The sequence below is a fragment of the Cornus florida genome, unplaced genomic scaffold (assembly GCF_030987335.1).
Source record: "Cornus florida cultivar Cherokee Brave unplaced genomic scaffold, ASM3098733v1 CherokeeBrave_3.0.0_Hap2_Chr06, whole genome shotgun sequence".
Classification (NCBI taxonomy): Eukaryota; Viridiplantae; Streptophyta; class Magnoliopsida; order Cornales; family Cornaceae; genus Cornus; species Cornus florida.
In genome coordinates, this window is record NW_026775576.1 from 31,009,051 (window position 1) to 31,081,139 (window position 72,089).

General features: G+C 37.4%; 2 protein-coding genes and 1 long non-coding RNA gene across 3 annotated transcripts; all 3 read right to left on the bottom strand.

Moving 5' to 3' along the window:
- Positions 1 to 19,392: 19,392 nt before the first annotated feature.
- LOC132311276 (uncharacterized) lies at positions 19,393 to 21,550 on the bottom strand. Its single transcript, XR_009482919.1, has 2 exons — positions 21,143 to 21,550; positions 19,393 to 20,746 (listed from the first exon to the last, which is right to left on the bottom strand). It is a non-coding gene; the product is annotated as an uncharacterized LOC132311276 (long non-coding RNA).
- A 4,816-nt stretch (positions 21,551 to 26,366) lies between these two features.
- LOC132311277 (formate--tetrahydrofolate ligase) lies at positions 26,367 to 41,477 on the bottom strand. The gene is made up of 5 exons (XM_059809114.1): positions 41,089 to 41,477; positions 40,758 to 40,907; positions 29,043 to 30,218; positions 27,404 to 27,550; positions 26,367 to 26,845 (listed from the first exon to the last, which is right to left on the bottom strand). Exons 1-5 carry the CDS (start codon positions 41,248 to 41,250, stop codon positions 26,570 to 26,572), a joined length of 1,911 nt encoding a protein of 636 aa, XP_059665097.1. The 5' UTR covers positions 41,251 to 41,477; the 3' UTR covers positions 26,367 to 26,569.
- Positions 41,478 to 43,616: 2,139 nt separating this feature from the next.
- On the bottom strand, positions 43,617 to 44,055 carry LOC132314828 (uncharacterized). The gene has a single exon (XM_059813633.1). The coding sequence runs from the start codon at positions 43,957 to 43,959 to the stop codon at positions 43,684 to 43,686; it is 276 nt and encodes a 91-aa protein (XP_059669616.1). The 5' UTR covers positions 43,960 to 44,055; the 3' UTR covers positions 43,617 to 43,683.
- Between the last annotated feature and the right edge of the window lie 28,034 nt (positions 44,056 to 72,089).

Consider the following 72,089-nt stretch of genomic DNA (forward strand, 5'->3'; position numbering starts at 1 on the left):
TTGCCGGGGACATTCGTTTTAGCCAAGTTAATGATCCGTGGAACTCATGATGATTTATGAAAAAATTTCCAGGAAGAAGAATCACATCAATGGTCCGCGTCAAGAACAATCTAAGCAAAAAGTTCAGAGCATGACTTCTTCAAGGCGCGGGCACCCACAGAAAATGTGCGGGCGCCCGCTAATGTGACCAGAGACTTGCGGGCGCCCACCTTGTGCCTGCAGGCTCCCGTCGATCTACAGATAAGTGGGTATAGGTTTGCATTGTTTCCTTCAAGGCTGTCCCCTTGACCCATTGTGTGGTCCTGATTTCTCCTAGGGTTGTTGAGCCACGAAAATTGAGGAAAAATGAGGATATTTTTGGCTAGATAAGGGGCTTGAGGATTGTATTATCTAACATCTCACTTTTGGAAGGTTTTTAGAGAGAGAAATATTGTGAGCTTGAGTTTGGTGAGTCTTGGAGACCATAGGTGCGAAAATGGAGTTGAAGATGATCTCTTCTCCTTCCTTCCTTGCTCCTATGGGTAACTAACTCCCTATCTAGAGATGTGATGAAGCCCTCTCTAGTAAGCATGTCTTAGTTTTATTTAATTTGGGGAATGATTTTTGTACATGGTAGTTCATGATCAAGACCACTTTACATTTTTGTAATGGATCTTAATTATATAAATGATCATGTTGATTTTATTATCTTGTCTATGGATTTTATTGCTTCATGATTGTATTGCTTTCATTTCCATAGTGACAATGGAAATGAGATTATGAAAAGGTTATTATTGGCATGTATATGAGAAGCTTATTAGTCCATAGCTTGGGGTTCTCCTTTGATGGATTTTTCTTGATTCTTATCTCCATGTGCTTCTACCATGGTGATTGAGGAGTTTGATAGTCCCTAGCTTAATGTCATTGCTACACCCTAATTTAGGTAGTTCAAGCATGTGGAACTTTAAGGGACTATACTTAAGTCTTGATCCTATAAACTTCTTGAAGATAATGTAGCAATCTCATATTGCTACATATCATTGCCATGTACCGAAATTATTTCCCAAGTTAATAGCAACTTAGCATGTTAATAGGGTAGGTAGTGAATTCACTTCCCTAAGCTTCTCTATATTATCTTCATCTTTTCAATTCCTTGTAATTATTGTTGTATGCAATTTTAACTCCTAATTCTAGTGACAAACCAAACCAAAACTCTATACCCCCTTTCATCAAATTAAAAGTGAATTTAAAGACATTGGTTGCCATAAACTAGCAATCCCACTGGTTCGACTTACCCATCCAATAGCCCAATTTTATAATGATTTGTGCTATTGCAAAGGGTTGATTATTATTGATAGTCGACGAGACCGATCAATCCCTATCTTCTTTCTCTCTCGGTCTCCACTTCTCTCCTCTCAATTTGGTAAGTTTTGGGTTTTGTTTTCAATTTTGAGCTTTAATCTCGAGTTTTCCATGTTTAGATCTCAAACTTCCATGTTAATTGTTGCCATTTTTTAAGCTTCGAAGTATGTATATATATGTGTTTATATTTTTGTATATTTTTTGTTCCGATTTCGATTTCGGGGGTCACGTGCCAATTTAAGTGACCAATATTGACTTGTTGAGGTGTAGAGGGGCCCTTGAGCACATTCGGGTACCCCCGTGTTGTCCACGTCACAGATCTATGACTGTTTGAGTTTTATACAAAGTTCGATCTATCACACTCTTTCTCTGATCAATCAGAGAAAGATCAATCTCAACCATGTCCTGATCGTTCCAACTTGGATCAATCCCATCTTTTGCATGATCAGTTCAATTTCAATACTTTACATACCCCTGCACCCTCCAGAGTGTTCATGCTAGTTTATTTATGCCCAATGCCTATGTTTTACACATTTGATGCATTCCATACTTATAATGTTTAGCATGTTTCACTTATTTGAACATTTGATGTCTATTATTGGCTGTATTATAATTTGTATAGATTCATGTAATTTATTCTGAGTTGTCTGTCCTAACTTGACAAACATGTTTGTATTTGATTGTGCTTCAATTCTATATTTCATATGTTATACCCATTACTGACTACAGTTGTAAGTGCTTCTTTTCTTTTTGCAGGCCATGGCTTGAGTCAAAATTGTTGCCCGCCGACAATATCAGCGCAGAGTGAGACCGCGAGTAGAGGAGCCTGAGGAGCCAGCTCCAGCTCAGTCCGAGCACTCTGCCTCTTCTGCTTCTGCATCTTCATCTTCTTCATCGACAGATGAGGCTGAGCATATACAATCTACTTCACCACCTTCAGCACAACTCGGCCAGGTCCGAGATAGACCTATCAAGAGATATTCACACCTTTCAGTTGCGCATGAGTCTGTCTTTGACACTGCTTTCTTTTCCTGGTCAGTCCTGACCAAGGCAGCCTATGATGAGATTGATTGGTGTGGCATTTCAGCTATTCTGGCACTGGTGGCCTACCCGGTTTACCCGCGGTTCGTCCAGTTGTTCTACCAGAATCTCCAGCTAGCCCCTAGTAATCTATCTAAGTTGCGAACTCCTATTGATGGCTACCTCATCCGCATTATAGTTGAGACATTGGCCATATCTTCTCAATGCCTATACGTCTGCCCTCCAGACTTTGAGCATCCTATTCTCCGGAGGCCATCTGACACAGACATGGCCGTTGCCCTGACTAGCCCTTATAGTGATGGTGAGACATTCGCCACCCGGACTTATTTGCCTGATGATTTATAGTTCTTTGATTTGGTACTATACCGAAATGTATTTATGGCGAGCTATAAGATTCAGTGCCATTCAGATTTTCTTACTACCCTCTATGCCTTCTATACATGCCATTGGTTTTCTATTCCTGCACTCTACTGGAGTGTCATGATGAGACTATATGCGAGCTACATCAGCAAAGCCACGCCCGGGCGGGCCACCTTCCTTCCCTTCGCACATCTGATTACCCAGATCCTCCGAGACTAGCATTATCCTTTTCACCCGGTGGAGCATCCTAAGCCACGGGCTTGCCACTATGGCAAGAAGGATTGGAATAAGAGCTACAATGCTCTTATAAATAGTCTAGAGTATGAGGCCGCCTTGGCAGCTGAAGAGACTAAAGAGGTAGAGTTGGCAGCAATAATAGATGATATCGCAAACCCACCGACGGCTGTGGATGCACATATGGAGATCGACTTGGAGCAGCAGCCTCCAGCAGAGTCACCACATCACTCTCCGGTAGGGTCACCAATACATTCTCAAGAGCAGAGTCAGGATATACCTTAGTTTCCTAATCCAGTCATCCCTGACGCTCCAGTTCAGACACCTAGCCTAGGAGAGCGTATCCAAACCTTGGAGGATGTGGTTGGCTCTCTCCGAGCAGACGTGATTACTCTCCGCACAGATATACTAACTGCACTGCAGGGCATTTCTAGAGACATCCGGGGATCACGCCCCACTAGACCAACTTCCTCTGCTTGATCTCTATATCTCTACCCTCATTTTATATATCTGTGATACTTGACTATTATTTTGATATTGTTATTATATTTTTGCGGCCGTTCTGTTGGCCCAGATACTGTGTTGTACCTTACACTGCTTTTATTTTCTTTATCATATGCATGCTATTTTTGGATGTTAGGTTATTATATTGATATATTCATCTGTGATTGACTCCATTATCAGGTGCATCCCAGTGACTTTAGTGAGAGAGTGCTGCCAAAATTTTTCAGGACCATCCTTATTCCTCTTTCCTTAGTTCATTTATTATCCCATTTACACTTGCATGTCCATTGTGCACTGTTATTATCCTTTTTGTTATTTGATCAACTTTTATCCCAGTGCCATCTTTTCAGGACCACAGTCAATCCCAAGTTTGGGGGGGTTATATCACCCACTTTGGATATTTGTGTCCCAGCCATTCTTTGCCATAGCTGCACTGGTATACTCTTTCCTTTTGTTCTCTTTGCACATTGAGGACACTGTGCCATTTAAGTTTAGAGGTAATGTAATGTGTGTTCTTTGCAGTATTTGTTTTCAATTCAAAATTTTGAGCATGACTTGTGTATGTGAGGGATTTTCTATGATTGGTCCTTGACTAGTTATGATTTTGATCTTTTGAGGACTATATTGCTTAAAATTTAAAAATTGCTTGACTTGAGAGTTCAATACTCCTTGTATGCCCTGTGGATGCCATTTAGGAGTAGCTTTCATTCTTGATAAAGGTGAAAAACAAACCCTTTTCATTGAGTAGCCGCGATTCTAGCCTCATCAAGCACTGAATTTCTCGCGCGCGAAAGGTGGAGGGCCCAAACTCTAGGTTAATAATTGAATACAAAAAAAAAAAAGTTGTTGCAAAAAGCAAATAAAAAAGTGAGGACTTCTCCCAAAATGTGAGAAGTGGGAAATGATTAGATGGACGTAGTTTTGATTTGTAGCCTAGTCGATTTGAGTTTGTAAGTCCTTAGGGGTGTGACACCTAGTGCCCTAAAGTCGTCTAGTTTGGGAGTCATTAACCTAACGCTCGATCTCATGGATCGCTAGAAAGCTTAATAGATCAACACATTGTAATATGCTTCCATCTTTGATCCTTATGATTAAAAAAAAAATTGAGTGAAAAGAATAAGCGCACCTAGATCAATAAAGTTTTAATAAAAGGTTCACTCTTTGTCTTAATAATCGGTACTAGATTTGTGTGCTAGTTTGAGGGTAAGGATATGATCATTTCTTTAGTTGGCTTAAATAGCAACATATTTGACGTCGGTCCACTCAAAAAGGATTATAGAGTTGTTTTGATTTGCATGATCATTTTCTTGATGTATAGAGGACTATACTCGTTTGCTTCATGTTGAGATTTTGGGAGATTGTTTGGAAATGTTTGAAAAAATTGCATCTTTGAGGTAGTTTTCTCCCAATGCTTGTTTGCAATATTGGTGCTTCTTTAGGGAGAATGAGCTTAATATTTATGGGTATCATTTCTAGAAACCCTCACGAGACTTCACTCGTCCACTAGGGGTAACCTAGGGGTTTAAAAGACTTGTTGCATGTGCTAAATGCAATCGTGTTCCCTACGAAAGTGGCGTTATCCATTTATTACTTTCTAGTTCATAGTTGCATAGTTGTTCATTTGATTCCTTTACTTTATAGTTCATTGCTAGGGACTAGCAATATTTAAGTTTGGGGGTGTGATGAGCGCTGAAAATTGCGCATTTAAACCCCTTAAGCTCGAATATTATAGAATCTTTATCTATCTTATTTTCCTGTTTTAGACTAATTTCATGTTGTTGCCCTTTTCAAGTGCTTATCCCTAAAATAAGTCAATTCAGCCAAATTAGAGCATAAAAGAAGCAATCTCAAGCTAAACGGAAGAAAGGAGCAAAGTGGAAGCAAAATAGTAGAAAACAGCAAGTTTCGATCAATCAGACCAAGCCCAGATCAATCTCACAGTGATTGTTCCAACCATTTCAAGATGGATCGAGCCTTTTGTCATTTTCCTCACCAAAGTACCTTCTTCGATCGATCCAATTATTTTCTAATCGATCGAACTTCTTTGATCTTATCCCCACCTACCACTTTTGTCTTTTTCCCATAATTATCCCAAAAATATCTCAGATTTGTCTTATTCCAAAAAGGCTCCGCCAAGGTTTGATCGATCTGGTCATACTCTGATTGATCTGGCTATAGTTCGATCGATCTCATCAGAATTCGATCAATCAAACTCCCTCAAGTTCGAATAAAACAGAGTCCAGCTCATTAAAAGATGGCTCGTGCTGCAATCATTGAAAGGGCCCTAGTGCACGAGGCCTGACCATTGGGTGTGACACTTGAGCTACCTATATAAGGATTTTGAGCCATTTTACACATATACAATCTTAGACATATACGCAATATTAGAGAGGAGTCTGGAGATTGAAAGAGATATACACCATTTGGGAGTTCTTCCATTCAACTAGGGTTTCCATCAAGAAGAAGATCATTCCTACCATGGAGATGGCCCTTGAGGGTTGGATGACTACCTCAATGAGTGGCTAAACATCTTCTTGGGGTTAGAGTTAGCCCTAAGCATGCCTTCTAGATCTTGAAGTTTTGTATTTTGAGGGGATTTGTGTTGCAATCTTGTCTTAACATTTGATTTATATATGAATCTTATTTCTACAATGATTTATGTTGTTTAATACTTCCAATTGATCATTTCATTCTACTCATATGTCTATGTATGCTAGAATAGATGTTTATGTGTTTATCTCTAGGTTTTGTGTTATTGATGCATGTCTATGTGTGTTGATGCTATGAATCTAAAGATTGTCAAGGCATGGTGCTTTAATGGAATACTCTTGTGGTTTATTTGATAGTTCATACTCATTTCTTGATAGATTGTGCCTTTACCTTAGTTTAATTTTCATGTCCTTAGCTTAGTTGTAGTGTAGTTGTCTTACTTTCTTAGATGTGAGAACAATCCATGCTTGTTGTTTGATGTTCCATGCTTATGAATGCATGTAGTATAATTCTCTAGCTTGTTAATGTGTTTTGATTGTGAGCTTAAAGGAAGGAATAATGGCTTAGTTTGATATATTGTGCTATTCATTAGGTTATCTAAACAATGTATACTTAATTAGTCATTCATGCTTATTGATTCAATCAACCACACCTCTTAGTATTGCAATACATATTTCCCCTCATTCATTACACATTGAGTATCTAGAAAGGTGATGTTTAGTGGTGACCTCTAAATCCCAAGATCCCTCTCTCTTGTTCTCTAACCTTTATTTACTTTAATTGTTTTGTATTGAATTTGTTTACATTGTAGTTTAATTAACCAATCAAACCACCCTTTTGATCACTCGACCTACTAATCTGACCTTGTTTCCATTTCAAATACGCATCTGATCCCTTGGGACGATCCCTACTCACCCTAGCTATATTAGTAGTTAGAAGTAGTAGTGATACTTTGTAAATTCAAACTTGGGCACACTACACACAATTTGGGTGCCGCCACAAGCACACACCACCAAACGTGAGGTGTAGCTGGATGGCGTCTGAACGCGGGAAGTGGCGTCCAGATGCAAGGCTGACCCTTGGCTTGGCTTGGCTTCTTTCTTCTCTTCTGCAGTGCTAAATACATCCATTGAATATTTGGGCGATCTTTTCCTAAAAATCACTTAATATTTAGGCCTGATATGACTTGTTCTTCAAAAACCTTTAAAACCTTATTTTTACTTGTTTTTATCAAATCAACCTGCAAAAATACAAAAACACAAAAATGAAGATAATCTATATACAAAAATCAAATAATGGGCTTAACTAATGCAATTAAGGGTGCTTGAATATGCAATATTCAACGCTTATCATTAAGTCATACTTATTTTCATATCAAGTCACTAAATTTATTGGATGACATACTGGATTTTATTTTATGCCTTAGACATGATGGATTTTATATATATATATGGATATGTGCCATAATATGAGCTTGAGCCTCAGGATCAGTGGTTAGGGTGTGTATATTACCAGGGATGTATAATTAGATATAGTGTCGTTGTGTGCCCTGGTAGGTCTAGGTACTCATGTCCACTATATGTGTGTTTTGCATGTTTCCTACTATTCAGGTTGAGGCAACCCTATAGTCTAGTGAGGTTCCTTTAGTGTGTATATGTATTTATGGACTATGTAGTTATTGCATGGGTTAGCTATAGATGTGTAGTTTCTCCGGTCTCTGTTTGGGTTGTCGTAGAAAAGACTTATTCGTGGGCCTGACCCATTATTATTTTTCAGGTGTCCGTCAGTTTCAGACATAGAGCTTGTTCACGCTGAGCAGAGACAGTCCACATCATTCTTCCGATTCTACGTAGGATTCTATTTTTGTTTTAGTTTTTAAATTTATTTCTTTTATTCGTTTGGGATTATTAGGGGTACACATTGTATTTGTTAATTTAAGGCATAGAGCTTGTTCGTGCTGAGCAGAATACTTCATGTGCAAAGTGAAGTATTCAAGAGATCAAAACCATAAGAATATCAAATATCCTGATAATGTGGACCATAGACTACCAGCAGACATAAAATAATCTTCAAAAATCCCCAAATAGCATGAATTCAACATATAAATCATAGTTTGCCCATTTAAGACTACCTGAGAAAAAAAATAGCACAAAACAGGCTTAAAATCTTCGTTTGCAATTACTACTCATATCCCCTCTCTACACAACACAGCAAAAATTTGAACCACACTGCCTTACCCCCAAACTTGATGTGGGCATTGTCCCCAATGTGAGAAAATAAAGCTAAAGTTAGAGATATATTACCAGTGTTAAGTGCTGAAATATTCACCATTCAACCCTAATATTGAGTATATTAGAACCTTATTATATCCTTATTTTCTCGCTTTACTCTTATTTTATGTTTTTCCCCTTTTCAGGTGCATAAGGTTGTAATGAGCTAGCTCGGATGTTTTAGAGTCTTGGGAAGGTCAACCAAAGTCTTGGTGGGAAGATGGAGCAAAGTGGAGGCTGAAGCTACAAAATTTCCTCTTGGATCAATCGAACCTTTAGTGCGATCGATCACACATAATCGATCCAGCCAGATTCCATAAAGGATCAAATGCCTTGTTCTTATCCAAATAAATGCCTTTGTCCTTATCCAAATAAATATCTCCCATCATTTGTGATCGATCCAACCCTTTTATGATCGATCATAGACTTTGTTCTTAGCTTCATAAATATCTCGAGCCTTGTCCTTATCCACATTAATAGCTGTCACCTACCTATGATCAATCGAACCTTCAGTGTGATCGATCGTACTTGCCTCGAAAACTGTGGAAAATATAATTGAAGCCTCAATTCAGGGGAGTTTGTGGTGCAATCATTTGAGATCCTAGTGCATAAGGTCAGACCATTTTGATGTCACTTGAGCCACCTATATAAGGGAATTAGCCCTTTTTGGCAAAGGAGGTTGGACATTTGGCAAGGATTAGCTTAGGATTATGATATTTTGGGACATTCTCTTTCTAAATTTATACACTCTCTCTCTAGGGTTTCAACCAAGGAAGAAAAAAAAAAAAAGATAAGCCAAGGCTTGGAGATGATTTATGAAGCTACCTTGATGACATCTACCTTTTTCCATGAGTGGCTAGTCCTTCACTTAGGGCTTTGATGAGCCCTAAGCATGTGTAATTAAACTTTTATCTTTCAATTTTGGGGATTATTAATTATAATTAGTGCCATGGTCTTGTGAATTTAAATTTGATTGTACCAAGGTTTATATAATGACCCGGACTTTTTCCTCCTTTTTCATTTTTGGTGATTTTCTTTTTTCGCCTTTTTCTTATTTCGTCTTTTACTCGTTTATCATTTTTCCTTCCTTAACCTCACTTCGGGTGTTCGGATTTGATTCCGGTTTTGCATGCATTCATGATACTTGATTTCCATGACATTGGTATTTTCACTTTTGTTGAAAAGCATGCTAGTTGCTTTTATTTTTCATAAAGGGCATGAATGCATACTTTATTGTAATTATTCATAACTTGAAGGGTTTTTGTGTAATTATGTAAAATAATTATTTTTCATTTGAGGGACCTTTTTGCAATTTATTTTAGAAGATATTTTGAAAAATGACCATTTTGTAATTTTTGAAAAGTGTGACAAGTGTCACACTCTCATGGAGCCATTTGTTGGCATTTAGGTGAAGAGACTTGGCACTATGACCTCTTGACATTTGGTGGTTGGAGATTCATCCATGTGTTGGCCTTAAATTGGTGCACATGTAACCATTGATTGTTGACAAGTGTAAGCTTAGAATTAAGTCTTGGAAGAGGCATTGGATTGTTGACAAATGTAAGCTTAGGATTAAGTTTTGGAAGAGGCATTGGATTGTGACAAGTGTAAGGCCATGACGTAGTCTTGCATTGTGTGTGTGTGAGAGGTAGTGCAAGAGCACATAGTGAGTGGAGGATCTCTAGCCCTTCCACTCACCATTTTTGCACTTTACTTTCTTCATTTCATTATCTCACATGAACCCTAACAAATCCACCATTGGAGGAAAGCTTAGTTCATAGCTTACCCCTTCAATTTGGCTCACTTCCATACACCTTAGACTAAGAACCTTGGGAGAGAAAAGTTTCCTCTCATTCTCCTCTTCAAGAACCCTAAACTTGTTTTCCATTTTGTACTTGGGAGCTTGGATTATAGAGATACAATTCTCTATTGAGGTAGGGGTGGTAGTATGTTTATTTTCTAAGTGTTTTAAAATCCTTTGGGGTTTAATATATATTGTATACATGCTTTTAGAATTGTAGTATTGCATACTATAGGAAATCCTTATGATTAACTTAAGATTTCATTGATCAAGCATGTATGTTGTGTATATATCTTGAGTAGGATTGTTGAAGTTGTATAGAATTCTTAATGATTTGAGTTACTATGCTATTGTGATGGTAATCCTACATTCTAGTAGATTACTATTGATAATCATGATTGTTTTAGAAGTTATTGGCTAAAATGCAAACATTTAGTATATATAGCTTATTGTTGAGGCATGCTTAAATTGATAAGTTAATGATATTGTTTTGTGCATTATATCATGTTAAGAACTTGTCATCTATCATGCCATTCTAGACTTGGAACCCTAAGACATGGTTGTGTGGTTTCGAAGTTCTTGTGCTTGTAAGGTGGTTGATATGCCTTATTATTTATATATATAAGTTTTGAACTTGATATATATTTTGGATTCTCTTGGGACATGGTTACTAGTAGCATGGCTAGAGTTTGACTCTAGTGCGAGAAGTATGAGTTCTCCCCAATTGAGATGGTGCACACTTAGGGTGGTCTTCCCTGCGGGTTAATGCCCGGAATAACCGTTGAGGTCTCGGCAGAATTCCGAGCTTTGGTGTCCAAGGATTCCACTTTTTTGGTTTCGCATTCATTTCCAAGTTGACAATCAATGCTATTTGTAACTTGTAAATTTTGTTATATGCGGTTTGATGTTGTTAAGTACATCCATTTTGATATTGTGTTGCTAAGAAATATTTAAGTTAGCTTAAGATGATCCCTTAGAACACCTTGAACATAGACGTTAAGTGTAATGCTCCCTTGTATTCGTCTATATTGATCTTGCAATGATATTGAAACTTTAGAGTATACGCATATGCTTCTCCTACAAGTAACTTGATTACTCACCCTAGTGGTTTGGGTTGTTTTTCAAGTAAAGAGACCATGTTCATGGATACTCATCATCCTTAGAAACTTTTGAGCTAGTTAAAGCATTTTTGTATATTAGCATGCACTTGTTTAGCATGTTTTATCTTTTGGATGTAATACTTTTGTATACCATGGATGTATGGTATTTTAGAAACTAAGATGGCTCCCTTCATGTAATGTTTATCTAAGTGCTCTTTTTTATGCTTGTTTAGTATGTATAGCATGAGGCCAAGAGCCATTAACATGAAAGATTACAAGCATGTTCTCTTTAAAACTCAAGTATTGCCATTGTAGCTTATTTGTGAGAAATGGAGGCTTTGTATGCTAAACTTGTTAATGGAATGTAAAGAGGATTTAGGCCATGTTGGTACATCTATTTTATCATATTTCATGCACTTTCATACTCACTTTGGCAAACAATACCTTCTTTGATGAAACAAAAACCTAAAGTTGCATATTTTTTAGTTTTGACCCTATTCTTTTATAGGGGCATTTCGGGTATTTAACAATGAGTTTTTTTCATTTTTCTACATGCGTTACGTAGAAAACTTGATTTTGAGGGGGGTTTATTTTTTATATTTTTCCAGAAAACATCATCTTGGCCCTCAAAAATCCATATTTTTCCAGAAAATCCTTGCTGCCAGGTTTTTTGCAAATTTTTAGTACAAATGTAGTTGGTACTATTCATCGACTTTTTTTTTAAAATCGTCACGACCGATCCAAAACTTCCGGAGGTCTTGTGGTGTATTTTAAGATTGCATTTTCAATTTAGGCAATTTAAAAACCTCCCGAAGCCCTATTTCCAAAACTTGGGCAGTAGCTCGGATTATTTTTTTTTCTCTTGACCTGATTTTCTTGGGGGCATTCTGGGCATTTTACAATGCATTTTTTTTGTTTCTGCTTTCAATTCGGGGTAGAAAACTTGATTTTAGGGGGGCTTTCTTCTTTGAGTTTTTCCAAAAAAATCCGTTTAGATGCCCGTTTGTACTCTCAGTTGCAGCAGTGGTGGGTTGTCCTCGTCGGGCCGCCACGACATCATTTTTGTTTTTGGCATTTCTCCTTCGTCCGGACTCCGAATAATGCAATTCTTGAGTCTATCATGATTAGTTTTTCATTGTCTTCCCAGCGATGTGCTCGATAGCACCTGAATCCACTTTTTTGCAAAATAACCATTTTGCCCCTAGGTTCTTTTTTGTCCGTTTTGAAACGATATTTCCGCATTTGTTTTCCTTTGGGTTCCGTGACCTCATTTGAGGGTCACATTGGTGTCTTAGAGATACATTGTATCTCTAGAGACCGTTGTTTCACCTTTTGCTTCTGCATTTCAGATCCGTTATTGGGTCATCTTTTAGTCATCACTGACGCATCGGGTTTACAAAAACTTAGGCCGTCACAGTTTATATTGATAATTATTTCTATTGATTCTCTATGTTAGTTGCATATTGTCTTATGTGTAATTAATTAAGGATTATTCTCTACACTAAGTGTTTTTTGTAATTGTGTTTAATGATGGCCATGTATGGTATTTATTGGATACAATTATCAATTAGTTTGATGGGTTATGCTTAGTCTTGATGGGTTGTACTACACCTTAGATTACTTGTAGTTAGGTAGACAATTCATGTTTGAATTTGATAGTCCATGCTTATTATTGCAATTTGTATTATCCTCTTGATTTGATGTGTGCTTGTAGCCACATTTTGATTACAATAAGTTTTCCCCATTAATTGAAGGCTCTTGGTTTAGTTGCATGTGCTTAGTGGTGCATTCCATGCCCTAAGCCTCTCTTCCTACCTCTAAACTCCATTTAATTTAGTTTTAATTTTAATTTCATGTTCACATTGTCTCACATTAGTTTAATTAATCAATCAAACATCGTTTCAATCTCACATTCACTAATGTCAAGTTAGATTCCATCCCTGTGGATGATCCTTCTCACCTTATATTCACGTATAAGTGTTTTGTGGCTTTTATAAATTTAAAAGTTGATGCCCACTTAGCACATTCTTAATTCTAAATATTTAAACACATTTTTGTGCACACTCCTAGGTCGTATCAAGTTTTTTGGCGCTATTGTTGGGGATTAAACGACTTTCAATTTGGAATCAAATTAGACATTGGTGTTCATTTGATTGCAAGTAGGATTAATTTCCTACTCTTTTCTTATTCTTTTGCTCTATGTGCAATTAGGTACTTGATCATAAGAAAAGCAAGCTTTGGATCACGGCATTTTGCTTAGGACCATTGTGAGCGTATCTTGAACCCTTGAACCATTATTTTACATTGTTATATATGCTTGCGCGATAGTCCTTGTCGAGGTTATCACATTGTTTACATTCTTGTCTAGGCATATGTCCTTGTCAAAGCCATTTCTTTAATTACATTGTGATATTGAGGAGAACGGGATCATCACATATGTATGTTGATATAGTGAATTGTTGTTGTGAAGTTATTGTTGTGGTTTGTTATTGTGCATGCGTGGTAGAAGGTCATTTCATTGCGTGGTAGAAGGTCATTTCATACTCCTCTTATCCAAATAAATGCCTTTGTCCTACCTAGTCTTAATGAGAAACCTACCTAATTTTAGTGGTCAAGACTAAACTGGTCTTGGTGGGACATGTCTGACTTTGGTGGGTGACCTACCTGGCCTTGCCTTAGTTGAAGACCTTCTTGACATTGGTGCAAGACTTCCTGGCCTTACCATAGTGGTAAACCTGCCTGGCCTGGCCTCTGCCTTAATAGGAGACCTGCTTAGCCCTGGTAGGGGACCTGCCTTGCGCTACTGAGCGTCCCTTCTTAGCCTTATGTCAGTGAGAGACCTACCTGGCCTTCATGGGAGATCATGCCTAGCCTTACCTTAGTTAGAGACCTGTCTGGCCACATCTTGGTGGGAGACTTGGTCCAGTCATGGTGGGAAATCTATTTGGCCCTGCCTTAGTTGGAGACCTTCCTGACATTGGTGCGAGACCTCGTGGCTTTGTCCTAGTGGTAGACCTGCTTGTCCTGGCCTCTGCCTTGGAGGGAGACTTATTTGACCATACCTTGGTGGGAGACCTGTTTGGCCCCTGTTTTGACTTTGTTCTACCTTGGTAGGAGATCTACCTGGACCTGCCTTAGTTGGAGACCTTCCTGACATTGATGCGAGACCTCCTGGCTATGTCCTAGTGGTAGGCCTGCCTGTCTGGCATTAGTCGGAGACCTATCTGGTTATGCCTTATTGAAAGACCTACATAGCATTAGTGCAAGATTTACCTAGCATTGCCTTAGTTGGAGACCTGTCTAGCTTGGCCTTAATGGGAGATGGGAGATGGGAGACCTGGCATGCCTTGGTGGAAGACCTAGTTGGCTCTGCCTTAGTGGAAGACTTGCATGACATAGGTGTAAGATCTGCCTATCATTCATACGAGACCTCCTGGCCTTGCCCTGGTGGGAGATCTACCTGAACTTGGTGAGAAAATTGTCTGGTTTTACTTTGGTTGGAGACTTGTCTGGCCTAGCCTTGATGGGAAACCTTCCTGGCCTTGCCTTGGTGGGAGACCTTGTTGGCCCTGCCTTATTGAGAGACCTGTATGACATTGGTGTGAGATCTGTTTGTCATTCATACGAGACCTTCTGGCCTTGCCCTGGTGGGAGATCTATATGGCCTTTGTGAGAGAATTATATGGTCTTACTTTGGTTGGAGAATTGTCTAGCCTAACCTTGGTGGAGACCTTCCTGGCCCTACCCTGGTGGAGACCTGGGCCTTGTAGAGCTGTTTAGTCTTGCCTTTACAAGGTTTAGGTGAGCCTTTCCAGTGCCAGGCTTGGGTAAACCCTTGCTAATACAGGTGAGCCTTGCCAGTGCGAGGCTTGATTTAAGTGAGCCCTTATCAGAGGCTCGATGTAGGTGACCTTTGTCAAGAATTTGATGTGGGTGAGCCTTGCCAGTACGAGGCTTGGGTAAACCCTTGCTGATGCAGATAAGCTTACCAGTGCGAGGCTCGAATTAAGTGAGCCCTTATCTGAGGCTCGATGTGGGTGAGCTTTGTCAAGAATTTGATATGGGTGAGCCTTGCCAGTGTGAGGCTCTATATAGTGTGTGGTGACACTTTGCCGTTATGATGTCCCGAAATTGTGATTGTGATAGTGTGGCCAAGTTTGAATTTGTAAAATGTCACTACCACTACTAACTACTACTAATGTAGCAAAAGTGAGTAGGGATTGCCCTAAGGGATTTGCAAGGTATTTCGGAATCAATATTAGATTAGTAAGTTGAGTGATCAAAAAGGGGATGGGGGGTTGTTGGTTAAGTTATACTACAATTTAAATAAAAGTAATGCAATTAAAACAACTGAATAAATGAGGTGTAGAGAATGAGAAAGAGCTATTGGGACATAGAGTTCATCACTGAGCCTTGCCTTACTAGACATTCAAATATTAAACATGGATGGCCAAATAAGCATACATTGTCTAATCAATTTAGTGAATAGCACAACATATCAAATTAAGCCATTAACCCTTCCATAAGCCCACAATTAATACACACACAAGAACCTAGAGAAATGTACTACTTGTACTCATAAGCATGGATCATCAAACAATAAGAATGGATTGTCCACCTATTTAGGAAATTAAAGCAATTACACTACAACTATGCTAATAACATGAAAATTAAACTAATTATGCTAAGGAAGTAGCACAATCCATCAAGAAAGTATAATCTATCAAATAAACCACAAAAGTAATATATTAAGCACCATGCATTGACCAACACTAGACCTATTATTTTAATACACATAGACATGCATTAAATGTAAAAAATTAAGTGTAAATCATATGACCATTCATTCTAACATACATAGATATACGAATAGAATTAAAAGATCATGTGGAAGTATTAAACTACACAAACCATGTAGAAACAAGATTTATATAAATATGAGGTCAAAATAATAATTACAACACAAATCCCCACTAATTACAAGGTATCAAAGTCTATGAGGCATGCTTAGGGCTATCTCTAGGCCCAAGAGAATAATCTAGCCACTCATGGTTGTTGTCATCCAACCCTCAAGGGCTCTCTTCATTGTTGATTTCATCCTCCTCCCTTAGTGTTCTTAGTAGAAACCCTAGAAAAGTGGAAGAACCTTCCCCAAAAATGTGTGTGTTCTCTCCCTAATCTCTAGCCAATTCCCTCTCTAATTAACCAACCGCTTTACTAAAAATAGCCAAATATCTTATATAGGTAGCTCAAATGTCACACCCAATGGTCAGACCTCGTGCACTAGGACCTCCAAATGATTGCACCACAAGCACACCTTCAATTGAGCTTGAAATCTGTTTTGCACGCATTTTGAGGCAGTTCGATCGATCACACTATTGCTTCGATCGATCGAAGTATGGCGGCGCAATTATTTGTATAAGGACAAAGGCTGAGATATTTATAGGAAAAGGACAAAAGTGGTTATGAGGATAAGATCAAAAGGTTCGATCGATCGAAGAAAAGGTTGGATCGATCGAATAGGAAATTTTTCTAAGGATAAGGACAAGGGTTCGATCCATCATGGCAAGGTTGGAACGATTACAATGTGATCGATCATAGCTTGGTTCGATCGATCGAAATGGAAATTTTCACCACTTTACTTCCACTTTGCTCCTTTTTTCCACTAGACTTTAAATTGCTTCTTCCAATGCTCTAATTCTGATTTGACTTATTTTGGGGATAAGTGCCTGAAAAGGAGAAAATTATGAAATTAGACTAAAATGGAGAAATAAGATAGAATAAGGTCCTAGAACACTCAAGATTAAGAAGTTTAAATGCGCACTTTTCAGCGCTTATCAGTGTGCAATCGCCAAAAGCTTAATGTGGATGAGCCTTGCCATTGCGAAGCTTGATTAGGATGAGCCCTTCCTAGAAGCTTAATGTGCGTGAACCTTGCTCGCTCGAGGCTCGATACTTAAGATTTTTACCGATATTTAGATCGGATCACAACAGAACCCTAATTTCTTTGGGGAAATTAGACGGCACCAATTGTTGAAGCATGATTCTACACGATCCTGAACGACACCGTTTTCTTGCAACAAAGAGGTGAACCTTGATCGATACCGATGTGGTACCTGCCAAGAGCTCTCCGATGATTAAGTTAGTTACTGGATCTTTGAATTAAAAGCAGGAATTTAATGTATTAATTGTCGCATATCTCTTTGGTTGGTGAGAAGTCATATTTATAGCAATGCTCTCGTACAACTGTTGCGACTTGTTGGGATTTGAGGAAATATTAGAGGAGACTCTTCCTTTTGAATTTGAACTGTTGTGATTTACTTGTTTTCTTCTCAACTGCAAATTTCAAACTAATCAACTACGGTTGAACTACCTTTTCTAATCTGTTTTTTCTTAAATTATCTCTTGCTTTGTGGGACGGGTCAAAAAGATCCTTTCCACATAAATTTTCTATAACCCTAACTTCCACTGCAGTCAAAAAGATCATTTTCACATAAATTTTCTATCATGGCTTGATAAGCGTTTTTTTTTTGTGTTTATGTTTTTACTCAAAACAAAATAAGTATTTTATTGTACAGTGTTTTGAATAAAAATCAGAAGCATGTTTGATAATGTCCATTTGTTGTAAGATTTTTAGAAAGCAAAAAAATGAAAACATGTTTGACGTTTGATTAAAAAAAAAAAGTATTACAAATTTTAAAAAATATAATAGTAGTTTAAAAATATCACTAGAGTTTTGTGTTTTTTTTTTAAAAAAATTTACTATTCATTGTTACAATATAAACACGAAATTGTTACACTATCTGTTAAATTTATTTCGTGGAATTCATTGAAACCTTTATTCCTAATTTTACCATATATCCAATTTTTTTCTTTCACAATAAGTTGTTCTATTTAGTACTAATCCGAAGTTACGACATGAATACCACCGTGGAAAGTAAATTTAAAAATAAATAAAATAAAATAAAATATGAAGGAAGAAAAAGCATAGTAAAGCTATCTCTGGCAAAACAACCCGGCCCATTTAAAACCCACACGTGTTGCCCCGCTCCGCACCACTTCTGTGATTTTGTTGGGAGAATGTTAATGTTTATTTAATTTGGTACAATTTGTCCTAACTTTGAAAAAAAATGTTTATTGAATTGTAAAATGAGTGGGAATTTAAACAGGACTGGGCAAGTGGAAACGGAATATCGGAATAGTAAACCTAATTAGAAGCAAGGACAGAATGAAACATGTTGTTTGTGAACGTAATGGAGTTTTGTTGTTTGTTTTTTTTTCCCTTCCTCTCAAAAAAAGACGGCCCTGCTTTGTTATCTATACCATCTAGTATCCAATCACACAAGTAAAAAAATTTATTAAAAAAATTTATTTTCGGAGATCTTATTACTACGTTTTCATATATTATCAGTTAGAGATACCACATTATGAATAGAACCGGTACAATTAAAATTTTCTCCCTCTAATAATCCCCTGCCCCTCCAAAATCGCCCATTGCGGTCCCAAGTAATTACCAAGGTTTTCCTTGGAACTATCAGCGGCTTTGAAATGTTAAAAGGTGAATGGTAGCAATCCACCATGTTTTGTTTTTAGAGAAAGTGGATGTGTCTTCAAAATATTTAATTTTTACCTACAAATTTGGTGACAATGTTAATAAAGTAAAAATAGGAATTTTGGAACTAATTCTAAAATCGTGGGTTTTTTCTGTAATATAGATAATTACAGTGTCAACCTTAATAAGGCGGTTGTGTGCGCTGGCGTTAAAACACCCATATCCTCACTAGCCGCAACAAATATAATTCGCACTTGAAGATCAACAATGTACATCATAGACTATTTTTAGTTTTATCTGATGTCCTCTATGAATACCATTGAGGAAATTTAAACTCAGAACAAATAAAAGTAAGACACATCTTCTATGTGTAATGTGGATGTCAGGTTAAGTGTTTCCAATGGTCTGCAATGACTGATCAACAAAACAAGAGAAGGTATACATAATCCCATAACAAATGTATGTTTTCAAAATGCAAAACCCATTAGAAACCAATTAAACAAACTTATAGTTCGTCTACAACAACAATGTTATGGACAGCCATAACGTAATGATACATATTTAAAATAAAACTATTTCTTCTATCTACTTGATCCCAACAACAAACAGATCATATAATAATGTTGGCTAAAAATGCCACTACCATAAGTAGATGTAAGAGTGTGGCTCCAAAGTCTACTATCATAAATACTAAGGAGATGAATAGAGTTACGAGATCAAAAATTAATCTTTTAACCGCTGTTTTTTTTTCACTCTAAATAAGATTATCAGTACATAAAAACAACACATATAAGTCGCTTAGATCCAGTGCACTGGTATTAACTTGCTTGCTCAAACCAACCCACAATTCCTGACAATTTAAGACAAACACAAAGCTACGGTAATGGACGAAGAAGGAAATTCAGAGCTTCTTCAGAGGATGATGGAGATTGTTCAGGGAGATATAGATTAAAACAGATCATGCAACAGAGTCTCCGATTGCTGGCAAACTGCCCGCGACAAGGGTCCTGGGCATTTATACGGTCCCGGATGTGCTTCGTGTACAATATGAGGGCGCCTATCGTCCAAGAGGCAATTGTGGCGGTGAAAAAGAGGTATATGAGTGAGCTACTTGAGCAAAATGGAACACTTGTGGCAACAGTAGCAGAATGTACGGAAGCCATGTTAAATTTGAAGTCCCTTGTTGAGGAATGCTATTCCCAAAGGCCTAATTGGTATGGTGACTTTGATTATGTAAACTCCATGGTGATGGATGGTTGCTTCATAATTGAACTTCTTTACAAGAATTACGTACACATGTCTGACCCAGATTTGCAGAAGTACCATTTGAAGTACAGTCAGGTCAGAGTGTCAGACGTGACCTATTATTGCTCGATAACCAGATCCCCTTCTTCCTTCTTGAAGAACTGTTGTTTAGGCTGACAGTAGAACGTATCCCGCCAGATACTAGTACTACTATAGGCCTAATTGGTATGGTGACTTCGATTATGTAAACTCCATGGTGATAGATGGTTGCTTCATAATTGAACTTCTTTACAAGAATTACGTAGACATATTTGACCCAATTTTGCAGAAGTACCATTTGAAGTACAATCAGGTCAGAGTGTCAGACGTGACCTGCTATTGCTCAACAACCAGATCCCCTTCTTCCAGTGAACGTATCCCGCTGGATATTAGTACTATTGGATACTAGTACTACTGTAGGCCTAATTGGTATGGTGACTTCGATTATGTAAACTCCATGGTGATGGATGGTTGCTTCATAATTGAACTACTTTACAAGAATTACGTACACATGTCTGACCCAAATTTGCAGAAGTACCATTTGAAGTACAACCAGGTCAGAGTGTCAGATGTGACCTGCTATTGCTCGATAACCAGATCCCCTTCTTCCTTCTTGAAAAATTGTTGTTCAGGCTGACAGTGGAACGTATCCCGCCAGATACTAGTACTACTGGATACTAATACTAGTATAGGCCGACGCCCAATCTCCCTCCATAGATGTATCCTTTCATTCTTTGGACTAGAAAATATTGGTGATGAAATAGAAAACCTGGAAAACAAGTCCCCTAATCATATACTCCATTTTTTACCATTCAAATATAGTGCAACAAAACTCCACAATATAGGAGTCAAGTTTGTTCCAAGTCATGGAGTAAGCCTATTAAATCTGATTTTTTTTTTTAATGAAAATCAAATGACAGTAACAATTCATTCCGATATTCATGGGTCAAAAGAATTTCATTGTACAGAGAAACAACAGTTGAGGAGTAATATTTGATTCCGGTAATAAACCCTATAAGTATAACAAACTCAACAATGGAGGGCAGAGTTGGCATTTGATGGAATAAATTAAACCCAAATGAAGCAGCAAATGGAACTACTACTATATTAGTAGTAGAACCAGGTGATAATGGGTTTAGACACAGCATAGAAACAATACAAGTACCTCTTGAAGACAACAAGCAAGATCCAACGGGTCAAAAGCTGATCTGGTAATACAAGTACCTTTTGGGAGGAAATCATGGTATATTGATTCATTCTCTCACCAGGGATAGGCGCAGATCAAGATCCGATTGCACTGTGAATCGAATACCGAATCATGAGTTCAAGCTTCGACTCCTATCGGATCTCTTTTCCCTTTGAAAGCTTTTTCACTTATAGCCGCCAAAAACATATGCTACCTAAGGGTCACTGAGAATGATACCGGAGGAAACAGGAACCCTAGAGATATGAGAAAGGAGGAGGAAGTTGCTATTTTATACGTAGAGAGAGAGAGATGTGGTTTGCATTTCTCCAAGTAGCACCGACCGATAGTCACGTCGAATACCACAAAGATAGAAGTGTGGCTTTATTGTTTATAGGTTCGGACAAAGTAGGGTTTGAATTAGAGGTTGGTATATATTTTCTTTTACCAAAAAAAAATAAAAAGAGGTTGGACACTTGGATGGAGTAATTTTTTTTCAAGATTCGTATTTGTTTTTTCAAAATGAGTTAAATTTATATCATCTCAGTAATAACGGATTGAACAATAAATTGTAATTATAAATTAAGCATTGAAATAAGGAAGACCCTTATGTATTCTTTTGATTCGAATTTAACTGGATAACTCAAATTAGATATAATATATTAAATATATATTTGAATTTGTTAGTCCAAGTTCCAACAAATTAGATATAATATATTAAATATATAATCTAATTTTATGTTATATAATATTTACATATTATTAATTTATTCTCATCATTACTTTTTCTCTTCTTCCCTCTTATATATATATATATTTTTTAGGAGCATAACATGGGGTATTATGTTATATGGCTCCATAAAAATACCACACGAAAAAATTGACAGGAACACATACAATTATTACATGCGTAATTAATTAATAGGCCAGTGACTTAGCTGTATCAGGTCTTTACTTTCAAATGGAAGTCAAGAATTCAAACCTCAGTGAGGACATGTGTGTGTGAGTACCAAAAAATTAAAAAAATTTATTACACACATAAATCGTTTAATAAATGGGTAAGACTTGACAAGATATGATTTAAGTCATTCTTAACACAAACACAACACGGTTATTTGATACATTTAGTTCAAACAGATTACTCAAGTTATAAACGGGTTGGTGAATCAATCACAAACACAACCTGCTTAATTACCGTGTCAATTTGTACCGTGTTCTAATCATATTAGCATGCAGGTCAAATATTACCGCTCCTAATATTGCCACTCCTAATTTTTTCTTGATAGCCGTTAATAACTATTCTGTACTCAGTTCATGATTGTCTTTGGAATGCTTTTGCAATTGGTTCATTTTGCCCTGTGTGTGCCCTGTGTGTACTCTATTCCACTAGTTTGAGCAATGTCTTGTGGATGGAGTGGTTGATGTGGGCTGCTCTTGTTTTTTCCCCTTGGGCCTTTTTGTTGGGTTTTGCCCTTCCGTATCTTATTACAAAAATAAAAAAATCAAATACAATGCAGACTCAATCTTTAGTTCAATGTCACGTCGAGCACTCAATCGAGAGACATTCGGGTCAAAACACTAATTAAGCAGGTGATCTGACCGCAATGAAAACATTGCGAGTTCAAATAAGGAAGAATGTTACAAGAGGAGACTCATCCCACAGCTGATCTTGGACCGGATGGTAAAATACCCCCATTCATTCTTAAGGCTATGTTAGGACCAAAATTTTCTCAAATTCTATACAACCAAAATAATATAAAAAATTATTAGTTTACATGTGATACCCTTTTTCTTTCTATTAGTTATGAACCACCAGTCAGATAGTCTTAAATCCATACCGAAACAACAATGGTCGCAACAACAATGTAAGAATGTCAAGTAGATAGTCTTAAATCTATACCAACAATGGTAACAACAACAATCTTATAGACAACATGACATAATGATACATATTAAACAAACTATTTCTTCTATCTACTTGATCTGGAAGAAGAGCAAACAATCATCAAATGTTTGCCGAAAATGCCACCAGATTTGATCATTAGATGTAACCTCCGAGCACGAATCCATGCTTTCTTCTGTCAAAAACAAGATAGAGTGCGACTCCAATATGGAGATTATGGACATGAACAAGATTACGAGACCAAAAATCAATCTTTTTTGGGTAAGGTGTAGATAAAATCAATTTCATATCTTCTGTCCAAAAACAATAACAATGTAGGGTGTCGCTCCAAAGCCTGTCATCATAGATATTATGGAGATGAACAAAGTTATCAATCTTTTGGTTAAAGTGTAGAGAAAATCAATTTCATATCTTCTGCAAATACAAGATAGGGTGTGGCTCTAAAGTCTGTCATCATAGATATTATGGAGATGAACAGACTTACCAGACCAAAAATAAATCTTTTGGACAAGGTGTAGAGAAAATCAATTTCTGTATAGAGTGTGTGAACAGAGTTCCGAGACCAAAAATTAATCTTTTGCATAATGCGAAGTGAGAAGATAAACATTTCATTGTGCAGGAAACAACAGTTGAGTAGGCTAGAGTTGGCATTTGATGGAATAAATTAAACCCAAATGAAGCAGTAAATAAATTAGTAGCAGAAACAGGTGATAATGGGTTTAGACAGAGAATAGAAACAACACAAGTACCTCTTGAAGACAAGCAAGTACCGGATCGAACCCTTGACCTGTCCAAGACCAAGATCAAACTGGTCACAAGGTGATCTGGTAATACAAGTAACTTTTGGGAGGTAATCATGGTATGTTGATGGACTCTCTCACCTGGGTTGGGCACAGATCAAGATCCGATTGCACTGTAAACGGGTCTTTTCACGTACAGCCGTCAAAAGAATATGATACCCTAAGGGTTACTGAGATAGATATTGGGAGGAAACCGAAACCCTAGAGAGAGAAAGAGAGCCCAATATAGAGATATGGAAAGAGAGAGGGAAGTTGCTCGTCTGGAGTTAGAGAAGCAGATTTATTCTATACTCGATAAGTACCAATACGAAATGGGGGGGGGGGGGGGGGGGGGTTTGCATCTCCCCAAAATTTATACAAATTATATTTTACTTGTCAAAAAAAAAAAATTAATGCTCCTTACAAATAAATTATGAACGCGACACAAATGTGTCCTTCATGCTTTTTAAAACTTTTCTCAGGGCATTCTGTATCATTGGTCCGGCCAATGAAAATGTAACAAATTAAAATGTGGAGGATAAATTATTACGTGGTCTACAAAATAATTTATCGATATAAATAGCTATTTTTATTAAGAAAAATGATTAAAAAAAAAAAAAAAAAAGCCTCCAATTGGTATTTTTAGCGACCGATGTGTCATTAATCCATTAAAACATTTTTGAAAAGAATAAGTTTAACAGTACTCTTTCATTAAACGTATGATGAATATTATTTTTTAATAGGCTGACTACTACGCCAAACTCACTCTTCTCAGATAGAAACAAACACAAACACAGGATATGAAAGTGGACTAAATTGGTCGTATTGCTGGGACATTATGATGTGAAAACAGGTTTGAATGAGCTTATTGTGCAAGTAAGGTACTGATTTGAGATGTTTGTGAGTACTATCACTGAAAACTCTCACAAGACTACAATTCGTCCACTAAGGATAACCTAGGGGGTTTAAAGGCTTGTTGTATAAGCTAATGCAACCGTGATTCCCATGAAAGCGGCTTTTTAATTCTGTATTGCTAAGGGACTAGTAATATGTATGTTTGGGGGTGTGATGAGCGTTGAATATTGCATATTCAAGCCCGATGTTAGACCTTAACCACACGGTGAAGCTCGGAAGGATCGGAGAAGGTAAAAAAAAAAGCAGTGGGTGAAGTCCAATAACGAGCACTTGCCTAGCGCTCATAGGACATTCCCCCCACCCCCCCCCCCCCCCCCCCCCCCCCCCACCCGGGGGGCCCCGCGCGCAGTGGCACCCCCAGTGGCGAACGAGCTCTCATACGCCCAAGTCAAGCGCTCGAAGCTGCCCAGAAAAATGGAGCTCTTGCCCGAAACCTATTTTGGTCCCCTCCTTTGGTCATTTTAACCTTCAATGCCCCGTCCCAACTCACAAACATGTACAAATAGCCATTCATTTACATTAAACATCAAAATTAGTCACTTAACAACAAAATCATTCCAAGGTAATAACATATTGCTCCCCGTTGTTTTAAGGAGTCCGACTTCTAGCTTTCGTACCCACTAACTTTTACTTTAACATGATAAGAAAAAATAAATAAATAAATAAAAATAAAAAATAAACAAAAATTCAGTCATAATTGCTAAACACTGTTGTAATTATTAGCATTAAATACAAATTCCTGAATCAACCTACCAAGCTTGCTTAGATTTATATCATCTCATTGAACAATAAATTATAATCATAGACCAAATATTGAAATAAGGAAGTTAATATATTGAATTTTGATCCGAATTCAATTAAACAACTCAAATATGAATTGAATATTTAATTTGATAATCTGTTAAGAATTCAAATTCGTTAGCTAAACAAATCAGATATAAATTATGATCAATTCGATCTGATAATAATCCAATCCAATATAATATATTTTATTATAGATGTTCACATATTATCAAAATATTCTTATCATTAGTTTTTCCTCCTCTCTTCCCTCTCTTTTTTTCTTCTTACTCCATATTTTATTTTTCTTTTGCTTTCTATCATTTTTATTCTAATCATTGTTTATTATTCTCTTTCGACATTAATTTATTTTACAAAGAAAAAGAAAAGAACAACACGAGTCAAATTATTGGATCGTTTGATAGCAAATCGAATATGAATTCGTTCACAAAAATATAGGTCATGTTAATAGCTTATCTTATTCGAATCGGATTGATTTACAGGTCTACCCTTATGCGTAGGGGAACATGTTCTAAATTTTCTACCCCCCCTACTATAACTCTACATCAAGAAAAAACTATAAACTCCACATAACATGCAAATACCTCAATGTGACCAAACTCTTTCACACTTTAAAACAAAGGTGAGGTCAGTTTCACTCCTACTTCAAGAGTAGTCACCACCAAACTTCAAAGTTTGGGATTTTTCCACATGAATTTCATTCTTTTAAGAGAATGCAAAATCAAGCTCATACCAGAACACTATCAATGGAGTTCCACAACATTCCAACCTCCATCGAAAGTGCGTAATCTAGGATAAACACAAGGAGTACCAACAAGAATGTTTATCTTTATTCGCAAGTTATATCTGTGTGAGATACAGAAAACAAGATGGCAAAGAACAGTACCAAATGTTTGAGCAACTGCAACGGGGAAGGGAGCTGAGCTCCAACTTGGACTTCGTTCGAATATTTTCCACCATATAATCAACAAGTGGGAAAGTCATCCAAACTCCATAGAGATCACATGACCCTCAAGAAAGACCAATAACCCTTCCGGTGGCCGTATCGAGATCAATATCGTAAAAGCAAGGCCTTGTAGGTAGCCCAGGCATTGTGCTCATTGCCCCAACTAAAGGATAAATGAATCCAGCTCCAATGCTTGCCCTTACATCCCTGATTGGTAAGACGAACCCAGTTGGGGCTCCCTTTTGAGAAGGATCGTGTGAAAATGAATACTGGGTTTTCGCCATGCAGATTGGCAGACCAGAAAACCCTTGCTTGCTGTACATCTCAATCTGTTTCTCAGCCTAGTCACCCAGTAAAAATGAATGCATGTCAATAGCAAGGGTAAAAAATCTACTAATAAAAATGCTAAAAAAAACATTGGAATGCCACTTTCTGGGTAACAAGCTGCTAATTCCAGCATGCTTCCGAGCAAACTATACTAAATTTTAAATAAAATTGTCAGCAAACTTTGCCCTACTAAACAATCAATTTTAATAGAACATGTAAAAATAAAAGAAAATCAAAATCGTGAAATTCATTCTTGATATCAGGACGGAAATCGATGTCAGAAAAGTTTTACATTTTTTCTAATATGATTTTACTGAACTCATCATGTAGACGAAAAATGAATTGCTAAAACTTTTTTTGTAAAAAAAAAAATTGTCAGCCAACTTTGCCCTACTAAGCAATTAATTTTAATAGAACTTGTAAAAATAAAAGAAAATCAAAATCGTGAAATTTGTTCTTGCTATCAGGACGGAAATCGATGTCTGAAAAGTTTTACAATTTTTCCGATATGATTTTACTGAACTCATCATGTAGACGAAAAATGAATTGCTAAAACATTTAAAAGAGTTCACCTGTTCGGAGTATTCAACACCACTGGCCCCGTAAGACTTCGCTATTGCTTCTATCTTCTCTTTGATGCCAATATCCAAAGGATACAAGAATTTCAATGGCTGTGTCACATTCTCACAGGCTCTTTGAACTGCAATGCCAAGGTCTACCTGAAAATCACAATACAAATTCATTAGTTAATCAAAGCTCTCTAGTGGTGGCGGGGAGATGATAGTATGTGCTACAAGCACATGCAGGGGCTATCTTTTGGAAATCTGCTACCTAAGGAGAGTTTTCCATCTTTAACAGATGCCAATAGATTAGATAAGATCCTCTGATTGAAATGACAATTTTTCTCCCCTCATCCCCAACTACAAAATAGTTCTGATGACTTCTAATCAGGATTCAGTGGTTTTTCATGATGTTCTCACTGAGACATACACCAGACAAGAAAAGGAGAAGATAACATGAAGCGGCAATGGTAACTACTGTTTTCAACTTCAGAATATTTACTGTTTTGAGTTTGAATTCAAGTAAATAACTATCTCAAGGCTCTTGATGCAAAATTTGAGAGACCAGAAAGTGGATTGCCCTTGGCCTGACCATAATAACTTCAATTGAAAGGAGATCAAATAAGATTCGAGAATGTTTTTAAATGGCTGCATTAGCAGAAGCGCTTGGATAAATTATAGGCCTGAAATAGGGGATCAGATTTTAGAGATAAGATGGGGTAACAGGTCTATGGATATTTCAGTACATTTTAACATCTTACAGAGTAAAAGCTCGTTTCTTGAAGCCAACGCCAAGTTTTTCACAAACCGAATTTAACAAAGCATGTACCAGTGAGATAAAGCCAACAACGCTAACAATGTATGGCAAAACAACCATAATGAAGTATTCATCATTTCGTCACAAACAACTCATCAAAAACTTTTTCCCAACAAGTTAGGGTCGACTAAATCAATTATGTTTCGCCATACCACTATTTACTTAGTATATTCTTAGGAATCATGTTCATCTAGATGTTCATATAAGACAGAAACTTTACAGTCAAACTAATTAACCCAGCCTCTCCTCTTCTTAAAGCTTGGAACCGGCTGTGTAAAGATAAGGCCCTAAGCACGACACAGGCAGAATTAAAATGCATTTTTTGCCTTTTGTAATGTGCGATTGTCATATTCACACCAGCAAGTTGGTGAACTGATATTTTTTAAGGGGCTCTTTATCTGTCCGTTCATTCTTGCCTCCCTGATTTTAGTAGGGAAACCTTCTCCATTGATAAATGAGGTAGAAAGAATAACACCAACAGCCAAAAACCTTACAAATATAGACTTTCCAATAATTTTCTCAAAATCTAAAGTGATTCTAATTACTAGACACCATATTTAGAGTTTAGTCAGGTTATACCCCATGAAGAGGCCATCAATTGTTGAAGTGAGTCAATTCATAGTTTTGGTAGACTTTTAATGTGATTTTAATTTCAATCTATGTTTGTCGAGAGCCAACATTCACAGCTGTTTTTCTTGTAGTTCTGTAAACTGTAAATTGGAATCCCTCAGCCCCAAAGGCAAAAACTGAAAAAGGTCAAAACAAAAACAAAAAACAAAAAACAAAAAACAAAAAAAGAAAAGAAAAGAAAAGAAAAAGGAATAAGCTACTAACCGCTCCTTTTCCACCATGGGCATGATGAGTACAAACTACAGCATCAAATGCCCCAGCAGCCATTGCTGCATTTCTGACTACATTTAGTTCAGCCTCGGAATCAGTTGAGAACATGTTCACGGCTACCACAACATTGACGCCATAAGCTTTTGTGTTTGAGATGTGCCTAGCCAGATTCACACAACCAGCTTCAACAAGAGCGACATTCTCAGTTACGTAGGCATGATCAAGAGGCTTCCCAGCTACAACTTGTGGCCCTCCGCCGTGCATTTTGAGGGCCCTTATTGTTGCCACAATAACAGCACATTGAGGGAATAGCCCACTATATCGACATTTGATATTCATAAACTTCTCAGTTCCAATATCGGCACCAAAGCCTGCTTCTGTGACCACAAAACCACCTGGTCCCACCAGCTTTAGAGCAATCTTATCAGCCACAATAGAAGAATTCCCATGAGCAATATTTGCAAAAGGACCCGCATGGACAAGAACAGGGGTTCCTTCAAGAGTCTGCATCAAAGTAGGGTTTATGGCATCTTTCATTAATACAGTTAAAGCACCTCCAATACCAAGGTCATCAGCAGTAACAGGGTCACCAGCCTTGCTATTCCCAATCACCATTTTTCCAAGCCTCTCTCTCATATCAGCCAGAGAAGTTGTCAGAGCCAAAACTGCCATTATCTCACTAGCAACAGAAATATCAAATCCAGTTTCTCTCACCATCCCTTTCTCTTCAGGGCCCTGACCAACTGTAATCTTCCTCAAGAACCGATCATTGACATCCATAACTCTTCTCCACGTGATAGAAGCAGGATCAATATCAAGCCTAGCAAACTTTTTGACTTCCTCTGCAGTAAGATCCTCAGGTTTGGTCTTGGAGATACCAAGTTTCTTCAAACGCCTAAACATTATATTGCTAAAGCTGCGGTTACCTTCTTTGTTTGGTGGACATAACCGGTTGAAAAGAGCTTTATCACTTTGGGTTGATTCATGAAAAATTCGGGTATCAATGGCAGCAGCTAAAAGGTTGTTCGCAGCTGTTATTGCATGGATATCCCCTGTTAAGTGAAGATTGAATTCATCCATTGGGATCACTTGACTGTAACCACCACCTGCAGCACCCCCTTTAATTCCAAAAGTTGGTCCTTGTGATGGTTGACGAAGGCAGGTGACAACCTAACGAGGAGGAAATAATTGATCAGTCAGAGCTATATGTGGCAGATACCATTATCAAGAAGCAACAGATGCAAATATCTTATCAGACAGTTCATTGCACAACCTAGATTCACCAAGATCATAATCGGATGTGCTAGTCATATTAAATAACTGAGCAGTTAGCATACTTAACCAGGATGCAGGAAAGGAATGTTCTTATCCTAACATACAAGCAAATAGAAATGAAGATGGCCCTCAATTTCAGAAGTTCTCAGACCAGTTAAATCTGAAAAACAAACTAAAACATATGATTAAATTGTAACTGCCCATAATCATGACATTTTCATGCTCAATATACAAATTTATATTGAGGATTTATGGGTCTACATGCAGCGCAAGGCAAGGATATTTCCAACAAGAACTAGCATGAAATGTACTAATAGTGGGACGTAATAATACAAAAATGATTCGCTTGCAAGTTGTTGGGACTTCATTGTCATTGATGAGTTCTTATGGAACAATAAGCTACTCTAACAAGCAAAGTGGAAATCTAGAACTTAATAATCCTTTGGATGTGTTGAAATATCTTTATTATTTTTATTTTTATTTTTATTTTTATTAGCTGTTTTTAGCCTTTTATTAGATGTTTTATGTAAGATCCCTATAATCATGGGATCACGTAGATAAGATCCCTGTAATTACGGGATCCCGTAGATAAGATCCCCGTAATCATGGGATCCCGTAGATTTTGGCATATTTTATGTCTTTCTTTGATTTGGTTTCCTTTCTTTGTACCCTATTCTTGTATATAAATATAGATCTTGGCTCTCAGTTTGAGTAAGCCAAAACCCAAACTTCTTCTTTTTGGTATCAGAGCAAAACAAAAACCTTCGCCTCCCCATCTTCCTCCCCAACGCCGCCACCTTCTCTCTCCCTCTCTCCATTTTCCCTCACCTCCAGTGCACCTCCATCTCTTCCCAGCCCTTGCACCGAACTCCTCGAATAACCCTCTATTTTTGACTCCTTTTTTAGGAGAATTCCCTTAGGTTTTTTTATGATCTAAGGGTGCTTCTGGTGTGTTTTTTTTTTTTTTTTGTGGGCTGCCCGTGTTTGTTCGGCAGCATATTTGGTGGAAAGCGCCGAGGCCTTATTTTTTCTCTTTCCTCCCTCTTCGACTTGTGGACCAGTCTTAGTTTGGTACTATGAGTGATTCTAGTAGCCAAAATGACAATTTATCTTCAGGCCGTGGTCACACTACCGCAATAGCCAATACTATTGGTGGGTATACTACTCCACAGATTGTTATCCCTCCTGCTTCAACTCCTCCCAGATCATCTTTTTAGGACTTCAAACAGTTACAGTCCCAGATTGGTCAGTTTCAGGAGCAGTTCGGAGCCTTATCTACTAGGGCCGGCTCTTCTACTCCCACGACTACTATAGCTACAGGTACTCCTTCTGCTTATCATGTTAAAGCGGGAAAACCTACTTGGGTTCTGGATTCCAGAGCCAATGATCACATGACTGGTGAGTTGTCATTATTTTCTACTCCCGTTACCCCTGTTAATCAGGCTGTTAGTCTAGCCGATGGGTCAACCACCATTATTCGTAGCAAAGGAAATGTTCATCTATCCCCTGATATTATTTTGCCATCTGTTCTTTTTGTTCCTAACTTTGCATTTAATCTTCTATCGGTTAGCAAGCTTGCCAAATCACTAAATTGTGCAGTGATTTTCTTTCCTCATTACTGTGTTTTAAAGGACCTGTGTTCGAAGAGGATTTTTGGCAGGGGATATGAGCACAATGGCCTCTACTACTTTGGGGATCCTCCACCGACACCCCCTCCACTTGCTTCAAGCCTCTGTTCTTCCATTTCGAGGTCTTATGATTTTTCTTTTCAGACTTTAAGTTTATGGCATGCTCGCCTTGGGCATGTAAACTTTCAGTATTTATGTCTACTTTTCCCTTCATTAAAAACGGCTTGTAAGGATAATAAGTTTCAATGTGAGATTTGTGAGCTTTCTAAATATACTAGAACCAGTTATATTTCTCATATGCATCGTGCACCTAGTATGTTTGATCTCATACATTCTGATGTGTGGGGTCTTTCTCCTATTACTGCTTTTTTGGGGCATCATTATTATGTCACATTCATTGATGATTATTCCCGTTGCACATGGGTATATTTACTTAAAAAGAAATCTGAAGTTCTTCCCTTGTTCACTCAATTCCTCCAAATGATCAAAACTCAATATAAAACTGTTGTTAGGAATATTAGGTCTGACAATGGTCGTGAATATGTTTCTAATGAGTTTCGGTCTCAACTTAACCAACAAGGTATTCTTCATCAACTTACTTGCTCATATGCCCCTGAACAGAATGGCGTTACAGAGCGTAAAAACCGCCAACTAATGTCAGTTGTTCGATGTCTTTGAAGTGGTATGAATGTGCCAAAGTTATTTTGGCATATAGCGGTTCTTACAACTACTTTTCTCATTAATCGTACCACTAGTAGAGTCTTAAATGGTAAGGCCCCCTTACAAGTGCTTCAGCCTGATATTACTCTTTTTTCCATCATGCCTCGGTTGGTTGGATGTACTTGTTTTGTTCAGAATCGTAGCCCTTCTCGTACTAAACTTGATGACAAGGCCATTAAATGTATCTTTTTAGGATACTCTTCCATGTCAAAAGGTTACCGGTGTTATGATCCAGTACACAAACACATGTATCACTCTCTTGATGTCACCTTTCATGAGCATTCCCCCTTTTATGGTTCTAACACTATCTTGCAGGAAACTTCTACTCTTGATCAAGAGGCTTCTCATCTTGCTCGTCCTTTTCTTATTTTCCAAGAAGAGTCTTCTCTTGTTGTTTCCTCACCCCCTTTGCAGGTCTATTCACGCCGCCCTCGTGCTCCGCCTCAACTGCCTTCATCTTCCTCAGACTCAGGTTCAGGTACATCTCTCTCTCCTTTACATTGCCCTGACCCAGTCCCTGTTCCCGAGTCTCGGTATCCAACTCGGGACCGCAAACCCCCTGCTAGATTTGGATTCGCTTGTAGTACTGATCATCCTATTTCGCAGTATATCTCTTATGATGGTCTTTCAGGGTCTTACCGAGCCTTTTTAGGCAAACTTGATTCCATTTCCATTCCCAGAACGTTGTCTAAGGCTCTCCGGAATCCCAATTGGATGTCTGCTATGAAGGTAGAAATGGATGCTTTGCAGTATAATGAAACATGGGAGCTTGTATCTCTCCCTCCTGGTGAAAAGACTGTTGGTTGCAAATGGGTATTCAGTGTTAAATATCTGGTTGATGGTTCTATTGATTGGTACAAAGCCAGCTTGGTGGCCAAAGGGTTTACTCAGATTCCTGGTAAAGACTTTAATGATACCTTCGCTCTTGTGGCTAAATTGACCTCAATTCGTTTGCTTGTCTCCCTTGCTGCCTCTCACAATTGGCTTCTTCATCAGCTTGACGTGAAGAATGCTTTCCTTAACGGTGATCTTCTTGAGACTATTTACATGGATCCTCCACCCGGTTTTCGGGCTGAGGGGGAGTATGCTGGAAAGGTCTGTCGATTGCGGAAGTCTTTGTATGGATTAAAACAATCTCCCAGACCTTGGTTCAGCCGCTTTAGTGATGTAATTCTATCCATGGAGTTTGTTAGATGTCATTCTGAACATACATGTTTTATCCGTCGTTCCTCCAATGGTCGATGTATCATTTTGCTTGTCTATGTTGATGATATAATCATTACTGGCAATGACATCCCTGGGATTACTCAAGTAAAGCTTCAATTGGCTAAAGCTTTTGATGTGAAATACCTTAGGCAGCTCATATTTTTTTTGGGAATTGAGGTTGCTAGATCTAAGCAAGGTATCTCCTTATCGCAAAGAAAGTATGTCTTGGATCTTCTTCGAGATACGAGCATGCTTAGGTGTAAATCTGCTTCCACTCCTATGGATCCTAATCCGAAGATCTCGACCGAGTCCGGAGAGCTCCTTTCTGATCCTTCGCAGTATCAGCACTTGGTAGGAAGATTGATTTATCTTACCAACACCCGTCCTGATTTGGCTTTTGCGGTTAGTGTTGTGAGCCAGTTTATGCATGCTCCTCGTACAGCTCATATGGATGCAGTATATCATATTCTTCGATATCATAAGTCCTATCCTGGACTTGGATTATTCTATTCTTCTAGCAAGCAAGTTGGGCTATCCTGTTTTAGTGATGCAGACTATGCTGGATCCAAGACTGACAGACGTTCCACATCTGGCTTCTGTACTTTCTATGGAGACCATCTTATATCCTGGAAAAGTAAGAAACACCCTATAGTTTCGAGATCTTCAGCAGAGGCTAAGTATCGTGCCATGGCTCAGGGTACTTGTGAGATTCTCTGGCTTCAATCTTTCTTGGAGGAGCTAGGGCTAGGTGAAAAACAGTCCTCAGACTTGTTTTGTGATAATAGGTCAGCCATCATGCTTGCTTCAGATTCTGTTCGTCACGAGAGGACTAAACATATAGAGGTGGACATTCATTTTATCAGAGAGAAAGTTCGTTCGGGAATTATCAAGCCATGCTTTGTTCGTTCCTCTAATCAGTCGGTCGATGTGTTCACCAAATCTGTTGGTCCATCTTTGCTTCATTTCTCGATTACCAAGCTGGGCTTGATTGATATCTTCACTCCAGCTTGAGAGGGAGTGTTGAAATATCTTTATTATTTTTATTTTTATTTTTATTAGTTGTTTTTAGCCTTTTATTAGATGTTTTATGTAAGATTCCTATAATCATGGGATCACGTAGATAAGATCCCTGTAATTATGGGATCCTGTAGATAAGATCCCCATAATCATGGGATTCCGTAGATTTTGGCATATTTTATGTCTTTCTTTGATTTGGTTTCCTTTCTTTATACCCTATTCTTGTATATAAATATAGATCTTGGCTCTCAGTTTGAGTAAACCAAAACCCAAAACTTCTTCTTTTGGATGAAATCAAGATTGAAGCATCTTCATGTTATAATTTCCAAAGTGTATTTTTTTCAAGGAAAATGTAGAACTTGGAAGGTAAAGATAGCTTCAAGATAAATATATAAGAGTTGAAGTTTTCTAAGTTATCACATTCCAATCAAGATATTGAATTTAATATATGCAGATCCAAATAGACAATAAACAGGAAGACACAGTAAATCAGTACACTAGTTTGGAAGAAGAAAAGAAACAGTCATTTAAATTTTGGAAATCATTATTTCGTAACTTTAGAGAAGGCGGGCCTTGGCGCAACAATAAGGTTGCTCCATTGTGACCTAGAGGTCACGGGTTCGAAACAAGGAAATAGCCTCTCCGCATATGGACATAAGGCTGCGTACATCTGTACCCTCTCCAGACCCCACAATAACGGGAGCCTCATACACTGGCTTTTCCCTTATTCTTGTGTCACCTTTTCTTGGAAAGAATTGGTAAAAGACGTACTCCAGGTCAATTCATGAATTTAAAATTTAATGAGTCATTATATACGAACTATCCAATATATGAGGATATTTGAACCTTTTTCTGTGAAACTAAGACAGATCCAGGGAGACTTCTCAACCAGATGAATGAGTAAGCCCCACAGGCGAGTGGCGACCATATATTTGTAAGATAATTTTGCAGTTGGAAAATCAACAGGCAAATGGCTCAATCACTTGCTTGGGTGGCTAGCCTTCACACATTCTTGAAGATGACGATGTTGCAGCAGTAAGTAAGACAGAGTAATTGATTGGGAGATCAAGTACCCTTGTGATCGGGAAGAGAGAGACAGACAGAGAGAGAGATAAACAAGTTTATTTTGGAACTTCAAGTACATATAGAAAGAAGGAAGAGATGGTGCAGAATAACACCAGGAATTATTAATTATCTACGAAAGCTGTTGCGGTAAAACAACAGTAAAATGATCCATGAACAGTGCTCTGACGAAGTTAAGCTCAGAATAAGCAGCCATTGCTTGGTGCAATGGTAAAATCTCAGTCAGGTGGAGAAATGTTTGTTAGAGTCTGATGACAAACACTTTGTGCAAACATTGCGAAAGTAGGCCACTTGACTGCATCCTTTCTCTTCTTGTTTAAGCATATGAACATTGCTATGACGAATATCAAACAGTCAAGTACAAAAATTACATTTTCCACCAAATTTTTTTTTTGGGGTAAGTAAGAATATATCAGAAAGCGATCAAAGAGGGGAACGCAACCCAAAAACTACACAAAGGCCAGGCCAAGAGGGACCCTAAGGGCCCAAGGAACCCAAAAAATCAACTATCTCCACTAAGGATTTACAATTTCTCCCCACAACCCAACAAAAAATAGAGCTAATAATAAGAAACTTTAAAGCCCCAATAGAAAATTCATCTCCATCAAAGAATCTTCTATTCCGTTCCCTCCAAAGGCACCACCAAACACATAAGGGCGCCACCCTCCAAAAATCACGGGTACGGGATCCCACATTACACCCTCTCCAAGAATCAATCAAGCCTCTCGAAGCTTTTTAATTCTCATAAACCGACCCTGAATTTTATTGAAATTACAAACCCATGTAACTCAACTCATTAAAGTTCTGTTCTAACTATTTGGGATCGGTTACAAGATTCTTATTTTTAGCAATTCTTCTCTTAAGTGCCATAAATTCAGTTAAACCTGATGCTATCATTCTTCTTACCATCACAATCCAGGTTAATTCTGATTACCTCTTTCCCTACCATCATCCCAATGTGGATGATGTCGCTCTTCCCTCAGCAGCACAATTAGTTATATTTATTGCACATGATCCAAGCAACTTAGTCTGTTTCTCTCATCTCCAACATGTGCTACTTCCATTGTCTTACGATGTGCTCATTTTAATTTTACATTTTCTTGTCTCTACCACCCTATCTATCCCAACATCCTATTTCAAGCATGTTTATTTTATGACTATATTTTCTAATCACTAAATTGTCTAGTAGAGAATGGTCTAACATAAGTTTCCTATCAACTATTGGTGTACCTTAATCACATAATACATGAAAAAAACTCCTCCACTCAGTCCAACTTAATACTAAGAGCAACATTATCTCCAAGCTCTTCCTCTCTAAAAATAATGAAGCCAGCCTAATTAAATTATTAACTCTTTTGTTTCTCTAGACCTTTGATCTTCACTACGTCCCCATTTCTTACATAATTTTTCTAAAATTACAATTCACGTGTTCAAATTTTGTCAAATTTATCTTAAACCATTTTGATTCAAAAGCTTCTTTCAAAACCTCAAATTTAGCATTTAAACATGAAAATTCCACAATTGATATGCTCTGATACCAATTGTGAAACCTGTGGATCATTGCCCAATGTTTTGATACGTGTTACTTAGATCTAGAGGGTTTGATTAGGCCTCATTTTTATTTTATTTTTTTCTAAAGGTAAAGCAAACACACACCATTTTGCCCACACCCGGGCTCAAATCCCTTTCCTCCTCTTTGAGGATGGGGAGGTTATACCATTGGGCTAGAGGCCCTTTGGTATCACATGTCTCAATTGCAACCACATAAACTTATATAAAGCAATAAACAAAATAAAGCAGAGCCCCAAGTTTTTTTTATGTGAAAACCCTATATAGGAAAAAACCTTGAGACCTAGTCCAAGCAGATTAAAATCTACTACACAAGAAAGAGGTTACATCTACGTTATCAGAATCACCCCAGAATAACCTAGTCCCTCCCAACTCAGACTTACGCAAGATCTCTCTAGAACCATCCAACTGCTGATCCATCGATAGACTCTTTCCTCACACAACCTGCTTCTCCATAAACTTCTGATCGCCACAACTAGTGACGTCCATTCATCTTCTTCTTTATGATCTACTTGGTTAATGCTATGTCTGGTAGTTTCAATTTAGCTCCTTGCTTTGATTCTCTCAATCATATGTAGCATGGAAAAATATGAAGAACCCTAAATTGATTCTCAAAATTTTCTCTCTTCAAAACATATAAATTTCCACAATAATATGTAAAGAGTTGAAAGTCCCTATGAGAGATATCATAGAGTAACTATAACCCCATATTACAGACGATATAGGAAACCCATGTAGTATGGTTAGTAAAATCCTTTTGAAAGTCCAATCTGACAGAGTTTTCAACAATAAAATTCTGCAAGATTTCCTTAATGAAATCTTACTTATAAAAATAAAATAAAAAATCATCCTCAAGATTCGATTGATGTGAGCCTTTGACTGATTACAGTCTGCACTAGCTTTGATCGATTGAGGTATTCTGGTATTAAAAAACATTTTTCCCAGGAACCATCTATCTATCCAGCAATCAGTTGAGGGATATTGGAGTTCCCCCAATCGATCGACCTTCATTGATGGATACTGTTTTTTGAGAAATCCAACTTCAAAAACCATTGAGAAAACTTTGATTCAAAATCCCAATTTAAAAAAATAAATAAATAAAAAAATAAAATTCAACGAATTTAAGATAAAAAATAGGTCAAGTATGGTCTCTATGATTTCTAGATATGTAATTGAGTCTTGAGAAAATTGCACCATGTTCTTAGCTGATCTTCATATCCATCATCTTATGGTTATGGACGAACGACTTATGACACTTTGGCACACACTATAACCTAAGTTTTTAATAGGAATTTGCTAGTACATAGACTCATATTCTCATAATCCAAATAAAACATGATGTGTTTTCATCAATTGAAATAATTTTCAGTAAAGAGCACAGAACATTCTGAATGTATACTAGTCACGAAAAAAAAAAAAAAAAAAAAAAAAAAAAAAAAAAAAAAAAAACAGAACATTCTGAATGTATAGAGTAAATTTATTCAACTAAGGGGAAAAGATATGTTTTAATGTTGATCAATTAATGTAAGCCTATATTAATTGGAAACTCACTTTTCAAACATTGAGCAACTTCTGAATTCAGCCTTTTTTTAGCACAAATTTTCCAATAAGTGAAAAATGTCTAAATAAGATATTTCGGATTTTCTTTTTTAAAATTGACTTTTCAGTTCACATTGAAAAACATATCTGAACCCTTCTTACTTCCCAAACAAATCCTCCTACATCTATATATAAATGCTGGTTTATCAATAATATGGAAGAAAAGCACTTCAAATTGTTGATTAATCCCCCCAGCTGGTTTAGAACCAATAGTTCATTATCTAGTGGATCTTTCCATTAAAGGTTATCCTCTTTTTTTTTCAGAAGGTATACTATCTTTTTATTTTTTTGGGTGTGCTGTAATGGGCTTCATTAAAGGTTATCCTTCTTTGGCTTTAAGTGTGAGGGTTTGAAATCTGAAATGGGATCTCTTTCTTCTTTACGTTGGAGTCTAAAGTGGATCTCCATCACCCAAGGAAATGCAGGAAGATATTAGATGATGGCTTATCCATGAATTTATTAAAATGGAAGTTCCTTGGGGTAATTAAAAGTTACAACTTCTTTGTGTTTACAACTTAATTTGGACTTGTTCTATTATTTATGATGATATTGCACAATTGTTAAGGATTAAAAGGGCATTCATATAAGAGCACATCACAGTCATCACTTCCTCCAAGAGAATGAGTAACTCAGTATCATAATCAAATCCAATTTTTTCCAGGACCTTGAAATCCAATAAGATATCGAAAAGGCCAAGAAATCCAATTGGTTTTGTGACCTAGAGAAGAGCCCCACCTAGAAGTTGAGGTACAAGAAGAGAATTGTTGTGTAAATGTCAAGATTTAAGCATTGTCCAAAAGATACAACGATATGAGAGATTGACATCTAAAAGAAAAAGGTACCACTCAAGCAATTGGGAAGCAACAGTACCGACAACACAATTCAGAAAAACCCATGGTCTACATAGATGTTTAGCCTTGTTAGTTATATAAATTATATTTAACAATGCAATTCAAACAAATAAACAGAATATGACTGGTTTCATACTTCACTAAAATGTTTTCATTTCTTTGTCAAGAGAAACCAAAATCAATAAACCCATCTAGAGACCAGTGTGCTTGCTCAGGGAAAACCTATATAAACGGACATTTTCCCTAAAGGCTAATGTGATAAAGTTTACTCATAAAGCATCCCATGCTTAAATGGAATTAAGAAAGTCTTCTCACTCTCTTTGAAATTCACCTTTTATTCAATTGGATGATTCTGTACATTTCCCAAAACTTCACTCTGTTTCAAAACACCTTTTTCAGCTGTCTTCATATGCAATCGAATACCTTTGCCCTCTATGTTAAATATAACACCAAAACTTTTATTCAATATCATATATTCGCAAATATCAAGAGATTTGATATTTAATTTTTTTTTCCCCTCTTATATTCATATAAATACAAACACTCCTTGGAACAATACTGAAATTAAATTGAAACCCATTTAAGTTTCAGAATATGTCAGACGGTAGGTGAGAGGAGGGAAAGAAAGTTAGTGATGATAATCAAGAACAACTGAGCTACAGGAAAATAGGGAATAAAACTCAGCATTAAGCAAATCGAAATTTACATAAAATACAAAAAGAAAACATGAAAATAACACAGATATATATATATATATTTACCTTTTTATCAAGAAAAGCTCCCAAAGCTTGACAGAGTCCAACAGTGGTGGTTGACTTTCCTTCCCCGAGAGGTGTTGGACTAATCCCTCCAACCACCACATAGTACCCATCTCCACTTCCTTGAAGTTCATCTACTACTGACAACATCACCTTCAATACCCATAAGCCACGATTTAAAAATTCAATTATAAACCACCATAAAGATAAACAAAAATAAAACCATAAGCACAAACACATATATATATCCTTTGGCCTACAATACCCAGATACCCAAAAATGAAATTAACCATATACATACATATACATACATATATATATATATATATATCACCTTGGCTTTGTATTTGCCATATAGATCGTAGTGGTTGGGGCTGAGATTGACTTCTTTGGCAATCTCAGAGATGTGGAAAGGTTCAATAGAGTTGGCAATATCAATGTCTGCTGGGACTGGTGAGGCCACCTGTAATTTCCTCGGAGTCTTGGATGAACTCATTTTTGTGCTACAGTGGAAAAATTTTCTGGGTATTGAATTTGTAGATCTATCAATGAAATGTGTCTCCAAATAAAAGTTGCTGAGAAATAGATTGAAAAAACATCGGATAATGGATATGGAGGAGTGCTATCTTGGGGAGGTGGAAACAGAGATGATGTTAGGCCCAAAATTTTGAGTCCGGAAATGTCGGCCTTCGGTCCAAGCTGAGAGGCCGTAGTTAAAAAATTCTAGCAGTGGTCAACAAGCAAAACTTCACAAAAATCCATGTCCATCCAAAAATCGCTCCCCAATTAGTAATACACACACACACAGACGCCGTGTTACTCTGTTGTAGAAAAATAACAAAGTACAATTTTTGGCCTCTAATGAGTTATTCTGTAGTAGAAAAATAAGTAGTAGTTCAATTTTTGGACTAACTTATATAAATAAAGTTGAATGATAATACTCCCCACTCGTATAAATGAAGTGGAATTAATCTGAAGAGTAAGACATAACAATGGAGCACGTTTGTTTTTATTTTTATAAGAGCAAAAGAGCATATGCACTATACAATCATTAGGATCATCACCGCGACAAAAGTCAGCTCATATATTCACTCAACCACTTGAGCATTCTCACATCAACTCAACATTGTTATTCCTGAACTGCATCTTCTCAGACCTCCTGAACCAGACTTCATTGATAGGATTGTTTAGAATTAGGATTGCAAATGAATCGAATTGTTCATGAACAATTCAGATAATATGACTTTACTTTTTTACCATAAGTTTTGAAATACTATAAAAATTAAGGTGATTAGGGCTCTTCGTAACTTATTTCATTCAGGGTACCTCCTTTTTAACTTAAATCACACAAATATTGTTTTAATTCATAAAATTGCTTCACCTACATGGATCTCACATTATCGCCCTATTGCCCTATGTAATGTTGCTTACAAAATTATTTCCAAAGTTTTGACTAAACAATTGAAGGAAATCATTGATTATCTCATCAATGAATCCCTGAGTGCCTTTGTTGCATGTAGACATATATGGAAAACAATGTGGTCACTCAAGAAATTCTTCATTACCTAAAGAATAAAAAGAGGGGGAAAGTAGCATTCTTGGCCCTTGAGCTAGGTATGAGCCAAGCTTACGACGGCATTAAGTGGCCATTCTTGCTCCAAATATTACAAAAATTGGGTTTTCATGCTCAGTGGATCAAATTGATATCCACCTGCATCTAGAAAAATCATCCCCCAAAATCACAATGGATTAGCTCAAAAGGTGCACTTGAGGTTATTGTGTTTGTGGCAAATGGCAATCTGGTTTGCACGTGGGCATATATCACAATGACAATTAGGATTAGAAATAATATTATCAACTATGGTGGATAAAAAATTCAAACGTTTTATTGAAATGTGACCTAATCGCCAATGCCAAGTATCAAAGACAACCACGTTATTTTGACTAGATAGGGGCTCAAAATAATACAGCCCTTCACACTCTTTAGCCACTCCAATTGTCATCTCCATTGAAAGGTCATGTAATTAGAAGGCAAGAATCATGAGAAAAAATAATTGAACAAGGCAAAGATGAGGTAAGTTTGCTGACTAAAATGAGGTTGAAGCAAAATGATGGAATGCCCTATACAATGGTCGCTCCTCTATATATATATATACACGCATTTTTGTTTTAGTATGTGTAATTTTTTAATTTTTTATAAAATTCCCTCCTAAAATTATCTGTTTCTAACCTTTCAAAAAAAAAAAAATTAAAAATTTATGTTTCTAAATTTGTCCTTTGGACCCAATGTTACTCTTCTAAATTTTTATATGAGCGTGTTATATATTCCTTAGCGGTATATGCAATTTTTTAAAATTTTACAAAATGTCCTTATAAAATTCTTCATTTTTAAAACTCTCTCCATGAAATTCTCCATTTTTAAAAATCTCTCTAATTCTTTCTGTTTCAATTTTTTTACTGTTTTGCTTTTTCAATTTTCTTTGATCCATTCAAATATATATATATATATATATATATATATATATATATATATATATATATATCGCATTCATTTTCTTCAGTAAAACCCTAATTTTTCTCTTCAAGTTCTTTCATTTTTTATATTTTCCTTTTTTTTTCCTTCTTCTTCTTATTATTTTTTTTTATTGCACTTCTATATGATGTATATGCAATAACATTTTTCTTTATTCTTATTCTTTTTTCTATTGTTATTTAAATTCCATTGCAATTCTAAGAACTTATTAGCATTCATATTTACATTTTCTAAATTTTTTTACTATATGTTTTCTATAATAATAACAGATATATAGTAAATGAATCTTGAGTAGTGAAATTTTATTTGTTAATTTGCTATGTTGAATATAAAATAAAAGAATACAGAGTAATATTTCTGAATACAATAAGCATAATACACAATAGGATCTGCAATCTACATACAATCCTCGGTGGTGTGGAACTTCTGGGTTGGTGATTGTAAACTCCGCGATGAAGGCAATGCCTCACCGCTCTGTGGGATGTCGGAGATTGCAGCCAAAATCCGGCAAATGCTACCATAACGAGCAGGTTTGAAACTAAGCGATCTCTTCTTCTTCTTCTTCGAGAAAATGTCCGATGAATTGGAGAGGATTAAATAAACCAGAGCTTGAACAAGCACAAAAACAACTACCTTCATAGCCGTATCTTCCATTGACATCTCCAATGCCATTCCTTCTGGGCAAATTGAAGCAATGCCAAGTGCAGGACTTGTGACATGCACAGGGGTAATGTGAAATGTATACAAGAAATGCTTAGGAGACCTATATGTATATATATTATATATACACACATAATACACACATATGCATGCGTTAGAGGTCGGCTAATAAAGCCGCCTGTGACTTGCAGACGTACTTGTCCAAGAAGTAGTTATTTGATGACCATACACGTGAATTAGTTGAGATTGAAAATGCCTTTTAGGCTAGCCTACCAAAACCAGAAGGACCTGTAATTGTCTTGGTCGTTTACTTATATAAAATTAGGACAAACATAAAATATAAGCAAAGCACGTAGATATGATTAATGAGAGGATCACAAATAGAGCCTTTTAAGTTTTAACTTCATATTTTCTTATTTTTATCGGACAAGAAATACATTCGCACACCCACTGTACCTGCGGAACTAGAAACCCTCCAACTCATGAAGATATCAAAATAACAATAGTAATCAAACTGAGTGGACGGCTGAGATCAATTCATTCTTATGCTACATGGTTGATCAATGGGGAAAAAACGACATCCTTTTTTTTCCCCTTTTTCCTTCATTACTGTCTTATTCATGTCCAAGGAAAGTCATGTCTCATGAGGAAAGTAATATAAACTCCAAAAAGAGAGCTATGATGGGGCTAAGCTGGTCATCAATGCATGGGAAACACATACATAGACGTTGCGTTTTGTATTGAAAAAGGTTAAAGCAGTGGCAACCTAATCCATTGGGGGCTTCACATGCTTCATATGAATATGTATAAATTATAAAATCTCTCTATATACATACACACACACACACACACATATATATATATAGAATATTCTCCAAACTTTTCCAACACGGCTGAACAAGAAAGCTTTTATATGCAAGAGGTAAATTTATACTTGAATTTAGAGAGGACATTATATACATCCAAGAGAAATAGCTAAAGTCTTTTCCAGCAACTTATTTATGCACACATGAAATCAAGAAGTGAAAGCTGACACGTCTATATAAACAAACAATTACAAGTCGTCCATCTGCGCAACTATAGAGAAAGAACCATACAGAGAAGGAAAATGATTCTCAAGCCGAGAAATCTAACCGATTGGTTTCTATCTAGGGTAACTTTATCTTTTGATCTTATCTACTTCATCTGCTGGATAGACAGTAGTGTCGTCTTCAGGTCCAAATTTGCACCTTGTTTCACAACATCCCTAGGATATCTTGGTTATATCAATGTCAATTTTGTAGTTTCATTTACATGCAAATGTTAACATACTTACTTTTCACTTATGAAGTTGTAACACTTAACTTGGTTTCAACATGTTGTTTTTGTTTCAAAACATGTAAAGTGTCCTTAACGTCACGGACTTGGACCTTTTCAAGCTCACGTGCAGCCTTAGACACGTTCAAACCCCCTTTAAGTGCTAAGTCAACTTACCCGAGTGTGCTAGATTAGTGAAGATTAAGGCTAGACAAGTGCTTTGCTTGCAAATGTGTGTGTAGGAAGAGAGCTAGGCAAGTGAACAAGAGAGCTTGGGTGAAAGTATGAACACTTGTATTATTTGAGAGGATATTACAACTTGTTTGCTTGGTGAGGAGCAAATGAACTCCACCTTCTATTTATAGGCCTTTGGCCCTTACAAGAACATTCTAGATATATACAAATGTGTGACCTAGAATAAGTGTCTAGAATACTCTAAAGAGGTATCTATACAATTCTAGAACTATCTACAATGTACAAGACAAGTCTAAAGAATTCTAGAGAATTCTATACAACTCTAGACAAGCCCAGAAGAGACTAGACAACTCCACACTATTCTAGAGAATTCTGGAAAGTTCAATACTTGTGTAGAGAAGTCTAGAAAGCTCTCGGTCCATGCAGGCTGCCATATCATCTTCTGCTGGGCTTCTGCGTGGCGCTTGCATGGTGTAACCTTTTGGTTACAAGGCGTGACATTCTCTCCCACCTAAACTCACGACGCCCTCATCGCATCTTCTTGCTTAAACCGTTGGATATGCTCCACGAACTGCTAAAGTGTATCTTTATGTGATACCCCCGGATTTCCGGATGCGGGTTGGCTAGGCCCACGCCCGATTACCTGAGGATATCAAACAAATTAGCAATTAACGAACACAGAGTACAATTTTAAAGTAAATAAGAATAAATAAAATTTGCTGAATAGAAAACTAAAATGATAATCCATTGAATGAAATCCCAAAATAAAATTTCATTAATAAACAACCTTTATGATACAACTAATCCTCCATATACAACTTGGGAATCCATCTAGTGGACCCCTATTCAAATCCCAACTGTATTCAAAAGAACTGGAAATAAAACTCAATTCTACCACATGAAATACAATCCTATGCCAACGGTGGAGTGAATAACTGTATCTGCTCAGCACGATCCAGCTCTATGACTGGAGCTAACGAACATCTGTAAAAAAAATAATAGAATGGTGGGTCAGGCCCACGAGCAAGTTCTAATCTAACTGCAATTCATACAGTGACCCGATACGTAGATACACCTAAATACCTCACAATATCTATCTAGTCCATACATAAATATATCCACACTAGAGGACCTTCACTGGACTATAATGGGGTCTCAACCTGAGTAAAAGGCAACATGCAAAAACGCACCCAAAGGTGGGCATGAATACCTAAACCTAACAGGGTACACCTCAACCATCATATCCAGCTATGCATCCCAATGCATATACGCTCCCTAACCAACGACTCTGAGACTCATGCCCATATCGTGGTGCCATAACATATATATAAAATCTGTCTAACCCAAGGTATGCCATTTTATTGTTTATTGAATTGACATAAGAATTTTAATCCAGTTTAGTCATTTAACTTAATCAGTCGATCTGACTTAAATACAACCAACATTTAATCTAGGTAGTCATTCAACTTAATCAGTCGATCCGACTACACACAAACACAATTAATCCAGATAGTCTTTCAACTTATTCAGTCGATCTGACTAAACAAGGTTTAGGATTCAATATTTTACAATCCTTCCCTTAAATCCAATAGGTTAGGTTTATGCGTTTTGAGCTAAACCATCCCTAGTATGACACCGTCCCATACCGGTTCATACCATCCTCCACAACCATGTAATTGACAGAATCTATTAATTCAGCAATTAAAATTCCACATATATATATAATCGTTTAGCGATTTATAATCCAAAACCAATATCCAAGTATTTGCAATTAAATCCAAGCATTTAAACCATATAGTTGTAAGGAATGATTTCATAATTCAACCACTAACATCCAGAGCCTGCATAGATCACATCTAACACATCAGTGACCCTATAATATATTTAAAACCATTTTATAAATATATTAAATACCACTGGAATGCCTAAAAATAAGCTTAAGTATTTAAAACTCCATCTATCTACTAACCGTATACAATGTACATAAGTGTTATACAGTTTGATCCGTTAATTTAGAATTAACCTTAAATTAATTTAGGGTCTTAATAACACCCAAAAATTAACTATTTAATCCCTCCGTGAAGTCTCATTAAATTTCTAAAATTTAATCAAGCCATTTAGTTCCTTTCTTCTGTTAGTAGCATACACCGTTGTATATTTTTACACTGCTACATCCTTTGTCTTAGAGACTTAAACTATGCAACAATAAGTTTAATAACACTTAGAATTAACTACTTAGATCCTCTGTTAAGTCCCTACAGTTCATTAGAATCACTTAGAAGCTCAAACAGTGCTCAAAACACCAAACAAAGCCCTAGAAAACACTTTCTGGACGTAAAACAAATTGGAGCCAGCTCTTGGAATGGAAGAGCCGGCTCTTCCCCTATTGGAGCCAGCTCCAATTCCCTAGGAGCTGGCTCTTGCTGAAGGGGAGCCGGCTCTTGACTTTCTAGAGCCGGCTCTCTCCCTCTTGAGAGCCTCCAGTTCATCTCTGCTCCGTTTCCGTCAATCTGCTCCTTCTCCGATCAATTCCTACCCCTCTGCTTGTTTCTTAAACTGATCTAAAGGATCTAATACCCTCCTGATAGCATCCCCAAGGTTTGATTATAGCAATTTAAATCAATTACAAAGCTTAAGTTTGCTACCCAACTTAACATGCTGTTAGTATGAACACTGGAACCATGTGCAAATTGAAACAGAACGGATTGCAACAAGTAATTAAAATAGAATAATAGCATCCCTATGAGTTTTATATACCCCAGTAGCATTCTTATACTTTGTTTACAGTAGTTTAAATTAACTACAAAAATTAAAGTTACAACATGCTTAAAAGGCAGAAAACTGGAACCAGTGTTACATCCTTTGTAACAGATTTGTTTTAAGGCAAACATATCATCAATGAAATATATATATAAACACGTAAGTTCCAATTACTGATTAGCTAAACCCTAGAGATTATCTAGGTGCACAGAATACGGCCCAAAGGGAAAGAGGAAGATAGAACTTGCCTTTCGGTTCCGATTTGAAACCTTTCAATGTCGTCTTCCTCCTAGACTTTCTGGTGACCACTGCAACACTGTCTAGCCTCCTATTACCTCTATCCTTTCCTTTTCCTAGGTTTGGCCTTGGAACCTCAGTCGAGAACTCACAATTTGCTCTGTTCTCTCAAACCTTACTCTGTATCTCTCTGTGTTTTGTAGAACCCTCTACGTGTATATGCTATGTGATATATCGTAAAACCCTAGCTTAACGTATAATGGTGTATTTATAAACTAAATACTAAAACCCTAATCCTTGTCACATTGAGATAGAGCCCTAAACTTAATCCGAGTTGGCCCATAACAAAAACCTACAATTAAATTCCATTTAATAAAACAATAATAAATCAATTAAATCAAATTATCCAATTAAGTCAATTAATGCAAATAATGTTAAATAATTCAACTAAGGCAATTAAACCAAAATAATAAACGCAAATAAATCAATTAATTCACACAAATAAACAATTTGCCACATAAGCACTTAATCATAAAATTAATAAAAAAAATAAAAAAAATGCGCATAAAATAACACTTAAATTCCAATTTTATCCCTTTTTAAAGTAGGGGTATTACACTTTATGCTCCCAACTCGCCTCACTATCTGGTAGGTTCTTCTATTTCACTAAATATTCTGTATACTTGGGCACGCCTCTCCTGCTCATCACACGATCCGTAAGGATGCAATCAACTTCCTTGTCGAAGGATGTGACAATGGCTGTGGATGCCCTCTATGATATGCCCCGAGTAAGGTCTTCCGCGTCTCCATGATAAGGTTTGAGCATGCTGACATGGAAGACTGGATGTATCTTCAACTTGGGTGGAAGCTCCACCATATAGGAGACCTTGCCCACCCAGTTGACAATAGGGAATGGGCCTTCGTACTTCCTTACTAGCCCCTTATGCATGCTCCGTAGGGACTTGAACTGTTGGGGTAGTAACTTAACCATCACTTGGTCTTCCACTATGTACTCCACCCACCTTCATTTGGTGTCGGCCCACTTTTTCATCTTCTTTGCCACCTTGTTAAGGTACGCCCTAGCCAAGTCGGACTGCTCGTGCCACCTCTTGGTAAATTTGCAGGCCGTCGGACTTTTACCATCGTAAGTCGAAGCAATGGCGTTGAGTGTCATAGGCTATCGTTCGGTAACAACTTAAAATGAACTGTGATTGGTAGCCCTCATTCCGCTACAAGTTGTAAGAAAATTGTACCACCCCAACAAGTTTGGCCCAATCTCGCTGGTTGGCACTTACATAGTGCCGCAAGTAAAGCTCCAGGAGAGCGTTGATGCGCTCTTTCTGCCTATCTGATTGGGGGTGGAAACTCATAGAGAAGCTGAGATCCATCCCCATCTTCTTGAAGAGTCCTGCCCAAAACCTACCCGTGAAGCGTGGGTCTCTATCACTAACAATGTTCTGTGAAACTCCCCAAAGCTTGACCACATAGTCAACAAATAGCTCTGCTGCCTTCTGTGCCATGTAATCTGCTAGTGCGGGTATGAAGGTGACATACTTGCTGAACCGATCTACCACCACTATAATGCTCCCGCAACCCTCTAACTTGGGTAAGCAAGTGATGAAATCCATAGAGACGTTCCCCTATGGTCTCTCTGGAATAGGCAGTGGCTCCAATAGGCCAGCGGGATACTGCTGTTCTATCTTGTCGATCTTGTTGGCACACAAAACAAGTCCTCATGTATGTCTCCATATCATCACGCATCCGAGGCCAATAGTAAGAATCTTCTAGGAGTGCTAGCGTGCGCTGCATACCTGGGTGACTAGCCCATTTGGTGTCATGGCACTCCCGTATAAGCTCCTTCCGCAAGTTGCCCCACCTAGACACAAAGAGTCGATCCCCTGTGGTGAGAAGTAAGTCATCCCTTAGCCAAAAGTGCCGAGTCTTCCCTTATTTCACCAACTGAATAAGGCTTTTGGCTAGAGGGTCATGCTGCAATTCCTCTTTGATTTGCTCCACAAGAGGGTGATGGGGCCGACTAATAACTGTGAGCTCGGCTTTGCGACTAAATGCATCCGTCACAACATTGGCCTTGCCCAGCTTATACTCAAAATGATAAGTGAACTCCACTAAGAAGTCCTGCCATCGTGTTTACTTGGGGCTAAGCTTCTTCTGTGTCTGAAAGTAGCTGGCGATAACATTATCTGTCTTGATCACAAATTGCGCCCCGAGCAAGTAGTGCCTCCAAGTACATAGGCAATGGATGACCACCGTCATTTCTTTCTCTTGCACCATATAGCGCCGTTCAGTGTCATTAAGCTTGTAGCTGTCATAAGCTATGGGGTGTTCTTCCTGCATCAACACGCCCCCAGTAAAGTTTGATGCATCCATGTGCACCTTATGTGGCTTGGAGTGGTCGGGCAAGCTAAGTACTGGCTCCTCTGTAACTGCCTCTTTCATGTCATCAAATGCCCCTTGGCACGACTCTATTCAACTCTAAGCATGCGCCTTCTTCAGAAGGTCTGTCAATGGGGCTGCTATTGCCGAGTAACCCTTGATGAAGTGGCGGTAATAGTTGACAAGCCCAATAAATAAGCGTAGCGCTGTCACCTTAGTCGGCTGCTCCCACTCTTGAATGGCCCTCACCTTTGCCTCGTCCATCATCAGTTTGTCATCCCGTATCTTATGCCCTAGGAACAACACCTCCTCTTGGACAAAGGAGCATTTCTCCATCTTCACATATAGGTCATTCTCCCGTAGGACTTGGAAGACCGCCCTTAAGTACTGCATGTGCTCCTCTAAAGTGGTGTTATACACAACAATGTCATCCAAGTACACCACCACAAAGTGATCCAAGTAGGGATGGAAAAGCTTGTTCATCAAAGTACAGAAAGTAGCAGGTGCATTGGTGAAGCCAAATGGCATAACAAGAAACTCATAAGAGCCATACCTCGTCACACATATAGTCTTAGGCTTATCCCTGTCTGCTATCCACACCTGATAGTACCCCAAGCGCAAGTCTAGCTTAGTGAAGTAGCGTGCTCCACCAAGCTGATCAAAAAGGTCGGCAATAAGAGGGATGGGGTACTTATTCTTAATAGTCACCTTATTTAGCGCCCAGTAGTCAATGCATATGCGCAAAGACCAGTCATTTTTCCTCTGGAACAGCACCGGTGCGCCATATGGGGCCTTCGAGGGTCGAATATAGCTTACATCTAATAGCTCCTTGAGTTGCCTCCACAACTCCTCCAACTTTGGGGGTGTCATCCGGTAGGGCACCAAAGCAGGGGGTTTAGAACCCGGTTCCAGCTCAATCTTATGATCTACCTCCCTCCTAGGTGGAAGCTTCTTGGGCAGCTCCTTAGGCATCACGTCTGTATACTCGTTCAACACAGCACGTATCTCCGCACCTCTTCCTGTAGGGAAGGGACTAGCTTATCATCGTTAATCTCTAGTAACGTGGCAAGGTAGCTAGTCTCTCCTTTCTTGAAGCCCTTGTTGAACTATATAGCTGACAGGGCTTGGGCTTCAAACTTGGCGCCTCGCTCCACTGGCACCATGCATGCTATGTTACCTTCTATAATACACATAGTGTTAGCAAAATGAATAGGGAAGGCTCTCACCTTATCTAAGAACTCTAACCCAAGGACTAGTTTGAAGTCAACCATGGGTACCACCGATAGGTCTATTTGGCCACCTCACTCGCCAATGCACGCTTTGACGCCATATGCCATGCCATGTATAGCCTTTACCGCCGAGTTAACTGCTTTCATGGAGCCTCCTTCTTCGCTATACTTGAAGCCCAACCTCTTGGCCTCGTCAATGCTCACAAAGTTGTGGGATACACCCGTGTCCACCAAAGTACGTGTGGGTATCCCATTGATGCTCGCCTCCACGAATATTACTCCCTTAGCCGTCGCCTTAGGGACTTCTATCTTAGCCTTGATGGCATTAAGGATTTGCAGTGACCTCATATGCGCCTCCTCCTCTTGTTGCTCTTCATAGTGGCTTATCATGGCATTAAGGGTCTTCTTCTTTAGGCAATCTCTCACCCAATGTGGCCTGTAATACCCCTAATTTTAAAAGGATAGTCCTAGTATTTATTTAATTATTTTATTTGTTTATTTATTTATTAAATTTGATTATTTGGTTATTTATTTATTTTGCCTATGTATTTGAATTGTTTTATTAAATTTGATTATTGGTTTATTTATTTATTTTGTCTGGTTATTGGAATTGTTTTAGTTAATTATATTTTTATTCTTTTGTAATTGAATTAATTGTTGTATATTTTATGTGCTGACATGGTCGTAATTGTTTTATTTATTTAAATGTGTTAAACGGATTAAATTAGGGTTTTATTTTTATGTTATACGTTGTAGCCGACTTATAGTTGGTGTAGGATTAGAATTAGGTTTTGTGTTGAGTGAAGCCTATAAATACAATATTATACGTCGGTATAGGGTTACAAACAAAACCTCTGTTCCCGTAGTGAAAAACAGAGAGATATAGAGAGCAACGGAGAGTGAACTTGGTGATTAACAAAGCAGTTCAAGGAGGAAGGAACGTGGTTGCTTCTGGGTTGAACCAAAGCACCGGAGGTGTAGAACTGCAGTCTAGGACGTTGACGGAACATTCAGAGACGGTGGTTTAGAGTTTCAAAACTGAAACTTAAGGCAAGTCTCTGTTCTACTATTTCCCTTAAATCTGTGTTCTGTGCATGCTTAGGTAGACTCCAGGGATTGAATAAATGTTAAAACGGATTAAACGAATGTTATAACACATCAAATATGCATGCTTAAACAGTATTTAATTTCGTTGAATTATTTGTGTTGTGTTGCTTAAGAATTTCTAACTGAAACCCTACTGCCGTTGTTTTCAAACGTTGGGTTCAATTCATGTCGTGGTTGTATACCAATGGTTTAGGATTAATCTGGGACTAAGATTGGACCCTAGAACAAGAATTAAAAACATTACAGAGGCCTTGGGAATCACTAGAGGCAAGGAAGACGAAGCGGAATGGACAGACGGCTCTTCGGGAGAAAGAACAAGCTCTAAGAAAAAAAGGAGCCAGCTCCCTCAAGGCAAGAGCCGGCTCCCACATGGATGGAGCCGGCTCCTAGCTCATGAGAGCAGGCTCCCAATGTTAGGGAGCCGGCTCCCAGTGTGTAGGAGCAGGCTCTCAACTTGTGAGAGCCTGCTTTTGCTCCAAATTTGCGTTTTAATGGTTTTAGGCTGTGTTTTGATTGTTTCAGTGTATTTTTCCTCTGTTTAAACTGTATTAAATGTTGTATGGGACTATTGTAAACCTGTAAAATTTTGAGGAGACATAAATTCATAATTGGACTGAAGAATAGAACAAGAAAAACCTAAGAGAAAAGCTGGTAGGTTGCACACTGTTTTGTTAGTTTTACTTACTGGAACTTGGCAAGGTTTTTATATATGATTAAATTATATGTAATCATAGTTTTTACAGTGTTATAAGTATGGTGAATTAACTATAATTAACTATACTTAGTTTGGATTTAATTGATACTTATACTGTTGTAATTGTATCAATTTATAGGTTGTTTTGGAGGATTTAAACGCTATGATTTATTTTAACAGTTTAAATAGTTGGAACATGATTTTTAGGCTCTGTAGTGAATGCCTAATGTCATTATATATGTATTAAATTATACTGATGCATATTTCAGAGAACTGTTGATGAATTATTCAATGTTATTTTTAACAATTATGTTGTTTGGAGGATTGTATGCACCGGTATGGGACAGTGGCATACTAGGGATGGATTAGTTAAAACACTAAATCCTACCTATTTTGGAATAAGTTGGATTAACTACAAAAAGTTAAGTCCGATGTTTATGCACCGGTGTGGGACGGTGGCATAATAAGGACGGCTTAGTTCGAAACATTGAGTCTTACCTATTCTAGGGACGGATTAGTTCTAAGACTAAGTCCTACCTATATGGAAATAAGGTAGATTAACTACAAAAGTTAAGTCCTACTTATTATTAGGTGTTAGGTCAATAAACATTTTGAATGACACACCTGGAACGGACTTTATATATCTATGTTATGGTGTCATGGTATGAGCTTGAGTCTCAGGACCATGGTTAGGGTGCGTATATCGCCTAGGATGGATAGCTGGACAAAGGTGCTGTTCCCTGGTAGGTCTAGGTACACATGACCACATTATGTGCGATTTGTATGGTATCTCTACACAGGCTGAGACAGACCTATTGGACTAGTGAGCGTCCTATAGTATGTACTTATACATATATGGACTACTCTTGATATTGTTGAGTTTATCTAGGATGTATCTGCGTATCGGGTTTATGTATGGATCGTAGTAGGATAGGACTTACATGGGGCCTGACCCACTCTCTTATTTTTCAGGTGCTCGTCAGTTCCAGGGTTAGAGCTTCGTCGTGCAAAGCAGATACAGACTTACATTCCACCAACTACGTAGGACTGCTTCCTTATTAGCTTCGGATTTTGATTTCAGTTATTTTATTTTACAGTTGGGATTTTTATTAGGGGTCCACTAGATGGATTCCCGAGTTGTTAAATAATTGGAGGTTTTAGATTAATGAATTTGAACAATTATTTTTGAGGATTTTATAATTAGACTTCTTTTCAGCTTTAATATTTATTTTCTTAGTAATTCAATTTGTAATCTGTGTTCATTTAAATATTAATTGTTTGATATCCCTCGGGTCTGTACTCGGACTTGATCACCTGTAGCTCTAGAATCGAGGGGTATCACAGTTGGTATCAGAGCACTCCAGGTTCAGTGTCTATAGGATTCTATCGTATAAGACTTCCGCGTAGCGTACTCTATTGTTTGTAGCTTAAGTTTAGGATTCGTTGTATTCCTTTACGGATCAATTTAAATTGTACTAATGTCTGTCTTTCTATGTTAACAGTATGGTTAATGCTGGAAGAGGACTGAACATGAACAGTCAACAAAGGAGAGCAGCACGTAGGCAACAAGATTGCCTGCGGCGTCAGCAAATTGAGGAAGAACAGCAATTGCCTAGGCTTCAGGAGAAGGAGCAGGAGGAAGGAGGTCAGCTGCGTACTGAGCAGGAGGATGTACAGCAGACTTAGGGGTCTCAGGATCGGGGCTACAGTCACGGTAAGAATCCAGAATTTTCTCCTCAATTAGTATATATCATTGCTCAAGCTGTAGCTGCAGGCGTAGCAACTGCACTTCAGAATCAGTCACACGTTCAGCGGACACTTGAAGCAGTACCAGTGGTGCAGAGTGTGGTTCAAGTTCGTTGTGTTGGCTATGGAGAGGATGGGCATACATCTAACCAATGTCCTGGGTTAGCTCAGAGACAGCAAAATAGGGGATCACCTGCAGGATGGGATCAGCCACAGGCTAACCAGCAGAGGAGGCCGTTCGGTACTTTTAGGGGTACTTGTTTTGCTTGTGGAGAGTACAGCCACACTACCAGGCAGTGCCCTAAACGAGGCGATATCGGGTCGTCCAAGCAGGAGGGTACCAAATCACAAGGAGGAAGACTTTTTTAAGAGTAATAATTTTTGCTGATAATAGTGGAGATATTAATAAAAGTATGGTATGGGTTTAATCACGTACACTAGTATTTTGGTTAAAGAATATTTTACAATTATTCGTTTAACAGTTTATGGTTTGGAAAATAAAATGAACTAGCGGTTTGGCTATTTTTGAATTGTGTCTTGTGATAGCATTCTTTTGATAATATATACACATATGGTTTTATTAGACTATATTGGAATGTGTGTGTTGTGATAATAGATGATTATCACAGTGGAGTGATTGGGGGTTTGTGGAACAGGCAAACACATAGTTGCTTATAAATACATGGTGTGGAGACAGGTTGATTACCAAGAAGTTTATAAGAGAACTTGTGTAAATCAATATGGTAGGTTTGGTTTAGAAGGAGGAATTCCTAGGATAGAACAATAATCTAAAAATGGGACGATTGCGGAACATTTAGTTTTACCTTATGTGTTATGCTCTACGGAGTATTTGGAAATAGAGGATTTTCATGGAGTGGTTGGTGACACACATATACAATAGACCTCAGGATATTTTTACCCCGTTGGGCAATACTGCCATTTCTCATAAGAGCGATGGGCCTGTGACACTAGATATTGGTAAACTCGGATTTCTAGCCAATCTTTTTGTCCTGGACATGCACACTTATGACGTGATACTTGGGATGGATTGGTTATCACTGCGATGCTCAAGTTATTTGTTTTGGATGGGTCTATTGTGGTTACCATACCTGCTCAGGACATGTATGTCATCGCTATGCCGCGTTCTAGCGGGGTCACTAGCACCTATTTGTTTCATATAGAGGAGGAAATGGAGGAGGGGACTACTGTATCATTGAATAACATACCAATTGTACAGGATTTCCCAGATGTATTTCACGAGATTCTAGGGTTGTCGCCTAGTCGCGAGATCGACTTTGTGATTGACTTAACTCCAGGAACTACGCATATTGCTAAGGCACCGTATAGGATGGCACCAGTGGAGATGCGAGAGCTGAGGGATCAGATGCAGTAGCTACTCAGCCAGGGTTTTATTCGCAGGAGTACTTCACCCTGGGGAGAACCAGTTCTGTTTGTGAAGAAGATGAATGGTTCACTTCGGCTGTGTATAAATTATAGGGAGTTGAACAAGGTTACTATTCGTAACAAGTATCTGTTACCCAGGATTGATGATCTTTTTGATCAGTTGAGGGGAGCTACCTATTTCTCTAAGATTGATCTGCGCTCTGGATATAATCAACTTCGGGTTCGGGAGCAGGATGTTCCAAGGACGGCGTTTCTCACCAGATATGGATCTTATGAGTTTCAAGTGATGCCGTTCGGGTTGACTAATGCACCAGCGGTTTTCATAGATTTAATAAACAGAGTCTTCAGGGCTTACTTGGATCAATTTGCCATTGTCTTTATAGATGACATTTTAATTTACTCGAGGTCAGAAGACGATCATGCTAGCAGCTTCGGATAGTCTTGCAGACGCTTCGTTAACATCAATTATATGCCAAGTTTGAGAAATGTGAATTTTGGCAGCGGGAGGTGAAGTTTCTAGGCCTCGTGGTGTCAGAAAGGGGAATAGCGGTGGATCCAGCCAAAGTTTCAGCGGTGGTTGAGTGGGGACAGCCTTCTTCACCTATCGAGATTCGAAGTTTTCTCAGTTTGGTAGGATACTATCGTAGGTTCATCCAGGGGTTCTCCAAAATAGCGGGACCACTCACTCATTTGACTAAGAAGGGTATACGGTTCATGTAGGATGAACATTGTCAAAAAGCTTTTGATGAGCTGAAGACTAAGTTAACTTCTGCACCAGTTTTTTCTACCCCACAGAGCGGGATAGAGTATCTGGTCTACACGGATGCTTCTTTGCAGGGTCTTGGATGTGTTTTGATGTAGGAAGAGCGACCGATTTCGTATGGATCTCGGAAGTTTAAGCCTCATGAGCTTAATTATCCAACACATGATTTGGAGTTGGCAGTTGTGGTCTTTGCCTTACGTATTTGGAGGCATTATCTGTTGGGTGAGTCCTTCAGGTTATTTAGCGATCACAAGAGCCTGCAATATTTGTTCACTCAGCAGGAGCTGAACATGAGATAGTGTAGATGGTTGGAGTTTGTGAAAGACTATCACTTTTCTATACAATACCATCCAAGGAAAGCGAATATGGTGGTGGATGCACTCAGTCGCCGACCTGTTAGTAGTCTTTCCGCTCTATTCACTACTGAGTGGAATAGATTGAAGAAAGTAAATGAATTGTCGAATGCTTTCATGGCTTACATAGTAGTTACACCTTCTATCATTCACAAAATTTTGAAGGCGCAACTCACGGATCAACAGTACATTGATAAAGTTGCAGAGATAGCTTCCGGTGAGGTCCCATTTTACTATGTTGGGACTAATGGAGGTTTGCGGTACAAGGGACGGTTAATGGTACCTTCTGCTGATGAGTTGAGGAAGGATGTGATGACTGAGACTCACCACTCTGAGTTTTCTGTTCATCCAGGAGGAGACAAGATGTATCAGGATATAAAGCGGCAGTTTTTGGTGGGCAGGTATGAAGAAAGACATTGTTATTTTTGTCTCCCAATGTAGTACTTGTCAGATCGTCAAGATTGATCATCAGAGGCCGCCAGGAGCTCTACAGCCACTGCCGATACCGAAGTGGAAATGGGAGAGCATTTCTATAGATTTTGTGGAAGGGTTGCCAAATTCCTTCAAAGATCACAATTCCATTTGGGTCATCGTGGACAGATTGACGAAATCAACTCATTTCTTGCCTATTCGCACTGACTTCACTTCGGTGCTCGTCAATTCCAGGGTTAGAGCTTCGTCGTGCAGAGCAGATACAGACTTCCATTCCACCGACTACGTAGGACTACTTCTTTATTAGCTTCGGATTTTGATTTCAGTTATTTTATTTTACCGTTAAGATTTTTATTAGGGGTCCACTAGATGGATTCCCGAGTTGTTAAGTAATTGGAGGTTTTGGATTAATGGATTTGAACAATTACTTTTGAGGATTTTATAATTAGACTTCTTTTCAGCTTTAATATTTATTTTCTTAGTAATTCAATTTGTAATCTGTATTCATTTAAATATTAATTGTTTGATATCCCTCGGGTCTGTGCTCGAACTTAATCACTCGTGGCTCTAAAATCGAGGGGTATCACATGGCCCATCACATAGGAAGCAAGAACCCTTAGGCTTGGATGCTCCCTCCTTGTTCTCTTTTCCTTCTTTCCCACCTTGGCCACCACTTAGCTTACGGGACCAATCCTTGTGTGGCGTAGCGCCCTTCTCTCCCCCACCTTTGCCGGCACACCATGCCCTGTCCTTGTCCTTGTCTTTGTCATTTGGCTTGGACAAAGGGTCTTTCTTGAAGCTGAAATCAATAAAGGATTCTGCCTCTGCAATAACTGTGGCAAGATTTTGCACGTTGTGCTGCCTCAACTCCGTCTTGGACCATAACTCAAGCCATCCATGAAGAATAAAAGAGAGTCCTTGTCGGATAGATCCGGGATCTCAAGAGTCAAGTTAGTGAATTCCTTCACATAGTCCCGAATCGACCCAACTTGTTTTAACCGTCAAAGTCTGCCCCTAGCTTCATCCTCTGCATTTTCAAGATAAAAATGCTTCTTAATTTCTCTTGCGAAATTAGCCCAAGTATCAATAGAGACCGTACCTTTGCCCATGTCACCATACTTTTTCCTCCACCATAGCATGGCATGGTCGGTGAGGTAGATGGTTGCCATGCGTATCTTGATGGTCTCATCCATCATGTCCGTAGCCTCAAAATACTATTCCATACTTAATAGGAAGTTCTCCAACTCCCTACCAACCTGGTTCCCACCATAGCACTTAGGCTTGAGAATATCAACCCGAGGTGCTACTACCCCATAGTAATTAGGGCTGCAAGTTGGGTTGGCCCAACCCAGCTGTGATGACCCGGAATTTTTTTAAAAATTTTAATTTAAATTATTTCATGATTTTTAGTATTTAATTTTAATTGGAGGCAGTTTATTTTATTATATTTTTTATGTAACTATTATATATATATATATATATATATATATATATGTATGTATTTGTTGCATGGTGGCAGGAAGGTTTTGAAATGAAAAGAAAATTGGAAATGGATGTGATTTTTGGTGGGGGCCCACTACAGAGATATTTAATGGATTAAATTAATATTTTTGTTACATATTATATATCTATATATATCTATGTAATTATGTTGGGAAAGAGAAGAAAGACAAGTGAGCCGAAGTGCGAGGAAAATGATAATTGTGATGTATTCGTGGGGTCCACTAAAAAGTTGGTTTAATGAGGTTCATTGATTTTGTTACTTTTATATGTGTGTGTGTGTGTGTGTGTGTGTGCGCGCGCGTGTGTGTGTATGTTTTGTCTACTGAAAGAGTGATGGATTGGGAATTGGAAAGAGAAAGGAAAAGAAAGGAAAAAAAAAGGTGGGCGGGACCCGTGAAGGAACTTTTGTGGCCAAAATCCTTTGCTTGGGTAAGACTCTTTTGACTTGGTTTTTATTCACATGGCCTTATTTTGTGGTGTGGGTTTGATGAATGAAAAAAAAGTATGGGCTTCACGTGGGTTCTAATGGAGTGTAGCAGTGGGGTTCACATGGGTTAGTCGGTGAAAAAGCCTTTAAATGCTGAGTATGTGTGTGCTTTGAGTTTGTATGAAATTAGACAAAGAAAAAGAGCAGAGAGAGTTTGAGAAAATTAGAGATAGTGAGGGCCGAGATTTAGAGAGAGAGAAAAGAGAGAAGCTGAGAGGTTGCAGAGGGCGCAGCGGAAGCTTGGAGATTTGATGATCCATAATTTTTTTCAGTGTAGGGTTCTCTATACCTTGAATGGCATGGGGAGGTTTTGATTAAATGTTTTATGAAATGTTTTGATTAAATGCATATTTATTTTGTCTATATATTCATATGATTATGTATGTTTTGTGAAGCTGTTTTATTAAACCTCCATGAGATTCTTGTTATGGTTTTTCCTACTGGGACTTTTGTCTCACCACCCTCCAATTTTAGATACTAAGGATGAATGGGGATAGCTAAAGACGGGCTTAGGATGAAGAGTCGACGTGGATGATTTATTTTTTTTATTTGGAGAATTTTTTTATATATTTGAGGAAATTGATTTTGTATAAAAAGAGGGCATTTTTTTTTTGTGATCCTGAGTGTATTTTGATGTATCTGATTTGTATAAATTGAGGATTTTATTGGAATTGTCAGGGCGTGACACCAGCCCAGCCCCAACCCAACCTCAACCCGAATCGGGTTGGGTTGGGCCAACTCGAATTGTACTTAACATGGGTTGTGGTCATAACCCGGACGGAGTATTTTTGGACGGGCTGGGTCGAGTTAACGGGTTGAGTTTTTTTTTTTTATATATAATTTTTTTTTTCATAAATTTATATTATATATATATATATATGTATATTATATATATTTGATTATATTATTATTAAAAATATATATATATTTTTAGGGCAAATCATTTCGACCTCCCAATCGCCTCTATCTTTATTCTTGCTCTCACCTCTGAAATTGCCCCCTCTATCTCTCTCTCTGTGCAACTACAAACTACAAAATCAACAAAAATCAAAATCCATATATTTCAGTTTATCTATCTGTTACCTATATCAAAACCCATATCAGCATATCAAAACCCATATACTTTTTATTCTCCGAGATCTGGAACTGGAAGGTTCTTTAATGGCAGATTTAAAGAACACCACCAACTCCATTTCTTAGAAGTCTGTTCTCTCTATAAGAAATCTCTTGGTGATACTAGAGACATCTTCATGTACAGGTTAGCAATCCATGTTTTTATTTTAAAACCCAATTTTTAGTTTGCCTTGTCTGTATATATGTTTGTGTGTGTGAGTTTATATATTAATTTATACTTATACGCCATTTGGCAGCAGAGGCGGATCGGCGGTGGCTAAGGGTGAGCAACGCCGGCGGCGACGGTGGCTGAAGCGACCCTGGATTTTTCAACCCAGTGTGTATAGTGATGAACCGAAGATTGACCCGATAACGAATCCAGATGCAGAAGTAAGAAATAATGCATTGGTCTCACAAGGCACACACGCCTCTAAGACCCCAAGATGACCTTCCATGAGGTCACGGAACTTAAAAGAATAACTAGAAGCGGAAACGACGTTTCAAAAATGAACAAGAATGAACCTGAGGTTAGAAAGGTCATTTTATAATGTATCGATTCAGGTGCCACCGAGCACATGACTGGAAAGGCAACAAAAAACAAATCATGATGGACTCAAGAATTGTATGATTCCGAGTCCAAACGAAGGAGAAGCGTCAAGATGAAGAAAAATGAGCGAAACCCATTACTCAAGGGCAAAATGGTCAATTTACAATTGAGAAGGGAGATTTGACTCTAAACAAGTTAAATAAGGTCCACACAACCTAAAAAATTCATTTTACAGCATTCCAAGAGGTTCTAAGAACTTTGGACATGAATCCCACAAAACGCCCTTTCCTACTTTAAGCGAAAACTGACACCCTCTCACTAAAACATGAATAACTCCCACCACAATTGTAATTTTAATGCATGGTTGGTGTCATTGGAAATATGACTCCAAGCTCATGAATTTAGGCTCAAGAATCACCCCATTTGGATTAGAAACGAAGAAGTTATGACCGTTTAAAGTCGGAACAGCAGTGCTGAAACTGAACTGAGGCTAGTCTCAGAATCTAGCTATTTCAGGCGATCGAAACGATCCATCGGACTACCGAAATGGACAAAATCTATGCTGAAATCAAGTTTTCAAGGCTTGGTTGTATCGGTAGACCGAAATGAACCATCGGTCGACCGAAATAGGTCCAAACAGTGCAAAAGCCTACTGGAAAAGATGATTTGGTGAACATAAGAAACCAAAAGAGAATCGGTCGACCGAACTAGCATTTCGGTTGACCGAAATGGCTCAAGAATGTGCACATTGACCTGTTATGCACCTAAGGCTGAAAGTCTATTTGGAATCCCCCATGGCATGTTTAATTTACATTATAAGCTAATGTGTGATGATGTGAACGTGCACGCAAGTGTAATATTCCATTTTAGACATGCTACAATGGCCTACGGCTTCATTACATTTCATTTACAAAATTTGACATGTCAAACCTCTAAAATTGGAAAAGTTTGCATTTCAAAGGCAAAACTTGAGGTTTACATACATACACTTGAAGTTTAAAGTTTATTGCCCTTGGCCTCATGTCATATATGTCAAACACATTGAAAAGAGTGTACTTATGTACACTTTACATACATAGAATCAAGAATACAAGTTTTGTCAAAATAAACAAAGGCAAACATGATATGCTAACATGTGCATATTCAATGTCATCAAAAATACTTCAAGACTTCTAGCATGTCTAGGAGTGTTGTGTATCCCACAACAAGGTTTCTTTACCTGCAAAAGACCCAGTAACTTCGGGGTGAATAAACAGGACTAACAAGTTTATTCGTAGGGTATGAGCATACATGACTCAATTTCTTTAAGATTTTTAGACAACATGAATCATTTCAAAAGGGATCATGTCACCTAACGTCTATCTCAAAGGTTAGACTCAGGGAGTATCCTAAGCTACCTATGCAATTGAATTATACCATGGCCTACAAGTATACATGCTCAAGTATACAAATAAATATCAAAACAGGGTATACGATATACAAGCATTCATTTACAAGTATACTAGACCATAGTAAAACATGATACACGATTTACGAGTACACATGCTCACAAGTATACTTAATCATATTAAACGGGATAAGTAATATCTAGCACACATACACAAGTATGAAATATGTACAGAGAACTCATAAATCAAGTATACAAACACAAGTATATTAAGCTAAACGAGATACGCATAAGACAAGTATGCATAGCACAATACACTAAATGTGATCTAAACTCACGAAGCAAGTATACAAATTCAAGTACACTAAAATAGGCTTGAATAAATAAACAAGTATACTAGTCCAAGCATACTAAATGAGATCAAAATACACAAAGCAAGTATACAGTTCCAAGTATACTAAATGAAGTCAAACACACGAAACAAGTATACTGTCCCAAGTATACTAAATGAGATCAACATACACGAAGCAAGCACCAATTCACAAGTTACAAGTAATCTATGATTAGCTTCTTGGAATTGAATGCGAAAGCAAATAATGGAAAGACTAGGGCATGCGGTCACTAGACCAAGCAAATGTTTCCGGGTAATTACGACCCACAAGGCACTACCTAGTGCGCATGTGCATAAGTTATTCCGGGCTATTACGAACCATAAGGAACCACCTAGTGCGCACTTATGACTTAGAAGATTCTTGTCTCCGTACTAGAGCCAAGCCCTAGCCGTCACATAAATTATGTCCTCACAAGCCTTCAAAAACCAATAAGTTCAAAACTTATACAAAATCAAATGCAAGTTACCACGTTCCATGCACAAGTAAGGTTGAATTCACACAATTCATGTCCTAAAATTTAAGTCTAGATAGCATATGACATGTCATGTCCCCAATATGCAATTTATACATATAGCAAGAATATTTGTCAACAATTGAACTACATTACCATCGTAAGCCACAAGTACTAAATAAGTCCCAATTTAGTAACTAGCTTCCAAAGTAAACAATTGTAATATTCTAACAAGCTATATACCTATACAAGATATATTTACACAAGCTATGCAAGACAATGATATTACATATCATACTAAGTCCAATTACCATTTCAAGATGCCTCAAATACTAATTCTACATCAATTTAGTAATATGCTCACACGGTGATTAAATGGACTATATTTCAAAGGATTATCAACCTATTACATCCAATATCAATTTAAGTAACCACTATACTTAAAATAAAATGAATTAAGCTCATTAATTAATTTTTCTCTAGATTTTCAATCAACTCCAAATGTCCTCAATTTAACATAGGTTAAAGAACTCACCAAGGCCTATTTTAATATCACATTACAAGTTGATTTCATGATTGTTTCAACTATGTGAATTAAACTGTCATAGAAGATAAATATTAAATAAATCTTGCAATTCTTATTCAAATGTTCCAAATTTAATATATATTAACAAGTATACCAAGACCTAAATTCCTAACATGCCACACTTTAATTCCAAGTTTCAGATCATCACGAGGATCAAATCTTAAACAAAGAAAATAATTAAATGAAAGGTTTCAAAACCTAATCAAATATTCTAGATTAAATATAAGTGAAACTACATGACATGCACATCAAGAATTTCAAGTCGAAATTCTAACGGGATGAATAGTACACTTGGAGCAATTTAATTAATCTAATTAATTAAATATTACTAGATTTCAAAACACTTCCAATTTCTCTCAAATTCACCTATGTTGAAGATCATGCTAAGGCCCAATATAATATGCTAACACATATTGATTTCAAGCTAGTTAAGACCACATGATTTAATATTTTATTCAAGATAAATATTAAATAAAATCTTCAATACTTGTCCAAATAATCTAGATTTAATATATGTCAATCAACATATCAAGGGGTAATATTCTATCATGCCACCTGATTAAACAAAGCTATGGACAACCGGAAAAATTAAATCCTTCATAAGAAAAATAAATAATAAAATCTCTCGATTTATATCCAAGCATGTAATCAAGTTGTTTAAGCATCACAAGCATGTAATATAGTAAGAAAATAAATTATAACACCCCCTACCTCAATTTGAGATGAAAATCCCAAATCCGCACCGAATTGAAACGGCTCCGAATCCGACGAAACTCCTAGGTTTTGTTGGGGACAACACGATCTATATGAATCCCCAAGAAGCCCCATGAAAATCCAAACTTGACCTCAATCCCAAACTCGAAATTTGGTCAGAAATGGTTTCTAATAAGGGGTAATGGTAGAGCACGACGAGGCGAACAACAAATGTTAATGCCAAAGGATTTCTACCAAGGAAATCAAGTGGAGGAGAAGGTCAAAGGGTGGCATCCATGGCTGCCAAGGATGGCCAGCCAAAAGAGGGGAAGAAGATGAAGAAAATCTGATTTTTCTTCTTTAAGGCACCTATTTATATTAAGTCTCAAAAAGTGCCCCGAAAGGGTCCCACCAAGTTCGAAAAAGTGAAATTTGAGCCAATAAACTCAAACGGCAAAACTCCATGAATGAAAAAGATTCAAAATGAGAAAATATGAACAACGGAAGAAACGGCGTCAAAAACTGAGTCCCGAGCAGAAAGTTATGCCCCGGACAAGTTCGGCGGCAACGGGGTCCAGAAACTCTGAAACTGGAGAAAAACGACCAGAGCAGAATTCTACGAGTCCATGACTCAACGAAATGTGAAAATGAATCTCGTACGAGGATCCAAGCTCCAGACGAGGCATTTTGCAATAACTTTCGTTAATTGCACAATGGCCCTTACAAAAAGGGTTAACTGCGAAACTGCCCCAGAATGAAAATATCTTCCAAAAGATATTTTCTTAGATACCCCTAAAATAAAATATCTTCAAAAGATATTTACAAAAAATACCCCAAGAAAAGAAAAGGATTCTTAAGAATTGTGCATCCATTCCCCTATGGACACCGGGAGCAACCAAAGTACTTTCTTGCAAAAGTAAAGATACGTATTTCGAGGAAACCCTTGAAGATGAAGACATGTGAAGTCAAAAACCAACTCCGAGTATGAAAAGTGAGGTTGTGCCAAAAACTAGCAAACGGGAAAAAGACAGAATAGGGAAAAGGACGAAATAGGGAAAATGACAAAAGTGAATAGTGTCCCGAAAAGTGAAAATGCGGAAATGACTTGGTCCTCAAAGAAAGTTGTCAATCCACACGAAAAAGTCTCAGAAACCAATTCTGAGCACTCGAGATGACACTAAACGACGAGAAAAACAGATCTCAGAATAGATAATTAAACGGAAAAAATTTATCCGTATAATTTCAGGAAAAAGGAAAGGGAGTCAAATGACCGGGTCATTACAGTGGCAGAGAGAGAGAGAGAAAGAAGAGAAAGGAGAGAGAAAGGAAAAAAAAAAATTAATTTTGGGTTTTGGGTTGGGTTCGGGTTGAGCCCGAGCCCGACCCGAATATGTTTGGGTTTTGATAAAACCCAACCCGAACATGAACTCAATTTGTGAATTGTATGTCCAAATTTCAAAATTTATGGGTTGGGGTTGGGCTGGGCCGGGTTACTCCGCCCAAGTTGCAGCCCTAATAGTAACTATGCTGGACGCCACCGCCCGCTTGCACAATGCCCAATCCGCTCACATTTCCTTCACTTGCTCGCGAAAGTTGCCAAGCTCCCAATCAACATAGCCACGTAGTGAGCAAATCTCGCCCCACATAAGTTCCCGAAACGCTTGGAGGTCCTGCCAAAAGTCACCACTTAAGGCATTGAGTGAAATTTTGACAACATTCTGGACCTCAGCATCCTCCAACTCCAGCTCATCCATGTGCTAGTGAGCATCCTCAAGCTGCCCAATCACGTTGGCCATAGACTCCTCCATGTTTGCCAAGCGTACCTCTAAGCCTGCAACGATGTCCTTCGACTTAGCCCTCGTCCTCGGTCTGGTTGGAGGGTGTGATACCCCTAGACACCGAGACATGGGTTGATCAGGCCTAAGCCCAAACCCAAACCCAAACCCGAGGGAATATCAAACAATTTAAACGAACACAGAATACAAAATGAAATAAGAATAAACAATAAAGCTAAAAGAATACTCTAACAAAATCCTCTGATACCAGTAATTAATTAAAATTATAACTTAGAAATTCATCATGTGGACCCCTCATCCAAAATCCAACTGAAATAAAATAATATCTGACTAAAACAATAATAAGGAAATCCAACGTTAAGATGAGGGAGTGAATAAATCGTCTCTGCTTAGCACGAACAATCCCTAAGCTTAGAACTAACGAACACCTGAAAATTAATGGTGGGTCAGGCTCACAAACAAGTTCTAATCTACTACATCCCAAACAGAGACTCAGAACTCATATACATCCTAGTCAATCCAACAATAAGTACATATTCTGTATATATATAGATACACATTAAAGAAACCTCACTAGACTATAGGGTTGTCTCTACCTAAATAATAGGCAACATGCAAAACGCACATATAGTGGGCATAAGTACCGAGACCTACCAGGGTACACAACTACACTATACTTAGCTATACATCCTTAATAATACACGCACCCTAACCATGATCCTGAGACTCAAGCTCATATCATTGCATATAACTATATATATAATCCGTTATATCCAAACATAAAATAAATATTCGGTGTGTCATCCAACTGATTTAGTTAACTTGACATGAAAATATGTAGGATTTAATATTTTAGTTAATCCATTCTGTTATACATGAATAGGTAGGACTTAACATTTTTAGTTAATCCGTCTCCAATATGCCACCATCCCATATTGGTGCATATAATGCATACAATTCATAAATGATGTTACAGTTGTAATATCACATCAAATCAATCCATACATAGCATAATATAAATCATATAGATATTCCTTTGCATTTAATTAAGTAAAATGTAACAATTCTAAGTAGCATACATTGAATTTATCTCATAAAAATTAGCATACATCTCAAATAATTGTACTCCTCCACAATCTGATCAAATTTATTTATAACCAAATAATTGATTAAAATAATTTAATCCAACCATATTTAATTAATTTAAATTAAATTAATTAAATTTCATACTTAACATGTGTACTTAAATCATGTTTTTAAAATCCTCCATTTTCTAATTTAACAATTTAAAAATCATTAAAATAGATTAAACTATATATATACACACAGAGTATACAAAACCCATTACATAAATTATATATACTGTAATTTCAGAGTTTATCGTGCAAATAGGTTCAATTAATTAAATTAAATATCCTAAAATTAATCTAGGTCTGTACAAAATATGAATCAAATGGGAAGAGAAGAAAAGAACTTGTCGTAAGGATTTTGATAAAAACCCTAACCTCCTTCGTCCTCTTTTCCTTCTTTTTCTTCCTTCTTTCTCTCTCTAAACCCTCTGCCTTTTTCTTCCAAAATATACTACATGATTTAATGTCTAGCCCCCTTTTACTAACCTATATTTATATATTTATAGACTAAGTAAAATAACCTAATCCTTTTCTCAATCCAAGTCAACTTAATAAAAGAAAATAATAAAATGAAAATATTAAAAAAGTAACTAAAAATATATTACGTACATAATATATATATATCCTTATTACACAAATATATAAAATATATACATCAGATTATTAATACTAAATTACAATAATATTAATTAATTAATTACTTTCCTTTAATATATATATCTATGTATATAAAACTATCCATGGGTAACTAAAAATATATTACGTATATAATCTATGTATATCCTTATTATAAAAATATATACATCAGATTATTAATACTAACTTACAATAATATTAATTGATAAATGACTTTCCTTTTATATATATATATATATATATAACTATCTATGGGTAATTAAAAATATGTTACATATGTAATCTATGTATATCCTTATTACACAAATATAAAAATATATACATCAGATTATTAACACTAAGTTACAATAATATTAATTAATAAATTATTTTCCTTATATATACTCCTTATATATATATATATATAAAACTATCCATAGGTAATTATTCTTACCCATAAAACTTCCTATCCAAGCAGTCCATGTAACCCAATTGGTTGGTCCATTACTACTAACCATATCCATAAAATAAAATAAAACAAAATAAAATTTTAATTATTTAATCTACAATTAATTACAAATAAACAAAACACATCAATTAAATTAACTAATTCAAATAACATTCAAGTACATACTTTCAATAAATCAGTTAAGTCAAATAAAATATTTAAGCAAGTAAAATATTTAATTAACAAACTCAATTAAACACGTAATCAAATAGCCAAATAATGAAATAAATAAATAAAATGCAATTAAAACATTTAAAATAATACCGAGACTATCATTTTAAAATTAGGGGTACTACATTCTTCCCCCTTAACAAAAGGAATTATGTCCTTGGAATTCACGTTTTACCTTCTGCCATTATTTTTGGAAATATGGAGTGAATAACATCCTCCTGTTCCCAAGTAGATTCAGCCTCATTATGATGACTCCACTGGATACGAACCAAAGGTATAACGGTCTACAATATGACTTGGTGGTTCCACATATGTTGCATCCGGCTGCAACTCAATCTCATCAACATCAATATCTTGATAACGATCATCATCTCGCAAAATTTCCGTAACATGGAAACATGAAACACATTATGGACGCGATTTAAGTTGTCCGGAAGTGCTAAGCGATAGGCTACCGCTTTAATTCGATCCGTAATCATAAAAGGACCTAAAAATCGTGGCGACAATTTCCCTTTCTTTCTGAAATGCATTACTCATTTCATAGGAGACACTTTGAGTAAAACTTGATCTCCAACTTGAAACTCCAAAGCATGAGTAGGACGATCTGCATAACTCTTCTGCCTACTTTGGACAGTGCGTATGTGATCCCTAATAAGAGCAATCTTTTACGAGGTATCCTTAATGAATTCAGGACCCAAGAATCTACTTTCTCCAACCTCCATCCAACAAATAGTAAATCTACAAGGTCGGCCATTTAATGGCTCAAATGGTGCCATACCAATAGTCTTCTGAAAATTATTGTTATATGTAAACTCCACAAGCGGCAAATAGTCCTCCCAGTGACCCTTAAAGTCAAGGACATAAGAACGAAACATATCCTCCATTATCTGATTAACCCTCTCGGTCTGTCCATCAGTCTGAGAATGATAAGCAGTACTAAGATGTAACTTTATATCCAAAGCCTGCTGAAAACTCTTCCAAAATCCTGACACAAAGCTTGAATCACTATCTGATATAATAGATAACGGTATGCCATGCAACTTCACAATCTCTATAATGTAAAGTCTCGCTAACTGTTCCGAAGTGAAATCAGTGCGAATGGCAAGAAATGAGCTGATTTAGTCAATCTATCAACGATAACCCAAATGGAATTGTGATCCTTAAACGAATTTGGCAATCCCTCCACAAAATCCATAAAAATGCTCTCCTATTTCCATTCTAGTATAGGTAGTAGCTGTAAAGAACCCGGCGGTCTCTGATGATCAATAACCATCTGACGAGTACTACACTTAGAGACAAAGATAACAATGTCCTTTTTCATACATGCCTACCAAAACTGCCGTTTCATATCTTTATACATCTTGTCCCCTCCTAGATGAATAAAAAACTCAAAATAATGAGTCTCAGTCATCACATCTTTCCTCAAGTCATCAGCAGAAGGTACTACTAAACATCCATTGTACCTCAAGTCTCCATCTGTCCCAACATAATAGAATGGAACCTCCCCAGAAGCTAACTCTGCAGTCTTATGAATGCACTGCTGATCAGTGAGTTGTGCCTTTAGAACCTTGTGAATGATAGAAGGTGTAACTACCATGCAAGCCATGAAAGTATCAAACAACTCATCAACTGTCTTCAAAGCATCCCACTCACTGGCAAATAATGTAGATAGACTAGCATAGGGTCGGCGACGAAATGCATCTGCCACCACATTTGCTTTCCCTAGATGGTATTGTATTGAGAAATGATAGTCTTTCACTAACTCTAACTATCTTCGTTGTCTCATATTCAGCCCCCTCTAAGTGAACAAATATTACAAACTCTTGTGATCACTGTAATCTAAAAGATTCTCCCAACAGATAATGCCTCCAAATACGTAATGCAAAGACCACAGCTGCCAACTCCAAACCATGCGTTGAATAATTAAGCTCATGAGGCTTAAGCTTATGAGAGACATATAAATTTGGTTATTCCTCCTGTATCAAAACACACCCAAGACCTTGCAAAGAAGCATCTATATAGACAAGATACTATATTCTGCTCTGTGGAGTAAATAGAACAGGTGCAGAAGTCAACTTGTCCTTTAACTCATCAAAAGCTTTCTGACAGTGTTCATCCCATACGAACCGTACACCTTTCCTAGTCAAATGAGT

Excerpts from the sequence above, each read along its gene's own strand:
- LOC132311277 (XM_059809114.1), bottom strand. The coding sequence starts at position 41,250 with ATGAGTTCATCCAAGACTCCGAGGAAATTACAGGTGGCCTCACCAGTC. Across the intron at positions 30,219-40,757 it reads GAGCTTTTCTTGATAAAAAG|GTTGTCACCTGCCTTCGTCA; the intron begins GTAAATATATAT and ends CCTCCTCGTTAG. Across the intron at positions 26,846-27,403 it reads GTGTTGAATACTCCGAACAG|GCTGAGAAACAGATTGAGAT; the intron begins GTGAACTCTTTT and ends CTGGGTGACTAG.
- LOC132314828 (XM_059813633.1), bottom strand. The coding sequence starts at position 43,959 with ATGGCATTGGAGATGTCAATGGAAGATACGGCTATGAAGGTAGTTGTT.